We start from the raw sequence: 72,089 nt of genomic DNA, 5'->3' as shown, positions 1-72,089 counted from the left end.
GACTATGTACACACTGTGTAAATGAGTGACTGTGTACACACTGTGTAAGTGACTGTGTACACACTGTGTAAGTGACTGTGTACACACTGTGTAAGTGACTGTGTACACACTGTGTAAGTGACTGTGTACACACTGTGTAAATGAGTGACACTGTACACACTGTGTAAATGAGTGACTGTGTACACACTGTGTAAATGAGTGACAGTGTACACACTGTGTAAGTGACTGTACACACTGTGTAAGTGACTGTGTACACACTGTGTAAATGACTGTGTACACACTGTGTAAATGACTGTGTACACACTGTGGTAGTGACTGTGTACACACTGTGTAAATGACTGTGTACACACTGTGTAAGTGACAGTGTACACACTGTGTAAATGAGTGACTGTGTACACACTGTGTAAATGAGTGACAGTGTACACACTGTGTAAGTGACTGTGTACACACTGTGGTAGTGACTGTGTACACACTGTGTTAGTGACTGTGTACACACTGTGTAAGTGACTGTGTACACACTGTGTAAGTGACTGTGTACACACTGTGTAAATGAGTGACAGTGTACACACTGTGTAAGTGACAGTGTACACACTGTGTAAATGAGTGACAGTGTACACACTGTGTTAGTGACTGTGTACACACTGTGTAAGTGACTGTGTACACACTGTGGTAGTGACAGTGTACACACTGTGTAAATGAGTGACTGTGTACACACTGTGTAAGTGACTGTGTACACACTGTGTAAATGAGTGACAGTGTACACACTGTGTAAATGAGTGACAGTGTACACACTGTGGTAGTGACTGTGTACACACTGTGTAAATGAGTGACACTGTACACACTGTGGTAGTGACAGTGTACACACTGTGGAAGTGACAGTGTACACACTGTGTAAGTGACAGTGTACACACTGTGTAAATGAGTAATAGTATACATACTGTGTAAATACAGTGTTAATACGCAGCTGTACTTTATAAAAAATATGAAATTTGCAAGTTAATATCATCAACAAAAAAACAGCAAACTAATAAATTGCGTCGATAGCCCCATCCGGATTCAAACATTGCACATGGCGTGCTAGAATGCAACGATACCGTTTTATTACATGTACATGGTGCAACAAATTGCCGTTGACGATAGTTAAAGATTTAAAAAAAAAAGCCGAAAAGAGTTATAAGCCAGTTATATGTCACTACAAACTGATCCAATGACGTCTCTTTAGTGACTGGTCTCAGTATTCTGTGTAATGGCCATCATTATTCAAAAAAGAATATACTGATATCATAAATTAAAATCATAAAGAGCATGGAAATAAAACATTCTGAATTTGAAGAAAACCACATAATTAATTATTGGATACCTCCAGCGAAATATTACAATATGTTCCGTATAAAATCGTTGTATGTTGATATATTACCTCACGGTAGACCCAGGTTATCTACCGTGGAGGGCTTCGTCACATGACATATGCCATCGAACTCTTCTGTGTTGTGGCTGTCTGAGCCATACTAGTCATACTATCACGGAGCACTTCCTGGTCGAGTTTGAAATGTATTAAGTATTGCTTGATAAGGCAGCATCTACTTGGTTACAAGTGGTGTGGTATAATACTGTGTGTCAGTGGTGTGGTATAATACTGTGTCAGTGGTGTGGTATAATACTGTGTGTTAGTGGTGTGGTATAATACTGTGTGTCAGTGGTGTGGTATAATACTGTGTGTTAGTGGTGTGGTATAATACTGTGTGTCAGTGGTGTGGTATAATACTGTGTGTTAGTGGTGTGGTATAATACTGTGTGTCAGTGGTGTGGTATAATACTGTGTGTCAGTGGTGTGGTATAATACTGTGTTAGTGGTGTGGTATAATACTGTGTGTTAGTGGTGTGGTATAATACTGTGTGTTAGTGGTGTGGTATAATACTGTGTGTCAGTGGTGTGGTATAATACTGTGTGTCAGTGGTGTGGTATAATACTGTGTGTTAGTGGTGTGGTATAATACTGTGTGTCAGTGGTGTGGTATAATACTGTGTGTCAGTGGTGTGGTATAATACTGTGTGTCAGTGGTGTGGTATATACTGTGTGTCAGTGGTGTGGTATAATACTGTGTGTCAGTGGTGTGGTATAATACTGTGTGTCAGTGGTGTGGTATAATACTGTGTGTCAGTGGTGTGGTATAATACTGTGTGTCAGTGGTGTGGTATAATACTGTGTGTCAGTGGTGTGGTATAATACTGTGTGTCAGTGGTGTGGTATAATACTGTGTGTCAGTGGTGTGGTATAATACTGTGTGTCAGTGGTGTGGTATAATACTGTGTGTCAGTGGTGTGGTATAATACTGTGTGTCAGTGGTGTGGTATAATACTGTGTGTCAGTGGTGTGGTATAATACTGTGTGTCAGTGGTGTGGTATAATACTGTGTCAGTGGTGTGGTATAATACTGTGTGTCAGTGGTGTGGTATAATACTTGTGTCAGTGGTGTGGTATAATACTGTGTGTCAGTGGTGTGGTATAATACTGTGTGTCAGTGGTGTGGTATAATACGGTGTGTCAGTGGTGTGGTATAATACTGTGTGTCAGTGGTGTGGTATAATACTGTGTCAGTGGTGTGATATAATACTGTGTCAGTGGTGTGGTATAATACTGTGTGTCAGTGGTGTGGTATAATACTGTGTGTCAGTGGTGTGGTATAATACTGTGTGTCAGTGGTGTGGTATAATACTGTGTGTCAGTGGTGTGGTATAATACTGTGTCAGTGGTGTGGTATAATACTGTGTCAGTGGTGTGGTATAATACTGTGTTAGTGGTGTGGTATAATACTGTGTCAGTGGTGTGGTATAATACTGGTGTCAGTGGTGTGGTATAATACTGTGTGTCAGTGGTGTGGTAGAATACTGTGTGTAGTGGTGTGGTATAATACTGTGTGTCAGTGGTGTGATATAATACTGTGTGTAGTGGTGTGGTAGTAATACTGTGTGTCAGTGGTGTGGTAATAATACCTGTGTGGCATTGGGTGTGGTATAATAACTTGTGTCAGTAGGTGTGGTATATACTGTGTGTCAGTGGTGTGGTAGAATAACTGTGTCAGTGGTGTAGGTTAATAACGGTTGTGTTATTGGTGTGGTAGTAATACTGTGTGTCAGTGGTGTGGTATAATACTGTGTCAGTGGTGTGTGTATAATACCTGTGGTCAGTGGTGGGGTATAATACTGTGTGTTAGTGGTGTGGTATAATACTGTATGTCAGTAGTCAGTGGTGTGGTATAATACTGTGTTCAGTGGTGTGGTATAATACTGTGTCAGTGGTGTGGTATAATACTGTGTGTCAGTGGTGTGGTATAATACTGTGTGTCAGTGGTGTGGTATAATACTGTGTGTCAGTGGTGTGGTATAATACTGTGTCAGTGGTGGTATAATACTGTGTCAGTGGTGTGGTATAATACTGTGTGTCAGTGGTGTGGTATAATACTGTGTCAGTGGTGTGGTATAATACTGTGTCAGTGGTGTGGTATAATACTGTGTGTCAGTGGTGTGGTATAATACTGTGTTAGTGGTGTGGTATAATACTGTGTGTCAGTGGTGTGGTATAATACTGTGTGTCAGTGGTGTGGTATAATACTGTGTGTCAGTGGTGTGGTATAATACTGTGTGTCAGTGGTGTGGTATAATACTGTGTGTCAGTGGTGTGGTATAATACTGTGTCAGTGGTGTGGTATAATACTGTGTGTCAGTGGTGTGGTATAATACTGTGTGTCAGTGGTGTGGTATAATACTGTGTGTCAGTGGTGTGGTATAATACTGTGTGTCAGTGGTGTGGTATAATACTGGTGTCAGTGGTGTGGTATAATACTGTGTGTCAGTGGTGTGGTATAATACTGTGTGTCAGTGGTGTGGTATAATACTGTGTGTTAGTGGTGTGGTATAATACTGTGTGTCAGTGGTGTGGTATAATACTGTGTGTCAGTGGTGTGGTATAATACTGTGTGTCAGTGGTGTGGTATAATACTGTGTGTCAGTGGTGTGGTATAATACTGTGTGTCAGTGGTGTGGTATAATACTGTGTGTCAGTGGTGTGGTATAATACTGTGTGTCAGTGGTGTGGTATAATACTGTGTCAGTGGTGTGGTATAATACTGTGTCAGTGGTGTGGTATAATACTGTGTGTCAGTGGTGTGGTATAATACTGTGTGTCAGTGGTGTGGTATAATACTGTGTCAGTGGTGTGGTATAATACTGTGTCAGTGGTGTGGTATAATACTGTGTGTCAGTGGTGTGGTATAATACTGTGTCAGTGGTGTGGTATAATACTGTGTCAGTGGTGTGGTATAATACTGTGTCAGTGGTGTGGTATAATACTGTGTGTCAGTGGTGTGGTATAATACTGTGTCAGTGGTGTGGTATAATACTGTGTCAGTGGTGTGGTATAATACTGTGTCAGTGGTGTGGTATAATACTGTGTGTCAGTGGTGTGGTATAATACTGTGTGTCAGTGGTGTGGTATAATACTGTGTGTTAGTGGTGTGGTATTTGTGGTATAATACTGGTGTCAGTGGTGTGGTATAATACTGTGTCAGTGGTGTGGTATAATACTGTGTGTCAGTGGTGTGGTATAATACTGTGTCAGTGGTGTGGTATAATACTGTGTCAGTGGTGTGGTATAATACTGTGTGTCAGTGGTGTGGTATAATACTGTGTCAGTGGTGTGGTATAATACTGTGTGTTAGTGGTGTGGTATAATACTGTGTGTCAGTGGTGTGGTATAATACTGTGTCAGTGGTGTGGTATAATACTGTGTGTCAGTGGTGTGGTATAATACTGTGTCAGTGGTGTGGTATAATACTGTGTGTCAGTGGTGTGGTATAATACTGTGTGTCAGTGGTGTGGTATAATACTGTGTTAGTGGTGTGGTATAATACTGTGTGTCAGTGGTGTGGTATAATACTGTGTCAGTGGTGTGGTATAATACTGTGTGTCAGTGGTGTGGTATAATACTGTGTGTCAGTGGTGTGGTATAATACTGTGTGTCAGTGGTGTGGTATAATACTGTGTGTCAGTGGTGTGGTATAATACTGTGTGTCAGTGGTGTGGTATAATACTGTGTGTCAGTGGTGTGGTATAATACTGTGTCAGTGGTGTGGTATAATACTGTGTGTCAGTGGTGTGGTATAATACTGTGTGTCAGTGGTGTGGTATAATACTGTGTGTCAGTGGTGTGGTATAATACTGTGTGTCAGTGGTGTGGTATAATACTGTGTCAGTGGTGTGGTATAATACTGTGTGTCAGTGGTGTGGTATAATACTGTGTCAGTGGTGTGGTATAATACTGTGTGTCAGTGGTGTGGTATAATACTGTGTGTCAGTGGTGTGGTATAATACTGTGTGTCAGTGGTGTGGTATAATACTGTGTGTCAGTGGTGTGGTATAATACTGTGTGTCAGTGGTGTGGTATAATACTGTGTGTCAGTGGTGTGGTATAATACTGTGTGTCAGTGGTGTGGTATAATACTGTGTTCAGTGGTGTGGTATAATAGTGTGGTCAAGTGGTGTGGTATAATACTGTGTGTCAGTGGTGTGGTATAATACTGTGTGTCAGTGGTGTGGTATAATACTGTGTGTCAGTGGTGTGGTATAATACTGTGTGTCAGTGTGTGGTATAATACTGTGTGTCAGTGGTGTGGTATAATACTGTGTGTCAGTGGTGTGGTATAATACTGTGTGTCAGTGGTGTGGTATAATACTGTGTGTCAGTGGTGTGGTATAATACTGTGTGTCAGTGGTGTGGTATAATACTGTGTGTCAGTGGTGTGGTATAATACTGTGTGTCAGTGGTGTGGTATAATACTGTGTTAGTGGTGTGGTATAATACTGTGTGTTAGTGGTGTGGTATAATACTGGTGTCAGTGGTGGTGTGGTATAATTACTGGTGTCAGTGGTGTGGTATAATACTGTGTCAGTGGTGTGGTATAATACTGTGTTCAGTGGTGTGGTATAATACTGTGTGTCAGTGGTTGGTATAATACTGTGTGTCAGTGGTGTGGTATAATACTGTGTCAGTGGTGTGGGTATAATACTTGTGTCAGTGGTTGTGGTATAATACTGTGTCATGGTGTGGTATAATACTGTGTGTTAGTGGTGTGGTATAATACTGTGGTCAGTGGTGTGGTATAATACTGTGTGTCAGGGTGTGGTATAATACTGTGTCAGTGGTGTGGTTATAATACTGTGTGTAGTGGTGTGGTATAAGACTGTTGTCAGTGGTGTGGTATTAATACTGTGTGTCAGTGGTGTGGTATATATACTGTGTGTCAGTGGTGTGGTATAATACTGTGTGTCAGTGGTGTGGTATAATACTGTGTGTCAGTAGTGGTGGTATAATACTGTGTGTCAGTGGGTGTGGTATAATACTGTGTGTTAGTGGTGTGGTATAATACTGTGTGTCAGTGGTGTGGTATAATACTGTGTGTCAGTGGTGTGGTATAATACTGTGTGTCAGTGGTGTGGTATAATACTGTGTGTCAGTGGTGTGGTATATACTGTGTGTCAGTGGTGTGGTATAATACTGTGTGTCAGTGGTGTGGTATAATACTGTGTGTCAGTGGTGTGGTATAATACTGTGTGTCAGTGGTGTGGTATAATACTGTGTGTTAGTGGTGTGGTATAATACTGTGTGTCAGTGGTGTGGTATAATACTGTGTGTCAGTGGTGTGGTATAATACTGGTGTCAGTGGTGTGGTATAATACTGGTGTTCAGTGGTGTGGTATAATACTGTGTGGTCAGTGGTGTGGTATAATACTGTGTGTCAGTGGTGTGGTATAATACTGTGTGTCAGTGGTGTGGTATAATACTGTGTCAGTGGTGTGGTATAATACTGTGTGTCAGTGGTGTGGTATAATACTGTGTGCAGTGGTGTGGTATAATACTGTGTCAGTGGTGTGGTATAATACTGTGTCAGTGGTGTGGTTAATACTGTTGTCAGTGGTGTGGGTATAATACTGTGTGTCAGTGGTGTGGTTAATACTTGTGTTAGTGGTGTGGTATAATACTGTGTGTAGTGGTGTGGTATATACTGTGTCAGTGGTGTGTATAATACTGGTGTCAGTGGTGTGGTATAATACTGTGTCTGTGTGTGGTATAATACTGTGTGTCAGTGGTGTGGTATAATACTGTGTGTCAGTGGTGTGGTATAATACTGTGTGTCAGTGGTGTGGTATAATACTGTGTGTTAGTGGTGTGGTATAATACTGTGTGTTAGTGGTGTGGTATAATACTGTGTGTCAGTGGTGTGGTATAATACTGTGTGTCAGTGGTGTGGTATAATACTGTGTCAGTGGTGTGGTATAATACTGTGTGTTAGTGGTGTGGTATAATACTGTGTGTCAGTGGTGTGGTATAATACTGTGTGTAGTGGTGTGGTATAATACTGTGTGTCAGTGGTGTGGTATAATACTGTGTGTCAGTGGTGTGGTATAATACTGTGTGTCAGTGGTGTGGTATAATACTGTGTGTCAGTGGTGTGGTATAATACTGTGTGTCAGTGGTGTGGTATAATACTGTGTGTCAGTGGTGTGGTATAATACTGTGTGTCAGTGGTGTGGTATAATACTGTGTGTCAGTGGTGTGGTATAATACTGTGTGTCAGTGGTGTGGTATAATACTGTGTGTCAGTGGTGTGGTATAATACTGTGTGTCAGTGGTGTGGTATAATACTGTGTGTCAGTGGTGTGGTATAATACTGTGGGCAGTGGTGTGGGATAATACTGTGTGTCAGTGGTTGTGGTATAATACTGTGTGTCAGTGGGTGTGGTAAATACTGTGTGTCAGTGGTGTTTGGTATACTTGTGTCAGTGGTGTGGTATAATACTGGTTTTCATGGTGTGGTATAATAACTGTGTGTGTGGTTGGGGATAATACGTGTGTCAGTGGTTTTGGTATATACTGTGTGTCAGTGGTGTGGTATAATACTGTGTGTCAGTGGTGTGGTAAACGTGTGTCGTGGTGTGTATAATACTGTTGTAGTGGTGTGGTATAATACTTGTGTCAGTGGTTTGGTATAATTTTGTTTCAGTGGTGTGGTATAATACTTGTGTGTGGTGGGTAAAATACTGTTGTCAGTTTGGGGTGGTATATTTGTGTCAGTGGTGTGGTATAATACTGTGTGTCAGTGGTGTGGTATAATACTGTGTCAGTGGTGTGGTATAATACTGTGTGTTAGTGGTGTGGTATAATACTGTGTGTCAGTGGTGTGGTATAATACTGTGTGTCAGTGGTGTGGTATAATACTGTGTGTCAGTGGTGTGGTATAATACTGTGTCAGTGGTGTGGTATAATACTGTGTCAGTGGTGTGGTATAATACTGTGTGTCAGTGGTGTGGTATAATACTGTTGTTAGTGGTGTGGTATAATACTGTGTGTCAGTGGTGTGGTATAATACTGTGTGTCAGTGGTGTGGGATAATACTGTGTCAGTGGTGTGGTATAATACTGTGTGTCAGTGGTGTGGTATAATACTGTGTGTCAGTGGTGTGGTATAATACTGTGTGTCAGTGGTGTGGTATAATACTGTGTGTTAGTGGTGTGGTATAATACTGTGTGTCAGTGGTGTGGTATAATACTGTGTGTCAGTGGTGTGGTATAATACTGTGTGTCAGTGGTGTGGTATAATACTGTGGTCAGTGGTGTGGTATAAAAATACTGTGTGTGTGGTGTGGTTTTAATACTGTGTGCAGTGTGTGGTATAATACTGTGGGTTTCAGTGTTGTGGTATAATACTGTGGTCAGTGGTGTGGTATAATTGTTTTCATGGTGTTTGGGATAAATTTTGTGTGTGTGTATAAAACTGTGTGTCAGTGGTGTGGTATATAACTGTGTTTAGTGGTGGGTTTAAAATGTGCAGGGGTGGTATATACTGTGTCAAATGGTGTGGTTAAAATTTTGTGTCAGTGGTGTGGTATAATACTGTGTCAGTGGTGTGGTATAATACTGTGTCAGTGGTGTGGTATAATACTGTGTGTCAGTGGTGTGGTATAATACTGTGTCAGTGGGGTGGTATAAAACTGTGTTCAGTGGTGTGTGTTATAAACTGTTCAGTGGTGTGGGTTTACTGTGGTCAGTGGGGGTGGTATAATACTGTTTTAGTGGTGTGGTATAATATGTGGGGTTTGGTGTGGTATAATCTGTGTGTTTAGTGGTGTGGTATAATACTGTGTGTTAGTGGTGTGGTATAATACTGTGTGTCAGTGGTGTGGTATAATACGTGTGTCAGTGGTGTGGTATAATACTGTGTGTCAGTGGTGTGGTATAATACTGTGTGTCAGTGGTGTGGTATAATACTGTGTCAGTGGTGTGGTATAATACTGTGTGTCAGTGGTGTGGTATAATACTGTGTGTCAGTGGTTGGTGGTATAATACTGTGTTCAGTGGTGTGGTATAATACTGTGTGTCAGTGGTGTGGTATAATACTGTGTGTCAGTGGTGTGGTATAATACTGTGTCAGTGGTGTGGTATAATACTGTGTCAGTGGTGTGGTATAATACTGTGTGTCAGTGGTGTGGTATAATACTGTGTCAGTGGTGTGGTATAATACTGTGTGTCAGTGGTGTGGTATAATACTGTGTGTCAGTGGTGTGGTATAATACTGTGTGTCAGTGGTGTGGTATAATACTGTGTGTCAGTGGTGTGGTATAATACTGTGTGTCAGTGGTGTGGTATAATACTGTGTGTCAGTGGTGTGGTATAATACTGTGTTCAGTGGTGTGGTATAATACTGTGTGTCAGTGGTGTGGTATAATACTGTGTGTCAGTGGTGTGGTATAATACTGTGTGTCAGTGGTGTGGTATAATACTGTGTGTCAGTGGTGTGGTATAATACTGTGTGTCAGTGGTGTGGTATAATACTGTGTCAGTGGTGTGGTATAATACTGTGTGTCAGTGGTGTGGTATAATACTGTGGTCAGTGGTGTGGTATAATACTGGTGTGAGTGGTGTGGTATAATACTGTGTGTCAGTGGTGTGGTATAATACTGTGTGTCAGTGGTGTGGTATAATACTGTGTGTCAGTGGTGTGGTATAATACTGTGTGTCAGTGGTGTGGTATAATACTGTGTGTCAGTGGTGTGGTATAATACTGTGTCAGTGGTGTGGTATAATACTGTGTGTCAGTGGTGTGGTATAATACTGTGTGTCAGTGGTGTGGTATAATACTGTGTGTCAGTGGTGTGGTATAATACTGTGTGTTAGTGGTGTGGTATAATACTGTGTGTCAGTGGTGGTGGTATAATACTGTGGTTCAGTGGTGTGGTATAATAACTGTGTGTCGTGGTGTGGTATAAATACTGTGTCAGTGGTGTGGTATAATACTGTGTTCAGTGGTGTGGTATAATACTGTTGTGTAGTGGTGTGGTATAATACTGTGTGTCATTGGTGTGGTATAATACTGTGTGTCAGTGGTGTGGTATAATACTGTGTGTTAGTGGTGTGGTATAATACTGTGTGTCTGTGGTTGTGGGTATAATACTGTGTGTCAGTGGTGTGGTATAATACTGTGTGTTCAGTGGTGTGGGTATAATACTGTGTGTCAGTGGTGTGGTATAATACGTGTGTCAGTGGTGTGGTATAATACTGTTGTCAGTGGTGTGGTATAATACTGTGGTGTTAGTGGTGTGGTATACTGTGTGTCAGTGGTGTGGTATAATACTGTGTGTCAGTGGTGTGGTATAATACTGTGTGTCAGTGGTGTGGTATAATACTGTGTGTCAGTGGTGTGGTATAATACTGTGTGTCAGTGGTGTGGTATAATACTGTGTCAGTGGTGTGGTATAATACTGTGTCAGTGGTGTGGTATAATACTGTGTGTCAGTGGTGTGGTATAATACTGTGTCAGTGGTGTGGTATAATACTGTGTCAGTGGTGTGGTATAATACTGTGTGTCAGTGGTGTGGTATAATACTGTGTGTCAGTGGTGTGGTATAATACTGTGTGTCAGTGGTGTGGTATAATACTGTGTGTCAGTGGTGTGGTATAATACTGTGTGTCAGTGGTGTGGTATAATACTGTGTGTCAGTGGTGTGGTATAATACTGTGTGTCAGTGGTGTGGTATAATACTGTGTGTCAGTGGTGTGGTATAATACTGTGTCAGTGGTGTGGTATAATACTGTGTGTCAGTGTGTGGTATAATACTGTGTGTCAGTGGTGTGGTATAATACTGTGTGTCAGTGGTGTGGTATAATACTGTGTGTCAGTGGTGTGGTATAATACTGTGTGTGAGTGGTGGTGGTATAAATACTGTGTGTCAGTGGTGTGGTATAATACTGTGTGTCAGTGGTGTGGTATAATACTGTGTGCAGTGGTGTGGTATAATACTGTGTGTCAGTGGTGTGGTATAATACTGTGTCAGTGGTGTGGTATAATACTGTGTGTCAGTGGTGTGGTATAATACTGTGTGTCAGTGGTGTGGTATAATACTGTGTGTCAGTGTGTGGTATAATACTGTGTTCAGTGGTGTGGTATAATACTGTGGTCAGTGGTGTGGTATAATACTGTGTGTCAGTGGTGTGGTATAATACTGTGTCAGTGGTGTGGTATAATACTGTGTGTCAGTGGTGTGGTATAATACTGTGTGTCAGTGGTGTGGTATAATACTGTGTGTCAGTGGTGTGGTATAATACTGTGTCAGTGGTGTGGTATAATACTGTGTGTCAGTGGTGTGGTATAATACTGTGTGTCAGTGGTGTGGTATAATACTGTGTCAGTGGTGTGGTATAATACTGTGTGTCAGTGGTGTGGTATAATACTGTGTCAGTGGTGTGGTATAATACTGTGTGTCAGTGGTGTGGTATAATACTGTGTCAGTGGTGTGGTATAATACTGTGTGTCAGTGGTGTGGTATAATACTGTGTGTCTAGTGGTGTGGTATAATACTGTGTGTCAGTGGTGTGGGTATAATACTGTGTGTCAGTGGTGTGGTATAATACTGTGTGTCAGTGGTGTGGTATAATACTGTGTGTCAGTGGTGTGGTATAATACTGTGTGTCAGTGGTGTGGTATAATACTGTGTGTCAGTGGTGTGGTATAATACTGTGTGTCAGTGGTGTGGTATAATACTGTGTGTCAGTGGTGTGGTATAATACTGGTGTCAGTGGTGTGGGTATAATCTGTTTGGGTTTTGGTTATAATGTGTGTTAGTGGTGTGGTATAATACTGTGTGTCAGTGGTGTGGTATAATACTGTGTCCCGTGGTGTGGTATAATACTGTGTCAGTGGTGTGGTATAATACTGTTCAGTGGTGTTTATATGGTTGTTGGGGGTGGTATAATCCTGTGTTCAGTGGTGTGGGATAATCTGTGTCAGTGGGGGTTAATATGGTCAGTGGTGTGTATAATACTGTGTGTTTGTGGTGTGGTATAATACTGTGTTAGTGGTGTGGTATAATACTTTTGTCAGTGGGTGGGTATAAAACTTGGTGTCAGTGTGTGGTTATCTGTTGTTTGTGGTTAATACTGTGGTGTCAGTGGTGTGGTATAATACTGTTTTGTAGTGGGGGTATAATACTGGGGTCATGGTGTGGTTTAAAACTTGGGGTCGGGGGGTATATACTGGTGTTTGTGGTGTGGTATAATACTGTGTGTGTGGTGTGGTAATCTTGTGTCAGTGGTGTGGTATAATACTGTGTGTCAGTGGTGTGGTATAATACTGTGTGTCAGTGGTGTGGTATAATACTGTGTGTTAGTGGTGTGGTATAATACTGTGTGTCAGTGGTGTGGTATAATACTGTGTCAGTGGTGTGGTATAATACTGTGTGTCAGTGGTGTGGTATAATACTGTGTCAGTGGTGTGGTATAATACTGTGTGTCAGTGGTGTGGTATAATACTGTGTGTCAGTGGTGTGGTATAATACTGTGTGTCAGTGGTGTGGTATAATACTGTGTGTCAGTGGTGTGGTATAATACTGTGTCAGTGGTGTGGTATAATACTGTGTTCAGTGGTGTGGTATAATACTGTGTGTCAGTGGTGTGGTATAATACTGTGTGTCAGTGGTGTGGTATAATACTGTTGTGTCAGTGGTGTGGTATAATACTGTGTGTCAGTGGTGTGGTATAATACTGTGTGTCAGTGGTGTGGTATAATACTGTGTGTCAGTGGTGTGGTATAATACTGTGTCAGTGGTGTGGTATAATACTGTGTGTCAGTGGTGTGGTATAATACTGTGTGTCAGTGGTGTGGTATAATACTGTTGTCAGTGGTGTGGTATAATACTGTGTGTCAGTGGTGTGGTATAATACTGTGTGTCAGTGGTGTGGTATAATACTGTGTGTCAGTGGTGTGGTATAATACTGTGTGTCAGTGGTGTGGTATAATACTGTGTGTCAGTGGTGTGGTATAATACTGTTGTCAGTGGTGTGGTATAATACTGTGTGTCAGTGGTGTGGTATAATACTGTGTGTCAGTGGTGTGGTATAATACTGTGTGTCAGTGGTGTGGTATAATACTGTGTGTCAGTGGTGTGGTATAATACTGTGTGTCAGTGGTGTGGTATAATACTGTGTGTCAGTGGTGTGGTATAATACTGTGTGTCAGTGGTGTGGTATAATACTGTGTGTCAGTGGTGTGGTATAATACTGTGTGTCAGTGGTGTGGTATAATACTGTGTCAGTGGTGTGGTATAATACTGTGTGTCAGTGGTGTGGTATAATACTGTGTCAGTGGTGTGGTATAATACTGTGTCAGTGGTGTGGTATAATACTGTGTGTCAGTGGTGTGGTATAATACTGTGTGTCAGTGGTGTGGTATAATACTGTGTCAGTGGTGTGGTATAATACTGTGTGTCAGTGGTGTGGTATAATACTGTGTCAGTGGTGTGGTATAATACTGTGTGTCAGTGGTGTGGTATAATACTGTGTGTCAGTGGTGTGGTATAATACTGTGTGTCAGTGGTGTGGTATAATACTGTGTGTCAGTGGTGTGGTATAATACTGTGTGTCAGTGGTGTGGTATAATACTGTGTGTCAGTGGTGTGGTATAATACTGTGTGTCAGTGGTGTGGTATAATACTGTGTGTCAGTGGTGTGGTATAATACTGTGTCAGTGGTGTGGTATAATACTGTGTCAGTGGTGTGGTATAATACTGTGTGTCAGTGGTGTGGTATAATACTGTGTCAGTGGTGTGGTATAATACTGTGTGTCAGTGGTGTGGTATAATACTGTGTCAGTGGTGTGGTATAATACTGTGTCAGTGGTGTGGTATAATACTGTGTGTCAGTGGTGTGGTATAATACTGTGTGTCAGTGGTGTGGTATAATACTGTGTGTCAGTGGTGTGGTATAATACTGTGTGTCAGTGGTGTGGTATAATACTGTGTGTCAGTGGTGTGGTATAATACTGTGTGTCAGTGGTGTGGTATAATACTGTGTTAGTGGTGTGGTATAATACTGTGTGTCAGTGGTGTGGTATAATACTGTGTGTCAGTGGTGTGGTATAATACTGTGTGTTAGTGGTGTGGTATAATACTGTGTCAGTGGTGTGGTATAATACTGTGTGTCAGTGGTGTGGTATAATACTGTGTGTCAGTGGTGTGGTATAATACTGTGTGTCAGTGGTGTGGTATAATACTGTGTTAGTGGTGTGGTATAATACTGTGTGTCAGTGGTGTGGTATAATACTGTGTGTCAGTGGTGTGGTATAATACTGTGTGTAGTGGTGTGGTATAATACTGTGTGTAGTGGTGTGGTATAATACTTGTGTCAGTGGTGTGGTATAATACTGTGTCAGTGGTGTGGTATAATACTGTGTGTCAGTGGTGTGGTATAATACTGTGTGTCAGTGGTGTGGTATAATACTGTGTGTCAGTGGTGTGGTATAATACTGTGTGTCAGTGGTGTGGTATAATACTGTGTCAGTGGTGTGGTATAATACTGTGTAGTGGTGTGGTAATACTGTGTGTTAGTGGTGTGGTATAATACTGTGTGTCAGTGGTGTGGTATAATACTGTGTCAGTGGTGTGGTATAATACTGTGTCAGTGTGTGGTATAATACTGTGTGTCAGTGGTGTGGTATAATACTGTGTTCAGTTGGTGTGGTATAATACTGTGTGTTAGTGGTGTGGTATAATAATGTGGTCAGTGGTGTGGTATAATACTGTGTGTCAGTGGGTGTGGTATAATACTGGTGTCAGTGGTGTGGTATAATACTGTGTCAGTGTGTGGTATAATACTGTGTGTCATGGTGTGTATAATACTGTGGTCAGTGGTGTGGGTATAATACTGTGTGTCAGTGGTGTGGTATAATACTGTGTGTCAGTGGGTGGTATAATACTGTGTGTCAGTGGTGTGGTATAATACTGTGTCAGTGGTGTGGTATAATACTGTGTTCAGTGGTGTGGTATAATACTGTGTGTCAGTGGTGTGGTATAATACTGTTGTCAGTGGTGTGGTATAATACTGTGTGTAGTGGTGTGGGTATAATACTGTGTGTCAGTGGTGTGGTATAATACTGTGTGTCAGTGGTGTGGTATAATACTGTGTTGTCAGTGGTGTGGTTATAATACTGTGTGTCAGTGGTGTGGTATAATACTGTGTGTCAGTGGTGTGGTATAATACTGTTTGTCAGTGGTGTGGTATAATACTGTGTGTCAGTGTGTGGTATAATACTGTGTGTCAGTGGTGTGGTATACTACTGTGTGTCAGTGGTGTGGTATAATACTGTGGTCAGTGGTGGTATAATACTGTGTGTCAGTGGTGTGGTATAATACTGTGTGTCAGTGGTGTGGTATAATACTGTGTGTCAGTGGTGGGGTGGTATAATACTGTGTGTCAGTGGTGTGGTATAATACTGTGTGTCAGTGGTGTGGTATAATACTGTGTGTCAGTGGTGTGGTATATACTGTGGTCAGTGGTGTGGTATAATACTGTGTGTCAGTGGTGTGGTATAATACTGTGTCAGTGGTGTGGTATAATACTGTGTCAGTGGTGTGGTATAATACTGTGTCCAGTGGTGTGGTATAATACTGTGTGTCAGTGGGTGTGGTATAATACTGTGTGTCAGTGGTGTGGTATAATATGTGTCAGTGGTGTGGTATAATACTGTGTGTCAGTGGTGTGGTATAATACTGTGTGTCAGTGGTGTGGTATAATACTGTGTGTCAGTGGTGTGGTATAATACTGTGTGTCAGTGGTGTGGTATAATACTGTGTGTCAGTGGTGTGGTATAATACTGTGTGTCAGTGGTGTGGTATAATACTGTGTGTCAGTGGTGTGGTATAATACTGTGTGTCAGTGGTGTGGTATAATACTGTGTGTCAGTGGTGTGGTATAATACTGTGTGTCAGTGGTGTGGTATAATACTGTGTGTCAGTGGTGTGGTATAATACTGTGTTAGTGGTGTGGTATAATACTGTGTGTCAGTGGTGTGGTATAATACTGTGTCAGTGGTGTGGTATAATACTGTGTCAGTGGTGTGGTATAATACTGTGTGTCAGTGGTGTGGTATAATACTGTGTGTCAGTGGTGTGGTATAATACTGTGTGTCAGTGGTGTGGTATAATACTGTGTCAGTGGTGTGGTATAATACTGTGTGTCAGTGGTGTGGTATAATACTGTGTGTCAGTGGTGTGGTATAATACTGTGTCAGTGGTGTGGTATAATACTGTGTCAGTGGTGTGGTATAATACTGTGTCAGTGGTGTGGTATAATACTGTGTGTCAGTGGTGTGGTATAATACTGTGTGTCAGTGGTGGGGTATAATACTGTGTGTCAGTGGTGTGGTATAATACTGTGTCAGTGGTGTGGTATAATACTGTGTGTCAGTGGTGTGGTATAATACTGTGTGTCAGTGGTGTGGTATAATACTGTGTGTCAGTGGTGTGGTATAATACTGTGTCAGTGGTGTGGTATAATACTGTGTCAGTGGTGTGGTATAATACTGTGTGTCAGTGGTGTGGTATAATACTGTGTGTTAGTGGTGTGGTATAATACTGTGTGTCAGTGGTGTGGTATAATACTGTGTGTCAGTGGTGTGGTATAATACTGTGTGTCAGTGGTGTGGTATAATACTGTGTGTCAGTGGTGTGGTATAATACTGTGTCAGTGGTGTGGTATAATACTGTGTGTCAGTGGTGTGGTATAATACTGTGTGTCAGTGGTGTGGTATAATACTGTGTGTCAGTGGTGTGGTATAATACTGTGTGTCAGTGGTGTGGTATAATACTGTGTGTCAGTGGTGTGGTATAATACTGTGTCAGTGGTGTGGTATAATACTGTGTGTCAGTGGTGTGGTATAATACTGTGTGTCAGTGGTGTGGTATAATACTGTGTGTCAGTGGTGTGGTATAATACTGTGTGTCAGTGGTGTGGTATAATACTGTGTGTCAGTGGTGTGGTATAATACTGTGTGTTAGTGGTGTGGTATAATACTGTGTGTCAGTGGTGTGGTATAATACTGTGTGTTTGGTGTGTGGTATAATACTGTGTGTCAGTGGTGTGGTATAATACTGTGTCAGTGGTGTGGTATAATACTGTGTGTCAGTGGTGTGGTATAATACTGTGTGTCAGTGGTGTGGTATAATACTGTGTGTCAGTGGTGTGGTATAATACTGTGTGTCAGTGGGTGGTATAATACTGTGTGTCAGTGGTGTGGTATAATACTGTGTCAGTGGTGTGGTATAATACTGTGTGTCAGTGGTGTGGTATAATACTGTGTCAGTGGTGTGGTATAATACTGTGTGTCAGTGGTGTGGTATAATTACTGTGTGTCAGTGGGTGTGGTATAATACTGTGTCAGTGGTGTGGTATAATACTGTGTGTCAGTGGGTGTGGTATAATACTGTGTGTCAGTGGTGTGGTATAATACTGTGTCAGTGGTGTGGTATAATACTGTGTGTTAGTGGTGTGGTATAATACTGTGTCAGTGGTGTGGTATAATACTGTGTCAGTGGTGTGGTATAATACTGTGTCAGTGGTGTGGTATAATACTGTGTGGGTGGTGTGTATAATACTGTGTGTCAGTGGTGTGGTATAATACTGTGTGTCAGTGGTGTGGTTATAATCTGTGTGTCAGTGGTGTGGTATAATACTGTGTCAGTGGTGTGGTATAATACTGTGTGTCAGTGGTGTGGTATAATACTGTGTGTCAGTGGTGTGGTATAATACTGTGTTAGTGGTGTGGTATAATACTGTGTGTCAGTGGTGTGGTATAATACTGTGTGTCAGTGGTGTGTATAATACTGTGTCAGTGGTGTGGTATAATTACTGTGTGTCAGTGGTGTGGTATAATACTGTGTCAGTGGTGTGGTATAATACTGTGTCAGTGGTGTGGTATAATACTGTGTGTCAGTGTGTGGTATAATACTGTGTGTCAGTGGTGTGGTATAATACTGTGTCAGTGGTGTGGTATAATACTGTGTCAGTTGGTGTGGTATAATACTGTGTGTCAGTGGTGTGGTATAATACTGTGTCAGTGGTGTGGTATAATACTGTGTGTCAGTGGTGTGGTATAATACTGTGTGTCAGTGGTGTGGTATGATACTGTGTCAGTGGTGTGGTATAATACTGTGTGTCAGTGGTGTGGTATAATACTGTGTTCAGTGGTGTGGTATAATACTGGGTGTCAGTGGTGTGGTTACTATGTGTGTCAGTGGTGTGGTATAATACTGTGTGTCAGTGGTGTGGTATAATACTGTGTGTCAGTGGTGTGGTATAATACTGTGTGTCAGTGGTGTGGTATAATACTGTGTGTCAGTGGTGTGGTATAATACTGTGTGTCAGTGGTGTGGTATAATACTGTGTGTCAGTGGTGTGGTATAATACTGTGTGTCAGTGGTGTGGTATAATACTGTGTGTCAGTGGTGTGGTATAATACTGTGTGTCAGTGGTGTGGTATAATACTGTGTGTCAGTGGTGTGGTATAATACTGTGTGTCAGTGGTGTGGTATAATACTGTGTGTCAGTGGTGTGGTATAATACTGTGTGTCAGTGGTGTGGTATAATACTGTGTGTCAGTGGTGTGGTATAATACTGTGTGTCAGTGGTGTGGTATAATACTGTGTGTGTGGGGTGTGGTATAATACTGTGTGTCAGTGGTGTGGTATAATACTGTGTGTCAGTGGTGTGGTATAATACTGTGTGTCAGTGGTGTGGTATAATACTGTGTGTCAGTGGTGTGGTATAATACTGTGTGTCAGTGGTGTGGTATAATACTGTGTCAGTGGTGTGGTATAATACTGTGTGTCAGTGGTGTGGTATAATACTGTGTGTCAGTGGTGTGGTATAATACTGTGTGTCAGTGGTGTGGTATAATACTGTGTGTTAGTGGTGTGGTATAATACTGTGTCAGTGGTGTGGTATAATACTGTGTGTCAGTGGTGTGGTATAATACTGTGTGTCAGTGGTGTGGTATAATACTGTGTGTCAGTGGTGTGGTATAATACTGTGTGTCAGTGGTGTGGTAATAATACTGTGTCAGTTGGTGTGGTATAATACTGTGTGTCAGTGGTGTGGTATAATACTGTGTGTCAGTGGTGTGGTATAATACTGTGTGTCAGTGGTGTGGTATAATACTGTGTGTCAGTGGTGTGGTATAATACTGTGTGTCAGTGGTGTGGTATATACTGTGTGTCAGTGGTGTGGTATAATACTGTGTCAGTGGTGGTGGTATAATACTGTGTCAGTGGTGTGGTATAATACTGTGTGTCAGTGGTGTGGTATAATACTGTGTGTCAGTGGTGTGGTATAATACTGTGTGTCAGTGGTGTGGTATAATACTGTGTGGTTAGTGGTGTGGTATAATACTGTGTGAGTGGTTGTGGTATAATACTGTGTCAGTGGTGTGGTATAATACTGTGTCAGTGGTGTGGTATAATACTGTGTGTCAGTGGTGTGGTATAATACTGTGTGTCAGTGGTGTGGTATAATACTGTGTCAGTGGTGTGGTATGATACTGTGTGTTAGTGGTGTGGTATAATACTGTGTGTTAGTGGTGTGGTATAATACTGTGTGTTAGTGGTGTGGTATAATACTGTGTCGGTGTTGTGGTATAATACTATTGGCCTGTACTGTCGTAGATATCTATAGAAGCTAAGTATCGAGGCTATTTGTCTTACTATCATCCTAACACTCATCATTTTGGTATGAAAAAAATATGATATTGATGAGGAGTACATCAATATTCGATGTCAGTGTATGCCTCATGGAGTTATCATAATGGCGCTGGTTTCTACAGCACTCATGGGACCAAAATTTGTAACGAACTGGGGGAAATCAGCTCTTTTTTTCATTGATTGTTTAGTAGTTGAAACTGTCAGCCATTATTTATTATTTATCTGTGTCAATCAATACGCAAAAATAGAAATAATTGAGATCCATTTCTAAAGTTTCACAATGTTTATCACTTGGTAGACAGCTAATTCAGCCAACTATTCTAAACGTACGCCACCAGGAAGTAAGTACAGCTGATATTGTCTATTGACCAATCAGCACGGCCTAGGGAAGGTGTTGTGGTTTATATTAATGTATATTAGGTATGGTTCCATTTTCTCAACTCTCATTGGCTAAAACAGGGTCACGTCACGTGGAGGTTAATATTATGAGAGGTCAACCTGATATTTCTACTTTTAGAAACACCTTCTTAATGACGACCTCAACGCAGTGAAGGCACAATAGAGGGGATTGTTAACATTCGACAGGTGATTATTCCCTCGGCCTCCGAATAGTGACATTCCCCGAGGCAAGACCCTATCACCTTTCGAAGGTTAACTGGAGGCCGAGGGAAATATCACCTTTCGAAGGTTAACTGGAGGCCGAGGGTAATATCACCTTTCGAAGGTTAACTGGAGGCCGAGGGTAATATCAACTTTCGAAGGTTAACTGGAGGCCGAGGGAAATATCACCTTTCGAAGGTTAACTGGAGGCCGAGGGTAATATCACCTTTCGAAGGTTAACTGGAGGCCGAGGGTAAATATCACCTTTCGAAGGTTAACTGGAGGCCGAGGGTAATATCACCTTTCGAAGGTTAACTGTAGGCCGAGGGTAATATCACCTTTCGAAGGTTAACTGTAGGCCGAGGGTAATATCACCTTTCGAAGGTTAACTGGAGGCCGAGGGAAATATCACCTTTCGAAGGTTAACTGGAGGCCGAGGGTAATATCACCTTTCGAAGGTTAACTGTAGGCCGAGGGTAATATCACCTTTCGAAGGTTAACTGTAGGCCGAGGGTAATATCACCTTTCGAAGGTTAACTGGAGGCCGAGGGTAATATCACCTTTCGAAGGTTAACTGTAGGCCGAGGGTAATATCACCTTTCGAAGGTTAACTGGAGGCCGAGGGTAATATCACCTTTCGAAGGTTAACTGGAGGCCGAGGGTAATATCACCTTTCGAAGGTTAACTGGAGGCCGAGGGTAATATCACCTTTCGAAGGTTAACTGTAGGCCGAGGGTAATATCACCTTTCGAAGGTTAACTGGAGGCCGAGGGTAATATCAACTTTCGAAGGTTAACTGGAGGCCGAGGGTAATATCACCTTTCGAAGGTTAACTGGAGGCCGAGGGTAATATCACCTTTCGAAGGTTAACTGTAGGCCGAGGGTAATATCACCTTTCGAAGGTTAACTGGAGGCCGAGGGTAATATCAACTTTCGAAGGTTAACTGGAGGCCGAGGGTAATATCACCTTTCGAAGGTTAACTGGAGGCCGAGGGTAATATCACCTTTCGAAGGTTAACTGGAGGCCGAGGGTAATATCACCTTTCGAAGGTTAACTGGAGGCCGAGGGTAATATCACCTTTCGAAGGTTAACTGGAGGCCGAGGGTAATATCACCTTTCGAAGGTTAACTGGAGGCCGAGGGTAATATCAACTTTCGAAGGTTAACTGGAGGCCGAGGGTAATATCAACTTTCGAAGGTTAACTGGAGGCCGAGGGTAATATCAACTTTCGAAGGTTAACTGGAGGCCGAGGGTAATATCAACTTTCGAAGGTTAACTGGAGGCCGAGGGTAATATCACCTTTCGAAGGTTAACGATTATTTGAACAAACAAACTCAATAACTGTTTCGTTATATGAAACGATTCCTATAATACTATATGTATTTAAATAATGAATTTAGCACAGCCTTTAAGTAACTCACCCATGACAAATTTCATGTTTATCTGAATATTACCACGTCTGCTAAAACAAAGATAGCATAAGAATTGTAAAGTTATACATGTATTGGCATCAAATTGAAAAAGATATACACAATTGACAAGGTGTCTTCGTGTAGGATTGGTTTACAGTCCCCAGCTTCACTCACAGGGTAACGGCATCTGGATTCCCGCACAATAATCCTGAAATAGTTTTACCCGAGTCTTCTTGGCGGTTTTGCTTTTATTCTAGGTGTGTTAACTATAGTATTTTGTAGGTCGGTGTCCGAAATACAGCCAAAACGTTCTTTAGCAAGCCCAGCAGTACTTTCGTTTGCTGTTTTGTTTATAAAGGTTGTAGCCCAATGATCTTTTGTGATTGGTAAAACATTATGAAGCTTCGGGATATTCCCTGTTACTTTTCACAGCTGAGGTTAACAATTTGCGGTGTTAACCTCTCATGCAGGAATTCTTAAGTTTCAGGTTAATATTGCAGTTTGTCAAAACTATTCGTAGAGGTCGGTACTAATCAGAAAACTGCAAAAAAATCACGATCTTATGACAAAATCCAATCAAACAATATGGAAACAGTTTCATTTCTAATATAGAAAATAAGAACTTTTGATTCGGTCAATAAATCGTGTTATAGAAACCTGTTATAATCTAAAATATTAACCTCGGGCTTTGCCCATGCTTAATATTTGATTTTACCAGGCTGGTATATCACTATATCAACCTACCCAGAGGTCCATAATTGGTAAATATCGAAGTTGCTTTCATCATCATAGCCAACACTATCAGACAAGTAAATTCTATAGTTATGTCCCAAAGACTTTAATAATTCACCCTGTAGTTATAACTTTTTATGTTTTTGAGTGTTCCTTAGAGAAGATTGCATATAAATATTATGTACATTTTCCTTCTCCCTTTCCGCAGCGTCCAGGAATATCCCTGAGAAGCTACAAGACGTGTTCGTCGGGTTGTTCTATTTATAGTGCCATGTGGCAGCTAATCGATAACGGTGCGATGGATGTATAATGTGATGAGCGTATTCCTGGTAGATGGTGCGTGTGTCGTTCTCCCAGTGTCCCCAGCTTACTACACACGCTGCAAGTCACGCGCATCTCCCATTGAAAAAAGTAAGATTATTGATTTAATGAAAATATATCATTCCCCAATTTTAGAATCTGCCATTTTCAATTCTTGTTCCAGACACCACAAGCGAGGAATATAATTGAAGATATGTACATTACAGATGAAAATAGCAAACTACAACATTCAATTAATCTTCTTTCCGCGGAAAGAATCAATTTTTCAATCCTTTGAATGCCAACGCCCCATTAAAGAAGGGTCTCCAATTCCATCTATGACACAAAACATGATTATTTCAATGTCCCGTATCAAAGATGTAATTGACCTGATAGTAATCAAGATATCCATCCGACCGCCCGAAGCTTCCGTCCAGAACACTTCACCGATTTCGAAACAGCAGTTGTTGTTGTGAATTGAAAAGCTATGATTAACTTTTCAGTAAATAACAGCACTGTTTTAGGGCTACCGATCTAGGCTATACTTGTTGTGTAGTGTAAATAGTGTCAGCTTCTCTGACGTCAAAACATGTTTTAGTGTCAGTATTTTCAACGTCAACACATGTTTTAGTGTCAGTATCTCTAACGTCAAAATATGTTTTAGTGTCAGTGTCTCTAACGTCAAAATATGTTTAGTGTCAGTATCTCTAACGTCAAAATATGTTTTAGTGTCAGTGTCTCTAACGTCAAAATATGTTTTAGTGTCAGTGTCTCTAACGTCAAAATATGTTTAGTGTCAACATTTCTAACGTCAAAATATGTTTAGTGTCAGTTTCTCTAACGTCAAAATATGTTAAGTGTAAACATTTCTAACGTCAAAATATGTTTTAGTGTCAGTTTCTCTAACGTCAAAATATGTTAAGTGTAAACATTTCTAACGTCAAAATATGTTTAGTGTCAGCATTTCTAACGTCAAAATATGTTTAGTGTCAGCATTTCTAACGTCAAAATATGTTTTAGTGTCTGCATTTCTAACGTCAAAATATGTTTAGTGTCAGCATTTCTAACGTCAAAATATGTTTTAGTGTCAGCATTTCTTACGTCAAAATATGTTTAGTGTCAGTATCTCTAACGTCAAAACATTTTTTAGTGTCAGTATCTCTAACGTCAAACTATGTTAAGTGTCAGCATATCTTACGTCAAAATATGTTTTAGCGTCATTTTTGAACCATTCAAAAATATTTTAGTTTGCAAATAAACTGATGTATTAGATAACTATTAGGTTCCTAACGGTTGTATTCGTGACGTTTGGTGACTTCACACTGTCACCTTCATCTGAAAATAAGTCTTTGCGGATACACATTACAAGTCGATTGGACAACGCTTTGACTAAGCTGATCCTACAATATTCCAAAATAGAAAGTTTTCTGGGGAGAATATAGTTGGCATACCTCGTGTCTGAACAATTCGTGACTACACGCATTGGACAATACTGAAATCGTACCTAACTTACAACATAAAACCATAAAATGGTCGATTCTTTGGCCAGTGTTCCCCTCTATATAAATAATTTACCCCAATTACCTTAGTCCGAGATGTACAAATCGAGTTTTTTTTTGTTTTTTTTTTTCGAATTCAAAAGTCATTTTGTGAAAATGAAGTAGTCATAATTTGGCACTCGAAACTTGTGTTGTGATGCACGTGCTGACGTCACAGTCGAGCATCCTCCCCTGGATACGTTGGTATTCCCGACCAGAGACGTTATCTCGACATATAAAGATAATACATACCGATGTCAGCTACTAACAACTCAATTCATAAAAAATGTTAAAATATTCACAAGAAACGGAATATTTTAAAGTCAATTACCGAGTATAGGTTGTACCTAATATATAATAAAGAGATCGTCTTGAATGTGGTCTATTACGCCGAGTCTTGGACACATTCTCGGCTGTTGGCTAACGTTCTATTCGACTGCTGTTAACTGTTTTCACTTACTCATCTTTTATTATAAATCGTATTTAAATAACACAACTGTAGATTGTAATTATATGGGTGTAACTGTGGTGCGGATTATTCACACCTGTCAGCGACAGAACGATTAAATAAGACCTATTGAGTCATTTCTATGATGTAGACTTTATTTAGGTATACACCTTAACATCACCTGCCACACACGGCCTGTGGAGATAGAAATAGATAGTCCCGTAATCTTAGGAGTGTGGTACTTTTAATGATCTACTTGGGATAGCGCCAAGAGTAAAGCCTCGCTGTGACCTTCTCTGTACATATATAGCATGTCTTTCCCTGGAGTTGTATGACTGTAAGTACTGACATTACCAAACATGTCAGAAGGCAATCAAACAACCCGTTAAAGCTGACCTTCTGTTGAACAATGAAGTAAGCCACCTTTGAAGATTTTTAAGTTCGATTTAAAACTATCAAAGGCTGAAAATATAAAGTCCAATACCCTTTAAATGGTAAATGCACTACATACCATATAAATTGACCTAAATTCAATATAGAGCATATATTAACATCAACAATCTGTATTAGTCATTTCTAGATATATGACATTCCTAATAGAATTGTAAAGGACTGGTAGAAATATCAGATCGATATATTCTTATACATTTGTAATTAGGTTGAAGAAAAATGATATCGATATATTCATCATAGATTTGGGAAGGGGGTTGAAGAAAACTGATACATTCTTCACAGATTCGCAAAGAGTAATAGCCCCCAAGGCAGCTGTACAATACAATAGTTATGAAAATGTTAGGTGAGTGGCATTCTTTTTTCGGTGAATCACTGTTTAATCATTCAACATAAAACTGTGACTACACGTAAATTTTAGATAATAATTAGTGTCCAGTGTTCAGAAAAGAACTTGATTGTCATTTAGGCGATTGCAATCGAAGCTTAATCATCCGTATTAAGGAAACTGTGCCCGTTTTAGTAGTACTGTTTTGCAGTGTTTGTGGATACCCAGCGGTAATATCGGTGTTTGACAAGCTGAAATCCAACCGAAACGTTTACGAGCCCATCCTAACTGTGGCAGACAGCGTTATAAAGGCATGTACATGTAGTAGGCAAGCGCTATGGCGACACAGATTGTTCGTAAACGGGTGCATTAGGCAAACGCTCTGGCGCTGTAGGGACAGGAATCATTCATATAAACATACCTGATTGGCAAACGTAAGAGCGACAGAGAGCAGTCAAAAATATACCTGATTTGGCAAGCGCTATGGCGACAGAGAGCATTCATAAATAAACCTGCTTGGCAAGCGCTGTGGCGGCAGAGAACAGCGCAGCGACGGAAGAGAATGTTTATACAAGGGTATGTTAGACAGGGCATGTATCGACTAGTTATTTGAAAAAAAGGCATATAACCACATGTTATTGAACCTGATCTTCAATGGAACCATTTATCAGCGTTCCCTTAGACATATAAGTGCATAACAGAAGGAGGCATTAACTGTAAATTTCACGACAAACCTTGTCTTGGGATAAGAAGACATTGTCTTGAGATACGAAGACGTTGTTTCGGGATACGAAGACATTGTCTGGGAATACGACGACGTTGTCTGGGGATACGAAGACGTTGTCTGGGGATACGAAGACGTTGTCTGGGGATACGAAGACGCTGTCTGGGGATACGAAGACGTTGTCTGGGGATACGAAGACGCTGTCTGGGGATACGAAGACGTTGTCTGGGGATACGAAGACGTTGTCTGGGGATACGAAGACGTTGTCTGGGGATACGAAGACGCTGTCTGGGAATACGACGACGTTGTCTGGGGATACGAAGACGTTGTCTGGGGATACGAAGGAGCTGTCTGGGGATACGAAGACGTTGTCTGGGGATACGAAGACGTTGTCTGGGGATACGAAGACGTTGTCTGGGGATACGAAGGAGCTGCAAGATAAACGCAGACATTAGTACATAATGTAAATCGATCAGTATATAAAAGTAGGAAACTTCACTTTCGTGCGAGTGCTGTCTGACCTTGAAATGCTGTTTTCTTTTATCCTTGCAATTTTATCATTTTTCCTCTACAGCCATACACATTGATTATGCAAAGGCGTTCACTTGTGGGTATTTTAACGGTATTCGATTGTTTAATGCTCAGCGGGAAGAAACCATTTGCGTTCATTTGTACAGTTTGCATGGTATTCATGGTTTCTACTTGTGTGACGTTCGCTATATCCATTCTACCTACAGGACATTCGCTACATCCTATCTACCTACAGGACATTCGCTACATCCTATCTACCTACAGGACATTCGCTACGTCATATCTACCTACAAGACATTCGCTACATCCTATCTACTTACAGGACATTCGCTACATCCTATCTACCTACAGGACATTCGCTACATCCTATCTACCTACAGGACATTCGCTACGTCATATCTACCTACAAGACAATCGCTACATCCTATCTATATACAGGACATTCGCTACATCCTATCTACCTACAGAACATTCACTACATCCTATCTACCTACAGAACATTCACTACATCCTATCTACCTACAGGACAATCGCTACATCCTATCTACCTACAGGACAATCGCTACATCATATCTACTTACAGGACATTCGCTACATCCATTCTACCTACAGGACATTCGCTACATCCATTCTACCTACAGGACATTCGCTACATCCTATCTACCTACAGGACAATCGCTACATCATATCTACCTACAGGACAATCGCTACATCCTATCTACCTACAGGACAATCGCTACATCATATCTACTTACAGGACATTCGCTACATCATTTCTACTTACAGGACATTCACTACATCCTATCTACCTACAGGACATTCCCTACATCCTATCTACTTACAGGACATTCCCTACATCATATCTACTTACAGAATATTCGCTACATCAATTCACCTACAGGACATTCGCTACATCATATCTACATACAGGACATTCGCTATATCCTATCTACCTACAGGATATTCGCTACATCCTATCTACATACAGGACAATCGCTACATCCTATCTACCTACAGGACATTCGCTATATCCTATCTACCTACAGGACATTCGCTACATCCATTCTACCTACAGGACATTCGCTACGTCATATCTACCTACAGGACATTCGCTACATCATATCTACCTACAGGACATTCGCTACATCCATTCTACCTACAGGACATTCCCTACATCCATTCTACCTACAGGACATTCCCTACATCCTATCTACATACAGGACATTCGCTACATCCATTCTACCTACAGGACATTCGCTACGTCCTATCTACCTACAGGACATTCGCTACATCCTATCTACCTACAGGACATTCACTACATCCTATCTACCTACAGGACATTCGCTACATCCTATCTACTTACAGGACATTCCCTACATCCTATCTACCTACAGGACATTCGCTACATCCTATCTACTTACAGGACATTCCCTACATCATATCTACCTACAGGACATTCGCTACATCCATTCTACCTACAGGACATTCCCTACATCCTATCTACATAGAGGACATTCGCTACATCCTATCTACTTACAGGACATTCGCTACATCCTATCTACCTACAGGACATTCGCTACATCCTATCTACCTACAGGACATTCGCTACATCCTATCTACCTACAGGACATTCGCTACATCCTATCTACCTACAGGACATTCGCTACATCCTATCTACCTACAGGACATTCGCTACATCCTATCTACATACAGGACATTCGCTACATCCTATCTACCTACAGGACATTCGCTACATCCTATCTACCTACAGGACATTCGCTACATCCTATCTACATACAGGACATTCGCTATATCCATTCTACCTACAGGACATTCGCTACATCCTATCTACCTACAGGACATTCGCTATATCCTATCTACCTACAGGACATTCGCTACATCCATTCTACCCACAGGACATTCGCTACATCCTATCTACCTACAGGACATTCGCTACATCCTATCTACATACAGGACATTCACTACATCCTATCTACCTACAGGACATTCGCTACATCCTATCTACCTACAGGACATTCGCTACATCCTATTTACTTACAGGACATTCGCTACATCCTATCTACATAGAGGACATTCGCTACATCCATTCTACCTACAGGACATTCGCTATATCCATTCTACCTACAGGACATTCGCTACATCCTATCTACCTACAGGACATTCGCTTCATCCATTCTACCTACAGGACATTCGCTACATCCTATCTACCTACAGAACATTCGCTACACCCTATCTACCTACAGGACAATCGCTACATCCTATCTACCTACAGGACATTCGCTACATCCTATCTACCTACAGGACATTCGCTACATCCATTCTACTTACAGGACATTGTTACATCCATTCTACTTACAGAACATTCGCTACATCCTATCTACGTACAGGACATTCGCTACATCCTATCTACCTACAGGACATTCGCTACACCCTATCTACCTACAGGACATTTGCTACATCCTATCTACTTACAGGACATTCGCTACATCATATCTACTTACAGGACATTCGCTACATCATATCTACTTACAGAACATTCGCTACATCCATTCTACTTACAGAACATTCGCTACATCCTATCTACCTACAGGACATTCACTACATCCTATCTACGTACAGGACATTCGCTACATCATATCTACCTACAGGACATTCCCTACATCCTATCTACCTACAGGATATTCGCTACATCATATCTACCTACAGGACATTCCCTACATCCTATCTACCTACAGGACATTCGCTACATCCTATCTACCTACAGGACAATCGCTACATCCTATCTACCTACAGGACATTCGCTACATCCTATCTACCTACAGGACATTCGCTACATCCATTCTACCTACAGGACATTCGCTACATCCTTTCTACTTACAGGACATTCCCTACATCATATCTACATACAGGACATTCGCTACATCCTATCTACATACAGGACATTCGCTACATCCTATCTACCTACAGAACATTCGCTACATCCTATCTACCTACAGGACATTCCCTACATCATATCTACATACAGGACATTCGCTACATCCTATCTACATACAGGACATTCGCTACATCCTATCTACCTACAGGACAATCGCTACATCCATTCTACCTACAGGACATTCGCTACATCCTATCTACCTACAGGACATTCGCTATATCCATTCTACCTACAGGACATTCGCTACATCCTATCTACCTACAGGACATTCGCTTCATCCATTCTACCTACAGGACATTCGCTACATCCTATCTACCTACAGAACATTCGCTACACCCTATCTACCTACAGGACAATCGCTACATCCTATCTACCTACAGGACATTCGCTACATCCTATCTACCTACAGGACATTCGCTACATCCTATCTACCTACAGGACATTCGCTACATCCTATCTACCTACAGGACATTCGCTACATCCTATCTACCTACAGGACATTCGCTACATCCTATCTACCTACAGGACATTCCCTACATCCTATCTACTTACAGGACATTCCCTACATCCTATCTACCTACAGGACATTCGCTACATCCTATCTACATACAGGACATTCGCTACATCCATTCTACCTACAGGACATTCGCTACATCCTATCTACCTACAGGACATTCCCTACATCCTATCTACCTACAGGACATTCGCTACATCCTATCTACCTACAGGACATTCGCTACATCCATTCTACCTACAGGACATTCGCTACATCCATTCTACTTACAGGACATTCGCTACATCCTATCTACATACAGGACATTCGCTACATCCATTCTACCTACAGGACATTCGCTACATCCTATCTACATACAGGACATTCGCTACATCCATTCTACCTACAAGACATTCGCTACATCCTATCTACCTACAAGACATTCGCTACATCCTATCTACCTACAAGACATTCGCTACATCCTATCTACCTACAGGACATTCGCTACGTCATATCTACCTACAGAACATTCGCTACATCCATTCTACTTACAGGACATTCGCTACATCCTATCTACATACAGGACATTCGCTACATCCATTCTACCTACAGGACATTCGCTACATCCTATCTACCTACAAGACATTCGCTACATCCTATCTACCTACATGACATTCGCTACGTCATATCTACCTACAGAACATTCGCTACATCCATTCTACTTACAGGACATTCGCTACATCCTATCTACCTACAAGACATTCGCTACATCCTATCTACCTACAGGACATTCGCTACGTCATATCTACCTACAGGACATTCGCTACATCCTATCTACCTACAGGACATTCGCTACATCCTATCTACCTACAGGACATTCGCTACATCCTATCTACCTACAGGACATTCGCTACATCCATTCACCTACAGGACATTCGCTACATCCTATCTACCTACAGGACATTCGCTACATCCTATCTACATACAGGACATTCACTACATCCTATCTACATACAGAACATTCGCTACATCCTATCTACCTACAGGACATTCGCTACATCCTATCTACCTACAGGACATTCGCTACATCCTATCTACATACAGGACATTCGCTACATCCTATCTACTTACAGGACATTCGCTACATCCTATCTACATACAGGACATTCGCTACATCCTATCTACCTACAGGACATTCGCTACATCCATTCACCTACAGGACATTCGCTACATCCTATCTACCTACAGGACATTCGCTACATCCATTCACCTACAGGACATTCGCTACATCCTATCTACATACAGGACATTCGCTACATCCTATCTACCTACAGGACATTCGCTACATCCTATCTACCTACAGGACATTCGCTACATCCATTCACCTACAGGACATTCGCTACATCCTATCTACCTACAGGACATTCGCTACATCATATCTACCTACAGGACATTCGCTACATCATATCTACCTACAGGACATTCGCTACATCCTATCTACCTACAGGACATTCGCTACATCCTATCTACCTACAGGACATTCGCTACATCAATATACCTACAGGACATTCGCTACATCAATATACCTACAGGACATTCGCTACATCCTATCTACCTACAGGACATTCGTTACATCCTATCTACCTACAGGACATTCGCTACATCCTATCTACCTACAGGACATTCGCTACATCCTATCTACCTACAGGACATTCGCTACATCATATCTACTTACAGGACATTCCCTACATCCTATTTACTTACAGGACATTTGCTACATCAAACCTTCTTAAGGACAAAACGAAATAGAATGTTGAAGTTTGATTATTACTCTGGACCTCATGTAGTGTACATTATTACTGTGGACCTCCTGTAGTGTACATTATTACTATTGACCTCCTGTAGTGTACATTATTACTATTAACCTCCTGTAGTGTACATTATTACTATTAACCTCCTATAGTGTACATTATTACTGTGGACCTCCTGTAGTGTACATTATTGCTATTGACCTCCTGTCGTGTACATTATTACTGTTAACCTCCTGTAGTGTACATTATTACTGTGGACCTCCTGTAGTGTACATTATTACTATTGACCTCCTGTAGTGTACATTATTACTATTGACCTCCTGTAGTGTACATTATTACTATTAACCTCCTGTAGTGTACATTATTACTATTAACCTCCTGTAGTGTACATTATTACCATTAACCTCCTATAGTGTACATTATTACTATAGACCTCCTATAGTGTACATTATTACTATTGACCTCCTGTAGTGTACATTATTACTATTGACCTCCTGTAGTGTACATTATTACTATTAACCTTCTGTAGTGTACATTATTACTATTGACCTCCTGTAGTGTACATTATTACTATTGACCTCCTGTAGTGTACATTATTACTATTAACCTCCTGTAGTGTACATTATTACTATTAACCTCCTGTAGTGTACATTATTACTATTAACCCCCTGTAGTGTACATTATTACTATTGACCTCCTGTAGTATACATTATTACTGTTAACCTCCTGTAGTATACATTATTACTATTAACCTCCTGTAGTGTACATTATTACTATTAACCTCCTGTAGTGTACATTATTACTATTGACCTCCTGTAGTGTACATTATTACTATTGACCTCCTGTAGTGTACATTATTACTATTGACCCCTGTAGTGTACATTATTACTATTAACCTCCTGTAGTGTACATTATTACTATTAACCTCCTGTAGTGTACATTATTACCATTAACCTCCTGTAGTGTACATTATTACTATTAACCTCCTGTAGTGTACATTATTACTATTGACCTCCTGTAGTGTACATGATTACTATTGACCTCCTGTAGTGTACATTATTACTGTTAACCTCCTGTAGTGTACATTATTACTATTGACCTCCTGTAGTGTACATTATTACTATTAACCTCCTGTAGTGTACATTATTACTATTGACCTCCAGTAGTGTACATTATTACTATTGACCTCCTGTAGTGTACATTATTACTATTAACCTCCTGTAGTGTACATTATTACTATTAACCTCCTGTAGTGTACATTATTACTGTGGACCTCCTGTAGTGTACATTATTACTATTGACCTCCTGTAGTGTACATTATTACTATTGACCTCCTGTAGTGTACATTATTACTATTGACCTCCTGTAGTGTACATTATTACTATTGACCTCCTGTAGTGTACATTATTACTATTGATCCTCCTGTAGTGTACATTATTACTATTAACCTCCTGTAGTGTACATTATTACTATTGACCTCCTGTAGTATACATTATTACTGTTAACCTCCTGTAGTGTACATTATTACTATTCACCTCCTGTAGTGTACATTATTACTATTCACCTCCTGTAGTGTACATTATTACTATTAACCTCATGTAGTGTACATTATTACTATTAACCTCCTGTAGTGTACATTATTACTATTAACCTCCTGTAGTGTACATTATTACTATTGACCTCCTGTAGTGTACATTATTACTATTGACCTCCAGTAGTGTACATTATTACTATTGACCTCCTGTAGTGTACATTATTACTATTGACCTCCTGTAGTGTACATTATTACTATTAACCTCCTGTAGTGTACATTATTACTATTAACTTCCTGTAGTGTACATTATTACTGTGGACCTCCTGTCGTGTACATTATTACTGTTAACCTCCTGTAGTGTACATTATTACTATTAACCTCCTGTAGTGTACATGATTACTATTGACCTCCTGTAGTGTACATTATTACTGTTAACCTCCTGTAGTGTACATTATTACTATTGACCTCCTGTAGTGTACATTATTACTATTAACCTCCTGTAGTGTACATTATTACTATTGACCTCCAGTAGTGTACATTATTACTATTAACCTCCTATAGTGTACATTATTACTATTGACCTCCAGTAGTGTACATTATTACTATTAACCTCCTATAGTGTACATTATTACTATTGACCTCCTGTAGTGTACATTATTACTATTAACCTCCTGTAGTGTACATTATTACTATTAACTTCCTGTAGTGTACATTATTACTGTGGACCTCCTGTAGTGTACATTATTACTATTGACCTCCTGTAGTGTACATTATTACTATTGACCTCCTGTAGTGTACATTATTACTATTGACCTCCTGTAGTGTACATTATTACTGTGGACCCCCTGTAGTGTACATTATTACTATTGATCTCCTGTAGTGTACATTATTACTATTAACCTCCTGTAGTGTACATTATTACTATTGACCTCCTGTAGTATACATTATTACTGTTAACCTCCTGTAGTGTACATTATTACTATTCACCTCCTGTAGTGTACATTATTACTATTCACCTCCTGTAGTGTACATTATTACTATTAACCTCATGTAGTGTACATTATTACTATTAACCTCCTGTAGTGTACATTATTACTATTAACCTCCTGTAGTGTACATTATTACTATTGACCTCCTGTAGTGTACATTATTACTATTGACCTCCAGTAGTGTACATTATTACTATTGACCTCCTGTAGTGTACATTATTACTATTGACCTCCTGTAGTGTACATTATTACTATTAACCTCCTGTAGTGTACATTATTACTATTAACTTCCTGTAGTGTACATTATTACTGTGGACCTCCTGTCGTGTACATTATTACTGTTAACCTCCTGTAGTGTACATTATTACTATTAACCTCCTGTAGTGTACATTATTACTATTAACCTCCTGTAGTGTACATTATTACTATTGACCTCCTGTAGTGTACATTATTACTATTGACCTCCTGTAGTGTACATTATTACTGTTAACCTCCTGTAGTGTACATTATTACTATTGACCTCCTGTAGTGTACATTATTACTATTAACCTCCTGTAGTGTACATTATTACTATTGACCTCCAGTAGTGTACATTATTACTATTGACCTCCTGTAGTGTACATTATTACTATTAACTTCCTGTAGTGTACAATATTACTGTGGACCTCCTGTAGTGTACATTATTACTATTGACCTCCTGTAGTGTACATTATTACTATTGACCTCCTGTAGTGTACATTATTACTATTGACCTCCTGTAGTGTACATTATTACTATTGACCTCCTGTAGTGTACATTATTACTGTGGACCCCCTGTAGTGTACATTATTACTATTGATCTCCTGTAGTGTACATTATTACTATTAACCTCCTGTAGTGTACATTATTACTATTGACCTCCTGTAGTGTACATTATTACTATTCACCTCCTGTAGTGTACATTATTACTATTGACCTCCTGTAGTGTACATTATTACTATTAACCTCATGTAGTGTACATTATGACTATTGAACTCCTGTAGTGTACATTATCACTGTGGGGTCTAAGTGTACATTTATTGAGTATTGCTCACGTTGAAGAACACGTTAGAGAATGGTAAGCAGATTTGCCTGCATGTTACTGCTTAATATTTTAACGAGAAAACATGTTCATTATTCAAATTACTGATGGTCATTTGTCCTCGGAAGGGTCACTAATTTTTGATACAGCATACGTTAAGCTAGTTAGACGACGGTCTCATTAGGTGAACATGTACTCCAGCGTTTCGATCTGGCTTCGATTTTACTAGTGCTGTGTGTAATCCAGGCTGAATCTAACTCTCCTTTCTTTACACTTTTCTTCCAACTGTTTGAGAAAAAATCAGGATGTAAAATTATGCCAATCTCTTCAACCGCTTTTGTATGAGTTTGTTCAGCACATGTGCAGCATTCCTTCGGTAAGTCATGGATCCGCGCCTTCCTGTAGTGGCCACTTATATTAAAACCTCTTGGCGGTCAGTAGTTGGCTGTCAATATTGGATTAAACCTTGTTGGCCGTGTTTGCTTATTTACCCTCAGGGAGAGAATTATTTCACATGAGATCTACATGCATTTCTGGAGAATGACCAGCTCCCCCATTCAATGGCACCATAGCGTGCGTCTCCTGTCATCCACCACCGACCGCGGGTTATAAAGTCGTGTGTCATAGAATGTCTTAATCTGTTATCAAAGTCAGTTTCATTTGTGGCAATGTAATGACATATGATTGGCGAGGCCCAGGTGGTGAGGAGAATATCCTAAGTATGATAACACCTGAATTAAATAAATAAAACAAGAAATCCACGTATAATGTCTCCGATTATCAGACATTTAAAGTTCAATAAACAGCATGTTCCCTAAACTCTAATAAGTTTTGCATTTTATAGCGGTATTTTGGGAATATCTTGTCGCTTGTTGAGTTTTATACTGATTACGTATCTTTATGGCACAATTGTCATGTTTAAAAAGTCGTTTCTTAAACAATACCATCATATTTTTTTTTATTAATTAACATAAATCTATACGTCTACTAATCAAACAGAATTGAAACTGAACCAAATGTTTAAAAACTTTGTTAAAAGATGAGACAATGAAACTTGATTTCTTTTGTATAGATTTATTTTGAAGATTTTACTTCTGAAGGGCCTTGTCAGAATACCGATAAACCTCGCCTAATCAGCTAGGTGTGATACGATAATACTTATGTTAACTCATCTTCACTTTTGGTATGTTAATGAACTGCTTGATAGTAGGTTAGAGTTCATTTGACAATGGAACATTAGGCTATAATTTGGTATGTGTATGTGTGGCATGTTAAAATGCTATTTATAGAAGGAAATCAACGCTTTTTGTGGCTCATTGCAATCATTGTTTAGCTTAACAGCTTATTTGATTAAATTAGATTATCGTGTTAAAATAACAGTAAAGCGTTGGAGCCAGACAACTCACTAAGCGAACTTCAGTAATAACACCTGTCCTGATTAACGTAGAGGGGCGTACTTGTTAAACACTCGTCCTGATTAACGTAAAGGGGCGTACTTGTTAAACACCCGTCCTGATTAACGTAGAGGGGCATATTTGTTAAACACTCGTCCTGATTAACGTAGAGGGGCGTACTTGTTAAACACCTGTCCTGATTAACGTAGAGGGGCATATTTGTTAAACACTCGTCCTGATTAACGTAAAGGGGCGTACTTGTTAAACACCCGTCCTGATTAACGTAGCGGGGCGTACTTGTTAAACACTCGTCCTGATTAACGTAAAGGGGCGTACTTGTTAAACACCCGTCCTTATTAACGTAGAGGGGCGTACTTGTTAAACACCTGTCCTGATTGACGTAGAGGGGCGTACTTGTTTAACTCACTAAGATAACTTCAGTTATAACACCTGTCCTGATTAACGTAAAGGGGCGTACTTGTTAAACACCCGTCCTTATTAACGTAGAGGGGCGTACTTGTTAAACACCTGTCCTGATTGACGTAGAGGGGCGTACTTGTTTAACTCACTAAGATAACTTCAGTTAGAACACCTGTCCTGATTAACGTAGAGGGGCTTACTTTTTAAACACCTGTCCTGATTAACGTAGAGGGGCGTACTTGTTAAACACCTGTCCTGGTTAACGTAGAGGGGCGTACTTGTTAAACACCTGTCCTGATTAACGTAGAGGGGCATATTTGTTAAACACTCGTCCTGATTAACGTAAAGGGGCGTACTTGTTAAACACTCGTCCTGATTAACGTAAAGGGGCGTACTTGTTAAACACCCGTCCTGATTAACGTAAAGGGGCGTACTTGTTTAACTCACTAAGATAACATCAGTTACAACACCTGTCCTGATTAACGCAAAGGGGCGTACTTGTTAAACACCTGTCCTGGTTAACGTAGAGGGGCGTACTTGTTAAACACCTGTCCTGGTTAACGTAAAGGGGCGTACTTGTTTAACTCTTTAAGATAATTTCAGTAATAACACCCGTCCTGGTTAACGTAAAATGGCGTAAAACGTCTCACCCTCGCAAGTCTACCATCAAACAAGGATCGTTCCTGGTAGATCTGACACAGCTGTGTAGGTTCTTTATAGGTAATCTAGCTGTCCTGATCCCCTTTTCATTGGTGGAGGTTTAAAGCCAACACTCACTTGTATTACACCTACATGTGTATGGAGAAAATATACTGGCCCCATCACAGACATACCCACGTGTTTCATTGTCACGTGTCCTATTGGAAACAGAGCCATACATTGGCGATGTTATTAAGTCATTTCTACACAGTTTAACCTCTTGAATGTTTCAGTGACAAGAATGCACAAGATCATACCTATACTGCATAACAAAGCCACGAATATCATCGTAACGAGTACTCATTCGATACATTTTAATATGGTGTTATGATATTGTTTTAATTATCTTTTTTCTTCTCCAAATACTGGCCCCGTCACAGACATACCCACGTGTTTCATTGCCATGCTAAAATAAATTGGTCTGACACTCCATGTCATTGGTCTGACATTCTCATCTGTCTGATATTCTGTTGGTCTGACATTCCATGTCTTTTGTCTGACATTCAATGTCGATGGTCTGAAATTCTATGTCAATAGTCTGACATTTTCAGTGGCCTGACATTCCATGTCGATGGTCTGATATTCTTTTGGTCTGACTATCTCAATGTCGTTGGTCTGATTTGGAGAAGAAAAAAGATAATTAAAACAATATCATAACAACATATTAAAATGTATCGTGTGAGTACTCGTTACGATGATATTCGTAGCTTTGTTATGCAGTATAGGTATGAACTTGCGCATTCTTGTCACTGAAACATTCAAGAGGTTAAACTGTGTAGAAATGACTTAGTAACATCGCCAATGTATGGCTCTGTTTCCAATAGGACACGTGACAATGAAACACGTGGGTATGTCTGTGACGGGGCCAGTATATTTTCTCCATACACATGTAAGTGTTATACAAGTGAATGTTGGCTTTAAACCTCCACCAATGAAAAGGGGATCAGGACAGCTAGATTACCTATAAAGAACACACACAGCTGTGTCAGATCTACCGGGAACGATCCATGTTTGGTGGTGTCTAAATTTTGATATCTAGTCAGAAGACTGACCAGGGTTTCACGAGACGTTTCTCTACACACCTGTGGGATACCTGTGGGATACCTGTGTGTTTGATCCTGGGGTAACAATCCTGGTCGGATACGGAGACGTGTCCTAGAAATCTCTCAGTCACTTACAATCAGTCTGGTTCAGCGAGATATTTGTTTACCATGATCATCGTTCGAGCCGGATTGATTCCGTTTACTTTTGATTAATTAAGGTAAGACTCCGTCATTTTAAAGTCAGCAAATATCTCACAAAGGTGACAATAAAACAGACACTTGGTGGGGAGATTCAAGGTACGGAAAGGCGTTAGATCTTAAAATACCGCGCAAAAGTATATACCAGGAGTTGACTTTTAAGTTCATTGTAAATATTTCATCTGGAAATAGTATTATTCCAAGAACGAATTGTAATAAAAATGTATCATGTATTCATTCTGATGAGTTAACTGTATTCGCTGAAACGCAAAACTTTATCTTCGGTTAAAGGATTTTTAAAGTTTTAATTTTCGATAAAGAGAGTATGGACATTACTAATAATGTTGATTTCAACGCCAATCAACAATTAGTAGTTTTAATGTCACTGAAAATGTTATACAGTGAAACATTTGTACGAAATGAAACGTATTTCATATCAATTTTCTATTTCTATATACATCTGTATGTAGTTTTAGTATCTGTTGTTTCTTAGGCCGGTGGTTTGATAATGTTAGAGGACGTTTTACTGATTTTATTGAAAATTATATTTATATAATATATTTGTTTCGAACTGTAAATTAGGCCAATACAGGAAATAAAAGCAGTACTACATCTTTGGCAAGTCTAAATTTACATTTTTGATAAGTCTAAGTTTTGTTTGAAATCGGAGATATACTTTCCTTGAATCGTTGGCGGTTATTCGTGCAATCCTGATAAATGTTTGCTCTATAAAAGGCAAGGAAACCATAATATATTTATCGCTTTTAGGCTTTCTTATTCAGGATGGCAAAACATAAAAATTGCTATTTTGCCGAGGAAAGAGGTAACGCTACCAATTAACTGAAATTATCCCATCATAAATTATTATAAATTATCTCATTATAAATTATCCCATTATAAATTATCCCATTATAAATGATCCCATCATAAATCATCCAATTATAAATTATCCCATTATAAATTATCTAATCATATTTTATCCCATCATTAATAATCCCATTATAAATTATCCCATTATAAATCATCTCACTTTAAATTATCCCAGAATAAATTAAAGTAACTTCTTTAAGGTCGTGAGCTTTCGTTGGCTTTATCATTCTATTTGTCAAAATCAATCTATACTCTGATCATTTATCAACATTTTTATTAACTTTTTTTCGGGGGGGGGGGGGGAGGAGGGGGGGGGGGGGCGTATAGCAGCATATCTAATATCTAATGTCGATTTCGGAACGGTAGTGATATTAAAAGAGGCCACCAATTTGTTTCCTAAACCTTGATGAGGAAAATGAACGATACAGCTATTAAACCTCCGAATGAGAAGAGTACACTTAGGTCGGTACCTACCCTAAATACATTTCTCTGACGGCTTATCATAATATGACTTATAACACCTTATCTTGATATGACTTATAACACCTTATACATCGTAATAAAACCACGGTGTTAATCCGGAACAAACACGATTGCAATTAAAGCGGCGTTTGATCTAATCCGGCCTTCACTTGATTACCACTGAGTATGAATGATTTAAGGCATTAAGGTGGAAGTTAATGCTGATTAATATTTAAGGCAAGAATTGGTTTTGTGAGTAACCGTTACAATAGTAAGAGTAGGGGCTTTTTAAAAATAATAACCAGAAGCAGACGCGTGTGGTAACATTGATCATAAGATATCGCGAGGGACAGGAAATGTGTGAAATTGAATGACAATGGTATGGGCAGTAAAATGATGACATAGTACGGACAGTAAAATGATGACAATGGTATGGGCAGTAAAATGATGACAATGGTACTGACAGTAAAATGATCACTATGGTATGGGCAGTAAAATGATGACAATGGTATGGGCAGTAAAATGGGTGACAATGGTATCGGCAGTAAAATGATGACAGTGGTACTGACAGTAAAATGGGTGACAATGGTATCGACAGTAAAATGATGACAATGGTATCGACAGTAAAATGATGACAATGGTATGGGCAGTAAAATGATGACAATGGTATGGGCAGTAAAATGGGTGACAATGGTATGGGCAGTAAAATGATGACAGTGGTACTGACAGTAAAATGGGTGACAATGGTATCGACAGTAAAATGATGACAATGGTATCGACAGTAAAATGGGTGACAATGGTATGGGCAGTAAAATGATGACAATGGTATGGGCAGTAAAATGATGACAATGGTATGGGCAGTAAAATGATGACAATGGTATGGGCAGTAAAATGATGACATTAGTATGGACATTAAAATGATGACAATGGTATGGGCAGTAAAATGATGACAATGGTATCGGCAGTAAAATGATGACAGTGGTACTGACAGTAAAATGGGTGACAATGGTATCGACAGTAAAATGATGACAATGGTATCGACAGTAAAATGATGACAATGGTATCGACAGTAAAATGATGACAATGGTATCGACAGTAAATGATGACAATGGTATGGGCAGTAAAATGATGACAGTGGTACTGACAGTAAAATGATGACAATGGTATCGACAGTAAAATGATGACAATGGTATCGACAGTAAAATGATGACAATGGTATCGGCAGTAAAATGATGACAATGGTATCGACAGTAAATGATGACAATGGTATGGGCAGTAAAATGATGACAATGGTATCGGCAGTCAAATGATGACAATGGTAAAGACAGTAAAATGATGACAATGGTATCGGCAGTAAAATGATGACAATGGTATCGGCAGTAAAATGATGACAATGGTATCGATAGTAAAATGATGACAATGGTATCGACAGTAAAATGATGACAATGGTATCGACAGTAAAATGATTACCATGGTATCGACAGTTAAATGATGACAATGGTATCGACAGTAAAATGATGACAATGGTATGGGCAGTAAAATGATGACAATGGTATCGACAGTAAAATGATGACAATGGTATGGACAGTAAAATGATGACAATGGTATCGACAGTAAAATGATGACAATGGTATGGGCAGTAAAATGATGACAATGGTATCGGCAGTAAAATGATGACAATGGTATCGACAGTAAAATGATGACAATGGTATGGGCAGTAAAATGATGACATAGTACGGACAGTAAAATGATGACAATGGTATGGGCAGTAAAATGATGACAATGGTACTGACAGTAAAATGATGACAATGGTATGGGCAGTAAAATGATGACAATGGTATGGGCAGTAAAATGGGTGACAATGGTATCGGCAGTAAAATGATGACAATGGTATCGACAGTAAAATGATGACAATGGTATCGACAGTAAAATGATGACAATGGTACTGACAGTAAAATGATGACAATGGTATGGGCAGTAAAATGATGACAGTGGTACTGACAGTAAAATGGGTGACAATGGTATCGACAGTAAAATGATGACAATGGTATCGACAGTAAAATGGGTGACAATGATATGGGCAGTAAAATGATGACAATGGTATGGGCAGTAAAATGATGACAATGGTATGGGCAGTAAAATGATGACATAGTATGGACAGTAAAATGATGACAATGGTATGGGCAGTAAAATGATGACAATGGTATCGGCAGTCAAATGATGACAATGGTACCGACAGTAAAATGATGACAATGGTATCGGCAGTAAAATGATGACAATGGTATCGACAGTAAAATGATGACAATGGTATCGACAGTAAAATGATGACAATGGTATCGACAGTAAAATGATGACAATGGTATGGACAGTAAAATGATGACAATGGTATCGACAGTAAAATGATGACAATGGTATGGACAGTAAAATGATGACAATGGTATCGACAGTAAAATGATGACAATGGTATGGGCAGTAAAATTATGACAATGGTATCGGCAGTAAAATGATGACAATGGTATCGACAGTAAAATGATGACAATGGTATCGACAGTAAAATGATGACAATGGTATGGGCAGTAAAATGATGACAATGGTATGGACAGTAAAATGATGACAATGGTATGGGCAGTAAAATGATGACAATGGTACTGACAGTAAAATGATGACAATGGTATGGGCAGTAAAATGATGACAATGGTATGGGCAGTAAAATGGGTGACAATGGTATCGGCAGTAAAATGATGACAATGGTATCGACAGTAAAATGATGACAATGGTATCGACAGTAAAATGATGACAATGGTACTGACAGTAAAATGATGACAATGGTATGGGCAGTAAAATGATGACAGTGGTACTGACAGTAAAATGGGTGACAATGGTATCGACAGTAAAATGATCACAATGATATGGGCAGTAAAATGATGACAATGGTATGGGCAGTAAAATGATGACAATGGTATGGGCAGTAAAATGATGACATAGTATGGACAGTAAAATGATGACAATGGTATGGGCAGTAAAATGATGACAATGGTATCGGCAGTAAAATGATGACAGTGGTACTGACAGTAAAATGGGTGACAATGGTATCGACAGTAAAATGATGACAATGGTATGGGCAGTAAAATGATGACAATGGTATCGGCAGTAAAATGATGACATAGTATGAACAGTAAAATGATGACAATGGTATGGGCAGTAAAATGATGACAATGGTATCGGCAGTAAAATGATGACAGTGGTACTGACAGTAAAATGATGACAATGGTATCGACAGTAAAATGATGACAATGGTATGGGCAGTAAAATGATGACAATGGTATCGACAGTAAAATGATGACAATGGTATCGACAGTAAAATGATGACAATGGTATCGACAGTAAAATGATGACAATGGTATCGACAGTAACATGATGACAATGGTATGGGCAGTAAAATGATGACAATGGTATCGACAGTAAAATGATGACAATGGTATCGACAGTAAAATGATGACAATGGTATCGACAGTAACATGATGACAATGGTATTGGCAGTAAAATGATGACAATGGTATCGACAGTAAAATGATGACAATGGTATCGACAGTAAAATGATTACAATGGTATCGACAGTAAAATGATGACAATGGTATCGGCAGTAAAATGATGACAATGGTATCGACAGTAAAATGATGACAATGGTATCGACAGTAAAATGATGACAATGGTATCGACAGTAAAATGATGACAATGGTATCGACAGTAAAATGATTACCATGGTATCGACAGTTAAATGATGACAATGGTATCGGCAGTAAAATGATGACAATGGTATCGACAGTAAAATGATGACAATGGTATCGACAGTAAAATGATTACCATGGTATCGACAGTTAAATGATGACAATGGTATCGACAGTAAAATGATTACCATGGTATCGACAGTTAAATGATGACAATGGTATCGACAGTAAAATGATGACAATGGTATCGACAGTAAAATGATTACCATGGTATCGTCAGTTAAATGATGACAATGGTATCGGCAGTAAAATGATGACAATGGTATCGACAGTAAAATGATGACAATGGTATCGGCAGTAAAATGATGACAATGGTATCGGCAGTAAAATGATTACCATGGTATCGACAGTAAAATGATGACAATGGTATCGACAGTAAAATGATGACAATGGTATCGACAGTAAAATGATTACCATGGTATCGACAGTTAAATGATGACAATGGTATCGGCAGTAAAATGATTACCATGGTATCGACAGTAAAATGATGACAATGGTATCGACAGTAAAATGATTACAATGGTATCGACAGTAAAATGATGACAATGGTATCGGCAGTAAAATGATGACAATGGTATCGGCAGTATGGAAAGTTGTATCCTTTAGCAATGTCATACAGACGTCCAATACACAAGGATTCTTTAATAAATACATGTACATCTATTAAGACATTCATTGTTATCCTCAGGTAAATGACACGTTTGTTTCTTTGTGAAGTTTAAAGATGAGTATATATCCATGGACGGACTTGCTCCATAAATAAAGATTTCCGTGACGGAGTCAACTGCTGACAAAAAGCAAACCTCACAAGGTTTCGAGATATACAGGTTGATGCAGGTCATGTCTTGAAGTTAGCAGCATGATCTAATTTGAAAACATTGTATTTCCTGGATACCCGTTGGATCCTTTCTATCACGAGGCTGGCTCTCACTTTGAGAAAATTTTATCGTTTCCATTTGAGCTTGAAGCAAAAGTCGGCTTACCCTTCCGGACCACCTGGTCATATTCTCCGTGTAAAATTTTAAGCCATCCCTACTTTGTTGACGTGATATTTCAAAGTGGTTATTCTCATCACTGTATCAGCTACCTTTCGATTTCATCTGTTTTCCCCGGGGAAAATCCCTCCATTTCGTTTCGATTGTGTAAGCGGAGACAACAAAAGGATACTTGTCTGGTCTGTAAAGGAGGCGCTGTCAGGAGGGTTCTCATCCGGGGCTTTATCAGATTCATTGCAGTATATTGTAATTTTCGCCGAGTTGTGTCTCTGTTAAGACCGCGTGTACACGTCATAACCTCTGTTAAGACCGTGTGTACACGTCATAACCTCTGTTAAGACCGTGTACATGTCACAACTTCTGTTAAGACCGTGTGTACACGTCATAACCTCTGTTAAAACGTGTGTACACGTCATAACCTTTGTTAAGACCGTGTGTACACGTCATAACCTCTGTTAAGACCGTGTGTACACGCCACAACCTCTGTAAAGACCGTGTGTACACGTCACAACCTCTGTTAAGACCGTGTGTACAAGTCATAACCTCTGTTAAGACCGCTTGTACACGTCATGACCTCTGTTAAGACCGTGTGTAGACGTCATAACCTCTGTTACGATCGTGTGTTCACGTCATAACCTCTGTTAAGACCGTGTACATGTCACAACCTCTGTTAAGACCGTGTGTACACGTCATAACCTCTGTTAAAACGTGTGTACATGTCATAACCTTTGTTAAGACCGTGTGTACACGTCATAACCTCTGTTAAGACCGTGTGTACGTACACGCCACAACCTCTGTAAAGACCGTGTGTACACGTCACAACCTCTGTTAAGACCGTGTACACGTCACAACCTCTGTTAAGACCGTGTGTACAAGTCATAACCTCTGTTAAGACCGCTTGTACACGTCATGACCTCTGTTAAGACCGTGTGTAGACGTCATAACCTCTGTTACGATCGTGTGTTCACCTCATAACCTCTGTTAAGACCTTGCGTACACGTAATAACCTCTGTTAAGACCGTGTATACACGTCATAACCTCTGTTATGACCGTGTGTTCACGTCATAACCTCTGTTAAGACCGTGTATACACGTCATAACCTCTGTTAAGACCGTGTGTACAAGTCATAACCTCTGTTAAGACCGCTTGTACACGTCATAACCTCTGTTAAGACCGTGTGTACACGTCACAACCTCTGTTAAGACCGTGTACACGTCATAACCTCTGTTAAGACCGTGTGTACACGTCACAACCTCTGTTAAGACCGTGTGTACACGTCATAACCTCTGTTAAGACCGTGTGTACACGTCACAACCTCTGTTAAGACCGTGTACACGTCACAACCTCTGTTAAGACCGTGTGTACACGTCACAACCTCTGTTAAGACCGTGTGTACACGTCATAGCCTCTGTTAAGACAGTGTGTACACGTCACAACCTCTGTTAAGACCGTGTGTGCTCGTCACAACCTCTGTTAAGACCGTGTGTACACGTCACAACCTCTGTTAAGACCGTGTACACGTCACAACCAGGCATCACCATATCTCACATTATACAAGAACTTTTGAATCATTTTCTCTTGATGACACTAAACCCTGGCGATAATCTACGATCAACTTTAGTTTACATGTCCTTTTACTAAATGGTTATATCACTTTTGTTGACAAATGCTGTCATCTTTAAACCCAGAGTATATCTAGTCCTAGATACTGATACACGTTATGTGTCATGTTTACTCAAGAAATATGAGGTGTTTTAGGAAGCCATGGGCAGGTTATGTGCTTATCGTCGATATACCAGATATCAGTACTATTTCTAACATGTACGTGGCGCAGTTTAACTCCTTATTTGGCATATCAGGTATTCAATGTGCCCTTCGCTTGTGTATTTTGTACAATCCCTTTTTTATTATTCTGAAATCGTTGCTACCAAGTTCCCAAACCGTCTTTCATAACCCCTCATTCAATATCCTCTTGTTGATCCACAGTAACTGGCTATCCAAAATATCATCCATAATAATTTGATCTTGCTTGTAACAAGCATTTTCATATGACATAAAAGGTGACGTGGCCGTTTGTAACGTCGCCTTTGATTGGCTGATACAGCGGCGTATGAATGATTAAAAGTGACTTTCCACAAGGATTGTAGTAAATGGAATTGCAAGGATTCACTTAAATATTAAAGTTTATGAGTGTACTTTCATCATAAACAGCTTCGCGGTGTATCAAGAGTACACTCTGTTTTTTGTTGTTTTTGTTTTATCTCTATGAAATTTGATTATATAAATATATAAAGTAAAGATATTCACCAAGAGTTTGTTCAACCTTTCTCATTCTATAATGTACTATTAGCCAGGGTTTTAGCCATAATGTGGAATATAGGTTTAGAAAACATCGATATCTTTTAATAACACAATCATGAACATTCATTTCTCAAAAAAAAAGTCTTCCTCTGAAACGCTTGACTCTGTGTACTGCCGAACCTCACACCAAGGTAAAGCGCCACCTACAGTAGGTCTACCGTATACTGCCGAACCTTACACCAAAGTAAAGCGCCACCTACAGTAGGTCTACCGTATACTGCCGAACCTCACACCAAAGTAAAGCGCCACCTACAGTAGGTCTACCGTATACTGCCGAACCTCACACCAAAGTAAAGCGCCACCTACAGTAGGTCTGCCGTATACTGCCGAACCTCACACCAAAGTAAAGCGCCACCTACAGTAGGTCCTTTTATCCTGGGAAATTCCTTCTGTAGAAAAGTCGATTGGCGAAACAAAAACACGGATATATACCATTTGAATGGTGTATTTCGAAAAAAGAAACACAAAGGCCTCTATTTTATACTTCCATGGCCAATAAACAAAAATCTGTAGTCATTGTCTACCTCCCGTGAAGGAATTTGTCAATGTCAAGTTAACATTGCATTTTGTGAAGACCTGTCGAAACGGCCCCTACCAATCAGAACACAGTAAATATCAGAGTCATATAACAAAATGCGACATAAAAACATAAATATCGCCAAATAGACTACAAATAACGCGAGATCGCGAGACTATCGACAGGGCGACATAACGATTTATAGAATACGCGATCTATAACAAAGAGGGACAAACTGTATGTATGACCCAATATGATAGGTTTTGATGAGCGCGTGTTTCTGTCCCCGGTATTGATCCAGTGACGTATATCGCATGAGAACAAAACGTCATTGAAAAAAGGATATCGTTGAGTGAAGGAACCAGTTTATGTTTGGTCGTGATCTGGACCTTTATCGAGGTCTAACAGATAATTAACAAATACCATTATAATCAATTAGCATAAATAATTCACAGATGATAGTTGATTACCCAGGTGATATCAGTGTATTGGCTATCAACCAGAAGTTTTCCCCAATACCAAATCAAAGGATATACATGTAGGACCTAGACGTATTGATTCCGTTAGAACGAAGTAGTGAAGTTTGTGGTATATAACGGGATTCCAATAAACTTGTGTACTATGTTTAGCTGTATAATACACTCTACGAACTCCATGAATAGCTTACTCCTATATTAAGCCACATACAAATTTTCAAAGGATTCCAAACATTAGATCACGCCATTTTTGGCTTTTGAATCTGATAAATATTTGGCAATTAGGGAGTGGCATAAAGTGAACAATTAGGATTTACCGAGCTCTTCCGAGGAAGCATTTGAAGGCAGAAAGGCCACACGGAAAAGTCTTGAATTTTTTTTTTAATGTATGTTTACCTTTGTATTCATTTCCAAGTGCGTGGCAAAAATGTGCAATTTGAGTCATTACTGCTCATCATAGTATAATCAATATTACAGCGTTATATTACTTCATGACGACATATTTCTCATTTATTAAACAGAACATGAAACCTTGTCATTGGTAGGAGTGATAAGACAACCCGTCATCATAGAAGTCTAACACACAGGGTTTCACATCAGATTTATATAGGCTTCGATGTAATTTTTATAAGTTTTTGAACGAAATAAACAGATTTAATGACTATAAAAGACAAAACATTATTCAATATTAGCTTTGAGGATGTAAGGCCATCTTGTATATATTTTGTCAATGTTATAGAATAGAAGGAAATATTAGTTTATCGTCTCATTATTTATTGCAGGCCTTCCCTCAACTGTAGCCGCCATTGGTGAAACTGTTCCATCCACAGCTTCTCATCTTTCCTATTGATGAATCACACACCGGACACGCAAATGTAGAACCGTGCACATGCACGAGCGCCGTACTCTGCGCAGCTTGACATGCTCATCAGACGGTACTGCAGAGCCGTTATATAAGGTTGTGTAGCCAATACATAGCAGACGAAAGCAAACAAGCACATCGTCAGCATCGACCGAAAGTAATACTGCTCCGCAGGGCCCAGTACAGAGACAGCACAACAGGAGAGCGGCTGTTTGGTGAATAGCCTGCTCGATCACTGCTGGATAACGGCTGCAATTGAGCTACATTGGTAAGATCAGTATTCAACTATGTGCAGTGTATGGACAAATAATTCGAGCTCGAGGATTGTGGATTTTATTCGCCTATTCCTTACCTAAGTATGGTAACACGGTATAATACTATATAAGTTTCATTGGTAAATAGTATTTGTCAATAGATACATGATTTCGGAGAATATTTTCGATACAGTCATTTTAATGAAAATGTTCTTTTTGTTTTGAAAAAAACCACAAACAATATATATAAGAGGGGTTTTAAACAATTTGTGGACGACTCATCAGTGAATGTGAATCGCACATATGCCTACTTTGTCCTCAAGGAGTATATTCTGACGCTAAGATAACTTGGATTCTTTGTAATTCCAAATTACATCACGTGAACTTGTTAGATGTGTGAAGCGATAGAGGTGTTCTGACAGTGTGTCACTGCTGGTTAGGGAGTATAGACTAGCTATTATTATAGTTAAAGGAAACTGCACGTGATTGCCCGACCCTGATCATTTTCAGTTAGGAATGTCACGCGACTGTAATGAGTTTAGGGACCACTAGGGACGCATCACCTCGGTCAAGTCCTGACCCAGTGAAGCCCAAAGGCGTGAAGCACCGGCACACTGACACACCGGTATATCCATCGTCTGAAGATCCTTAGGCAGGAAATTAGCTAAACTCATCAACGCTTTGTTCTACCAGGAGGTGAACACATCGAGACCAGCTGATCCATTGTCAATGAATAACGAAATCGACTGTCATTTCCTGACTTGGTAGCCAGTGAACGTCGAGATAATTGTGTCACGAGGACATTATCACTAAGTGGACGGCACCGAGATTCTTCTGACTGATAGTGATCACACTGTTCCAAACAGGGCAACACTGCCCTCGTGCAACCTACTAGTGACAGGAGTGAAATCGGCAACATTTCAAGTTTCCGGAAGCAGCTTACCTCGACATTCTAAACGATTGATGTAGACAAACATTTGAAAAGTCTACGTGGGACTGAAGTTCTTGAAATCCTTTATCTAGTGAGCTGTTAGAAACCAATATGGAAAACACAAGCTGTAATGGTTCGGACGTTCAGTCTACCACGGGTGTCTTTGTGCTGAACGGATGTCAGACAGACATCAATACGTTTCGGACTTTAAAACTAGTACTGACGTCTGTATCTCTACTGGTGATTTTTCTGTCCAGCATTGCCGGAAATATGCTGGTGTTTTTGATATTTGTCAAACGTCCGGCACTTCTAACGATCTCCAATCGCTTCATACTGAACCTTTCTGTATGTAACTGTCTCAACACATTATTCGTCATGCCGTTTATGTTTGCCTCCCTCATCTCTAAGGAATGGATATTTGGAGATACGGTATGTCGCGGTACTGGATTTTTGATGAACACGACGTTTGCCGCCAGTACACTAACACTTGTGGCTATTTCAATTGACAGGTATTGTGCTGTTGCTATGCCTTTGCATTATACTATGCGAGTTACTTCAAAGCGTTCCGTTGCAATGATCATTTCCGTTTGGGGTGGCGCGGTGATTGCGTCACTTCCACCCCTGCTTGGGTGGAACAGCTATGTGTACCAGGAGGACAAGGCATCGTGTACTGTACTTTGGATGAATAAAGATTCGTTTGCTCGGTATTACACACTTTATCTGGTCGTGGTCACTTTTATTCTGCCTCTCATCGTACTTGTGGGTTCCTATATAGCCATATTTCGCTCGGCGAAAAACAATTTTGAACGAACTAGGCGTAATAGTATAGTACCTTCTAACAGTATAGAGGACGGGACTCAGACTCCGTTAAGGGACGGTAGACGGCGCTCGAGTACGGCGCCAATTTTGACCCGGCGTGTTAGCTCGTCGAGTCGTATTGGACCATTGCCATGGCATAAGGACGAATGGAAGACGGCACTTACCAGTCTACTCGTCGTGTCAACTTTCATTATTTGTTGGGTACCCTACTTTATAATAATAGTGCTAGAATCAGTTCTCAGTGACCCGAGTGTCATATATCCCATCTCAGAACTCATTTCCATACTTCTGGCTATGTCGAGTTGTGCCGTCAACCCTTTTGTATACGTGTTTAGAAGTAACCTAGCTCGACAGCAACTCAAAATTATTCTTGGTCTGAGAAGAGAACATGAAGACTACATCAACGAGTCGCGAAGAGGAAGTGTGTGTGCTGCTGTCAAGGAAGGTATCATACGACAGAGTAGCACGGAGTCGGATCTGGACGAGAAAAATCCACCGCCAAAAAAATCCAACACACTGACGTCACTGGTGCACGTACCTAGCCTTGCTTCCATGAGAGCATGAATAATATGTCATCGTTTGGCCAGGTAGATAGATTGTCCCTATTTTTAATTATGTCATTATATTGTATGTAAATCATTCCGAGATGATCTCAAATATTGTGTTAAACCATTTCGATGGTATTTGCAGTCATGCTTGTATGTTTTTTTGTTCGGTGTTGACTGTAAAAATAAGATGTAACATTTTGTGATATTTGTTTTAACGACATGCTAGGTACAGCAACCTGTTGTGTTTATCATCAATTAACAGTTATTTGAGTTATCGTCATCCGTATTTGTGTCTACGATGACGTTATCAATCTTGTTATATCATTCCCTGTAGTTGATGTAAACAGCAAATTTATAAGCATGTTGATGAATTATTCAGCAGAATATTGTTTGTCCAGACAATACTTTAAATAGATAAGGCCAGTACACGTCACCATTGATTAATGAAACGTACATATTTTAGAGCTAGGTTCTGCTATAAGAGGATCCATAATATTTTACATGGATTTTGGATTAGGAAGTTCCATTTTGTTTTTGTCTGGATTATCAAAGTCCAGCTGAAATATCAGTCATCATGTGTCCGTCATTTTAGTTTGTCACCAGTCAGATGATGCACCGATATACATTTATATATGTGTATGTTTATACTGTATATTGACATTTTCTGCAATATTGATCAAGGCGCAGTGAGGCCAATTACTCTCTATGTTAGCCTAAACCTGAAACACACCGATCACTTAGCGATGTACGAGTCAATACTCGCTAAATAGTTCTAATCAAATTATGTTAATTAGCTCCTCTCTAATCAAACTAGAACTCAATCCAGTACGTGATTATTGATTTAAGCTCACATCAACGTATAACGTTTTTAATTTCGTTGAAAACAAATCTAGATTCTTTAATCAATTATCGCTGAAACTTGTAGTGACTGATCAGTTTAAATTGTTCAAAAATGAGTCATGTTACTAGTGATAATGTTTTGGAATCTTGATTTGTGTTAAAAGTTTAAACGGCCTGTAAATAACGTTCAAGTTAAATCAACTGCGCAACATCTAAGTTGAACTCTAGCTGTGACTGTTGATGCTTAACTTAAAAATGGTCGTCCTCTCATAATACATTGAGGAAAACCGGCACAGATCAGAGCGCTACCGAAATCTGATCATCAGCACAGTAGTTCTACACTGTTCGCCATTTCGGAATAAATGGCGCCTGTTCTTATGGCGGACGGATCTATACAGTATTGCGTCACTATACACAAATGTGGTTTAAATTAATATCAGTCTTCGAACAGTTCGCTGAGTAATGATAGCGGTGAGGGTTAGTTCCTTCCTAACGTAACAACCATTCGTAAAGCATGGCCACTGTAGTAATGTAATCAAATGTAATCACTCAGACTGACCTCACATTGCCTCGAGCCGTTCTATCAAATTACAAGGATTATGACCTGGTATAACCCCAAGGTATCTGATGATATTACTGGGAATGACCTCAGGACCTCCGACCTCGCGGTAAACAAAGGTATCACTATAAGTAACATCATTGACCTCGATGTATAAAATGTAATTACCGGGAACGACCATGCTTACCATCGCTTGTTGTACCCTCAGACAGACGTACTTGTACCCTCAGACAGACGTACTTGTTGTACCCTCAGACAGACGTACTTGTACCCTCAGACAGAGGTACTTGTTGACCCTCAGACAGAGGTACTTGTTGTACCCTCAGACAGAGGTACTTGTTGTACCCTCAGACAGACGTACTTGTTGACCCTCAGACAAACGTACTTGTTGTACCCTCAGACAGAGGTACTTGTTGTACCCTCAGACAGACGTACTTGTTGTACCCTCAGACAGACGTACTTGTTGTACCCTCAGACAGACGTACTTGTTGTACCCTCAGACAGAGGTACTTGTTGTACCCTCAGACAGAGGTACTTGTTGTACCCTCAGACAGACGTACTTGTTGTACCCTCAGACAGACGTACTTGTTGTACCCTCAGACAGACGTACTTGTTGACCCTCAGACAAACGTACTTGTTGTACCCTCAGACAGAGGTACTTGTTGTACCCTCAGACAGAGGTACTTGTTGTACCCTCAGACAGAGGAACTTGTTGACCCTCAGACAGACGTACTTGTTGACCCTCAGACAGAGGTACTTGTTGTACCCTCAGACAGAGGTACTTGTTGTACCCTCAGACAGACGTACTTGTTGACCCTCAGACAAACGTACTTGTTGTACCCTCAGACAGAGGTACTTGTTGTACCCTCAGACAGACGTACTTGTTGTACCCTCAGACAGACGTACTTGTTGTACCCTCAGACAGAGGTACTCGTTGACACTCAGACAGACGTACTTGTTGTACCCTCAGACAGACGTACTTGTTGTACCCTCAGACAGACGTACTTGTTGTACCCTCAGACAGACGTACTTGTTGACACTCAGACAGACGTACTTGTTGTACCCTCAGACAGAGGTACTTGTTGTACCCTCAGACAGACGTACTCGTTGACACTCAGACAGACGTACTTGTTGTACCCTCAGACAGACGTACTTGTTGTACCCTCAGACAGACGTACTTGTACCCTCAGACAGAGGTACTTGTTGACCCTCAGACAGACGTACTTGTTGTACCCTCAGACAGAGGTACTTGTTGTACCCTCAGACAGAGGTACTTGTTGTACCCTCAGACAGAGGTACTTGTTGTACCCTCAGACAGAGGTACTTGTTGACCCTCAGACAGACGTACTTGTACCCTCAGACAGACGTACTTGTTGTACCCTCAGACAGAGGTACTTGTTGTACCCTCAGACAGAGGTACTTGTTGTACCCTCAGACAGACGTACTTGTTGTACCCTCAGACAGAGGTACTTGTTGTACCCTCAGACAGACGTTCTGATTGTACCCTCAGACAGACGTACTTGTTGTACCCTCAGACAGACGTACTTGTACCCTCAGACAGACGTACTTGTTGTACCCTCAGACAGACGTACTGATTGTACCCTCAGATAAACGTACTTGTTGACACTCAGACAGACGTACTTGTTGTACCCTCAGACAGACGTACTTGTACCCTCAGACAGACGTACTTGTTGACCCTCAGACAGACGTACTTTTTGTACCCTCAGACAGAGGTACTTGTTGTACCCTCAGACAGACGTACTTGTTGTACCCTCAGACAGAGGTACTTGTTGTACCCTCAGACAGAGGTACTTGTTGTACCCTCAGACAGACGTACTTGTTGTACCCTCAGACAGAGGTACTTGTTGTACCCTCAGACAGACGTACTTGTTGTACCCTCAGACAGACGTACTTGTTGTACCCTCAGACAGAGGTACTTGTTGTACCCTCAGACAGAGGTACTTGTTGTACCCTCAGACAGACGTACTTGTTGTACCCTCAGACAGACGTACTGATTGTACCCTCAGACAGACGTACTTGTTGTACCCTCAGACAGACGTACTTGTTGTACCCTCAGACAGACGTACTTGTTGTACCCTCAGACAGACGTACTTGTTGACCCTCAGACAGACGTACTTGTTGACACTCAGACAGACGTTCTGATTGTACCCTCAGACAGAGGTACTTGTTGTACCCTCAGACAGACGTACTTGTTGTACCCTCAGACAGACGTACTTGTACCCTCAGACAGACGTACTTGTACCCTCAGACAGACGTACTTGTACCCTCAGACAGACGTACTTGTTGTACCCTCAGACAGACGTACTTGTTGTACCCTCAGACAGAGGTACTTGTTGTACCCTCAGACAGACGTACTTGTACCCTCAGACAGAGGTACTTGTTGTACCCTCAGACAGACGTACTTGTACCCTCAGACAAACGTACTTGTTGTACCCTCAGACAGACGTACTTGTTGACCCTCAGACAGACGTACTTGTTGACCCTCAGACAGACGTACTTGTTGACACTCAGACAGACGTTCTGATTGTACCCTCAGACAGAGGTACTTGTTGTACCCTCAGACAGACGTACTGATTGTACCCTCAGACAGACGTACTTGTTGTACCCTCAGACAGACGTACTTGTTGACCCTCAGACAGAGGTACTTGTTGTACCCTCAGACAGAGGTACTTGTTGTACCCTCAGACAGACGTACTTGTTGTACCCTCAGACAGACGTACTGATTGTACCCTCAGACAGAGGTACTTGTTGACCCTCAGACAGACTTACTTGTACCCTCAGACAGACGTTCTGATTGTACCCTCAGACAGACGTACTTGTTGTACCCTCAGACAGACGTACTGATTGTACCCTCAGACAGAGGTACTTGTTGACCCTCAGACAGACTTACTTGTACCCTCAGACAGACGTTCTGATTGTACCCTCAGACAGACGCACTTGTACCCTGAGAGCATGCGTACTTGTTCCTTCGGACGGGTAACTCTCCACATGTTCCTTGTGCGCTTATCAATTTTGCGTGCCTTTTCATGATTGATTTTCTTTCCCTTTGAGCGGGTTTTTGTTTTATTATTTTGCAAACGGGATTAAGTTACTTGCATTAACATGACGATATGACCTTTTTGCACGGAGTTATCTCTGTATATACACGTGCGTGACTACAATGTTGCCCATGAGTACAACATGTTTCTTGAGCTGGGTATATTCAGACACCATATGTAAAGTTTACTCTACAGACGGTACAGTACTTGACTGTCGATAATTGTCCGTACCAAGTCGATGGTAACATCCCTAGATATGTTTGGTCAGTGAATGTTCCTCGGTATCTCGGTCCGCGTGTACTCGACGGCACTCAGAGTCGGACAGACCGTGATATAGACCCCAGACTGTCGTAACTCCTTATTGATTTCTAGGGAAATTATTAAGAAAACAAAGGAAACTGCTTATCTTTTATCTCTTCTCCGAGTGATGTATCGTTTTTTAGGAACAATATTGATTAGTTTTTAAAATGATATTTTTTTCTCATCTTTTTTTTAATAGAGATTCAATATAAATTGTAGATGTTAACTGCTTTCTGTACAAAAATAGCAACTGTTTACTCGTTGTAAAACAATGCTGGGAGGATTTAATGATGATTAGCGCTATAAAATGGGCTTATTTTACATTAATTTGATTTTGCCTGGAGAAAGCCGAAGCTAGATTACCATGGATTATTATCATACTAGGGTATGGTATTGCCGGTAAAGGATTTATTATCGGTCACGTGACGCATGATATAGCCGCCATTACAGAAACTCTAAATGGTAGGCTTGGCTTCATCTTCTAATGGTCTCAAACAGTAGAACCCAAGTCTGTTTAATGATTGCTTTCAAATCATCTTAAATTGTTACTTTAAAATCTCAGTACATCAACAGTACGCTCGTCGGTCACCCTAAATTGTCAATTTTAAGTAACCCCAAAAGATTATTTTCAAGAAACTTCCAATATAATTGTCAAATAATCCTTGTAAGCCCATTCTCAAAATTTAAAATGCAACTTTGGGAGTTCTGCAGTCGCAATATTGGGTCTAATATCGTCGGTCAATATCGGTATCACTATCGTCAGTCAATATCGGTATCACGTTCGTCGGTCAAAATCGGGGCATTTTTGGTCGAGTCAACATCAAATCGTCTCTAAAGGTGTATTTCTTTTGTTGATACCCGCTTATGTAGTGTTACTATATCAAATGTTTTGGTGTAAATGGTGCGAGGAAACGTTCCAGAGTAAGAGCACGACACATTTTATAATATGGGTTGTCAGCGGTGAAAGATGGTAACGTTATGCCTTTGAATTGGAGGTTAGCATCGTTATTAATGAAAATAAAAACCCCTTTATTGCAAAATCGATGACCCAAATTTGCCGAGTTCCGTTTAATGAAGCATGCCAATGGCTCGGAGGGCAAAAGTGTCGGGAGGTTAGTATCCGTCGTGGAACAGGTCCCCACAACTACAGGGCATCCTCTATTCCAGAGGCTTACAGTATTTATAATGTTCATACTCGTATTTGCTTAAGTGACTTTTTTTCAATCCTAATATGGTCAATTATCTTAATATATTTGATATAATACCAACAGATAAGTCTGTAGATCCATCAGACGCTGCCTAAACAATACGGCCGTTGTCGATAGTGCGTTGATCAATATTGTCCAGAACTTGCCATATCGTCGGTAATGTTTTACCCGACAGTCATAAAACATCCGGCGAATTACCACATTTATCAATAATTGATGTAGTTTGTCAGGGTTTTATATCACCAGCAATATGAAATACACTAAAGTATAGTACGCTACACGTTTGATGTTGTCAACGGGTTTTTTTAAATACATAAAAGGTTGGGTTTTTTTAACCAATATTTAAATATTTTGATTTTAACAGGTTTTGACGTTGGCCATATTCATGACATCAAATATTTGACATTTTTTTCACCTTTACCATTATTTGTGATTGTTATTGCATTAACTTTGAATAGGCCAAACTGGTTTGAATGTGAGGAGTTTCATTCATATTTGCTGATGAATAGAAAAAAAAATATTTTAAGAGTATCGAACACGCTTCCCTTTGCTAGTGTTTTGATATGAGTTGATATATCCATGGCACTTTCTTATAAACAATGCTTTTAAACACAATACACTGAAGTATTTGCTTTACCTGCATCGAAGAGTATTTACATCCGGGTAACTACATCTTTCGCACCTGTAAAATATGTAGTTACCACAACATAAATACACTTAGATACAGGTACAACAACAAAAAATCTTATATTCACACTTGGTAATTACGGCATTTCATACATCTGAAAGGTAAATAACCTTATACACGCCGTTTGAACAGAGTTTATTAGAACAGCCAAATTTTACCTAAAGCACAAGTTGGCGCTGGCGGGGTCTCATTGACGAAAACAGTTAACAAAATGGTTCGAAAAGAAGATAATTAAAGAAATGGTTTGATTCATTTTGCACTGAAAATTTTGCTGTTTCTTGAATTTTGATAGTTCATGCATTTGAATGACCGGATGTTGGAGTCTTGGGAGGTCGCACGTCTCGGTCGTCAGACTCTAATAGTGCCCTTTCAATATTCTTCCATACTCCCGAACGCAATGTAGTGAAAACCTCAATATTTCAAAAATAATGCTAATTGTTTATTACTTTTTTCTTAGATGTGGTACTCGATTACATTTTAAATTGTGTATCTCTTAATTTGTTTTTAAAGCGCCGGTGATTTTTTTAGACAAGTAATTCTGTTTAAATCTGTCTCCTGTAGTCTTGCGAAAGCCTGATCACCATGCATAAGCACAACTTATCACATACATTGGGTTGGGTTAGTATTGTATCATTAATAAAGGTTTTAATTAAGGACTGTACCATTAATAAAGGTCTATATTAAGGACTGTATCATTAATAAAGGTTTATATTAAGGACGTTTTCAGGATCCTCATGTTTATGGACGTCAATATTTAGAGCATGTTTAAAACTCGCCTTAACGAATGCTTTTATTTAGGGCGTTTTGGGAAACACTCACGTTTGAGAACGTCTATATGAAAAAGATGTTTTGCTCCTCACGTGCGCGAATAATTATATTAAGAACACGTGTCTGACTCCTCGTGTTTGAGAACGTCTATATAAAGAATTCGATTAGACACCTGGTGTTGGAGAACGTTTAAATTAAGAGCTTGTTGTAGACCATTCGTTTTTAAGAACGGCTGTATAAGGAACCAGTGCTGACTCTTCACGTTAATAAAAGGTTGTTTAGTGTAAAAAGAATCACCATACACGTGAATGTCGTCGAATATACTCAAATATATATACTTATATCGATTAGAGTGCTCTCTTGTGCTTTTTGTATTGGAAGGCGTACTTTGAAAGGTTAAAACAGTCGTTATCGAAAATTCTCCTCGGCTTCAAATGCTGTAAAACTGGCTAATTTAAATGTAAATGTCTGCCGGTTTAGTCGAGTCTGTTGGAATCACTTTTTTATGTTACCGTGTGGACGAAGCAAATAGACAAGAAAAGTACCTGATATATAGCGATTACACGGGTGTATAATCATGCCAGCACTAGTCAGAGTACCGCTAGTATATCACTAAACACACCAGAATGTCCTTATGTGTTGTTAACTAGATTTGGTCGGCTAAATTAGCCAGTAAAATGAGCTTACATTTATCTTCCTTTTGCAATAGAATAAACGTTTTCATAAACTAATATAAAAGGATCCATACAATCGGGTACAACTATTTAACGTTTATTACATTCCCTCCTGTACAAATTAAGTAAGGCTTGTCAATTCTGAGTCAACTCACAGACGATTAACGTGATACATGCCGCGAAACTTAAAATTCAATTTAGAACAGATTCGTCTGCACTTGTTCTCAAGTTACATCTTTTTACACGATCAATAGCAGGCCACGGTTTCGATAACCGGATTTACCAAGTGTGAATAAATTATCAAACATTCGGGATGTAGCATACACTCTTTATCCGACTAGACATTCTTTTCCGGTCATGAACTTCGTTTGAGCATATCAATGTTTTTCTGTCTTTTAGCATTATTCTTTTAATCGGAGGTTTTTTTAACAACATTTTCCATTTGACACTATACACGATAATATATAGTGTGGATTATTATTTTTCAAAAACGACGTTTTATGTTCAATGCTAAAATTGGCTGTGCTTTACTTGTAATGGCTTTAAAAGGCAAAGAAAGCTGTTCGGTGGATTATCAATTGTGAACAATTAAAACATAATAACATACTTACACTGGCATATTGATACCTATTTAATAATAACGTACCAGTCCCTGGCCAACTATAATACCGACCATCACATCATTGCCCGTAGTCGCTCTACATCATCCTTTGTTTTAATGGAAGGACAATATATTTGACGAACAAATGTGAGACAATCAATGTTAAACTTATTTGTTGTGACGAATTTTTAGAACAAATATTGTATAATTAAAAATTCTGAATATTGTTTTTGAAAAACAAAATGTATTGAAAATTGTGAAAAATTGTGTACGATTATGCAATATGCAAACGTATGATACATGTATATATAACTGTTGTACTTATTCTACAACACTTTGGGTTGCCATTTTGATGTTGTTTAATAGTCTGTATCGGTGTTCGTTATTGGTACTTTACAGTAACCTATGTATGTCACCGATACCATCATCACGTACGAGGACACAGCTAGACTGGAAAATAGATTTCTTAGAAAAGTTCCTTGGGTAAGATAGGTTTAAAATGAAAGGGCCAGAAAGTCAGAAACATACCATGACGCTGTGTTAAAAACTAAGACAACAGTTTACGTTTTGGTGTTCCAGAATCAAGGCAACGTTTCCAAAATATAAGTTGAGGATAATTTTTTTGTTCTCGATAATTTGATTAAATGCGATGGTGAGTTATTGAGGACAAATGGCCCACGACTGTGATGTATCAATGTCCCACGAATCTGGCATATCAATGTCCCACGAATCTGGCATATTAATGTCCCACGAATTTGTTGTATAATGATATGAATGTGTAACCCCTATTTACTCCTGATTCGTTTTTACCTTGACTAGCTGTGGTATTGATGACGTATTGATTGCTTTAGTAACTGATGAGAAGATAACGTTTATTATTTTGCGTTATCGTGGTAATATTAGTTGTTTACGACCTTGTTTACAACGTATGATCCAATTATTTTTGAATAATCAATATTTTCTATCAAAAGAAGTAATTGTAAATCCATAGATGGTATGTTTCTGGCTGATATCCTTTGCTAGTGGTTATACCCTTGAAGGACATCAATAGCTATTCAGTAACATTGGTTGTCCACAAGATGGTGTTCTGGCCATTGTGTGAGGCCACTGTCATATCGCCCTGAAGAATGTGTTCCAGGTCTTCGTGAAGGTGGCGCTCTTGTAAAGGCGTAAGGCGAGCGTTACTGGCAGCACAGGCGTCTGCTTCTGGTTAGTAATAATAGAAAAAAATATTATACCCTACTCATACTTTATACAAGGAGTAAGGCTAATATTATTTTTCCTATTAATACTAACCAGAATCAGACGCTTATGCTGGTAGGTAGTGATTTTGACGCCGATTTGGAATCTTTTGCCGAACTGGTATTTTACAATAGTATTACAGTGTGTCGATATCCAATTAAAGAATTGGTCCAAATTTGTTATACTATTAAGAGTAACTAAGATTTTAGTGTTTTTATGGATTTAGACGTGATATGTCTGTACTTCTGTAGGAGTTGACGTATAGTGCTTTTGTTTTCGTTGTTTTGAGGTAATATTATAGTGTCTATTCACGACAGTTTTGTTACAGTTCTTGTAATTTTAAAAGTACTGAATATGCAGGATAATACTTATTATTGTGACGGTGCTAATTGTATGAGAATATTTTGTATTTTTGATCAATGTTGTAAACAATACACTGAACCTAGTGCTAAACAATACAATCGGCTGTTCAGGATTGTGAATCATGTCTTACGACAAAAGCCGATTACCAAAAGACGTGTGTGATATATACACTTTTGAACAATAGAAGTTGTGCTAATTTGTCAGAAAGTTGTTTAAACTGTGTATACAATTTTATTATAAACAACTCTTTTTTATTTTTAAGTTTGTTAACCAATCAATTATCGATCAATGCGATGGCGTAGAGTCATATATAAATGGGTGACTGGTATTTTGTTATATCACTCCAGATTTATTCCATTGACCTTAGCCTTGACACCAACCACTGTTAAAAGTATCACAACATTTTTGTATTCATGTTTTTCTTAAAAAGTTTGAATTACGAAGTCTTCACAATTATTAACCTTTTTAACACCACATTTCTTAAGATTTTGAAAAATTGCAACTTGAACATCTGGCAAGTTTTAGAATGTCCTATAAAATGCAGACTGTGTGGTAGACACTGTTCATTATCACCATTCCAAGACATACAATGTAGTTTTGGGTGTCTGTGCACGGCTGGCAAGTGTTATCCCACCTTTGCTATTCTTGTATTAATTGTTCAATTCTAATGAAATCCGGAGGTGACGGCCAACACTACTACAATTACGTTGAGCCATATACAAGTCGATTGAGAAGTATATATATGTTAGGCTTGTTAGTATTTTGTGGCGTGAAAACAATAATAATCTCTGTAGAAAAAATCAATTGATTTGAAATTAAGCAAAAATTAATACATCTACCTTTCCAATAATGATTATAGACATACAAACTGTACATACCTGATCGGTAGTGGTATCGTACTTACCTGTTACCAGGGTAACCCGGTTATCCCCGTATAATTCCACTCATAACAAGGCCCTTGACACGCTTCCATACGGGCCAACAAGAGTGATTGATTAAGTCGACAAGGCATTTCTGTAAAATTGATAAGGTTTAAATTTTTCATGAATCTATACCCATTTTTTACATAAATGCACTTATTATACTTGCTGGCTGATAGATATACATCATTACACATTGTAGAAGATCTCATTTCGCATACACCTCAGCACACGTATATAATTTGAGATACTTTGTTTACACTATATACACGATATTAAACGAGCTACGTTTGCTGACCACGATATCACATTTTTAAAACGATTTCATTTTGCAACACAATTCAGTACACATAATTTTTTAATGCAAACATTTATATTTTACACAAACACTTCGAAACATCTACATTTTAAATTTTTGGCTCCAAAAGCTAGTAAATATTTTCAACACGGACATTTTTGCTGGCCAAAAATGTGTTTTGTTCCGTGTGTTTGAACGTCCAGAGGGTGTAAACAATGACTGAATTTAAGGAGAGAATTTGTAGAAAACTTGTAATGCCCGCATGAAGGCGGGTTGTTGGGGAATTTTTGTCGGACGGGTATTTATAACAAGTTGTATGTTATTTTTTATATCAGAAACAAATAAATTAATTTGAACTAATCCTGGTTTTATTGTTTTCTGTTCCATTTTGTTATTTATATCAGCCTGATTAAGACATCGAACAGATTGTCAACAACAACAATAAATCAAACAAACAGACAATTGAAAAGCAAATTAAAACACAAAAACAGAGAGATGCCACATTTTCATTTGCCAAAATAATTCCATGGCGACTGCAGTACTCAGGATTAAAATCCAACGAACGTGCCTCCGCAGTAGGGCGTGTAGTACACGATACCATCATAATAATGACAACTATTACCAGCGTGGTTTTACTGCATTTTAAAACAAGAAGAATGAAAGATTAAAAAAGGAGTGGCACTGTTAGTATCAAACTGCCGTAGAGTGGTTCATGTCTCACATGTCTACAGTGGGCGATGATACCATCCTGACTTACTTGTATCGCGTAGGTGTGTGTGGCTCTGTTAGGGCAGACGCTATTCTAAATCAAATGTTGAACATTATAATATGTTGTAATACTATACTTTAGCTTACAATGTAGCTCTCGCTTCTTCTAAAGTCTGTTCTTTTCGCCGGCCTGTGGTCATATGAGACTGATTACCTTGTCTGAATAGTTAACGAATACTCCACAAAGTCCTGTATACAAATTGGCCGTCTGATATATGATGTCAACGTGAACGTATCCCAGACTTATACATCTATCGCTTATTCCTCGATCTAACCATCAAAGACAGCTTACCACTACGATGTATGACAATTGTGATCATTTTCTCCTTTGTAATACTGTCATTTCCCGACTTACCCAATATACCAATTGAAGTGAAATATGTCACCTACTTATCATAAATTAATAACACATGGTTTCGAGAATGTGCAAATATTTTCTCGTTTGATATCTACAACTGTAGTGTGTGAGGTACACCTTGAAGTCCCTGTGTTACCATCATGGCTCTAATTTTTGCAACGTGGCAATACCCCGATTTACTAACGTGTCGTGGATGAAGCAGAAGACGCTATTTCTTTCAGAGCACCTGGTCTTAGTTTGTTTGCAAGTTGTTAGTTCAAGTTTCTTGATTTATCAATTTTGAACGTATTATTTTGTGGGTGTTACTTTTGTGTTTATGTTGATGATATCAAAACCGGCTACGTCGAAAACAATTACGTAAACAAAGCAATAATTCTCACATCATCTTCCCTGGCTGGTAGTCAAGGAAACCTTGAGGCTACGACAGCAGCGTCCGACAGCAGTCGTGTCTTGATGGCGCTGTCTGTGAGAATTGGTGTAAATTGAAAACGGACTGATGGAAACGATCTTTGACCGCATCTGCTGTTGGACTATGATATAGAAAATGGCTACCATTCGTATGGCAAAGAAAATGGATTAAGTCTTCGGCGATGGAGTAAATGCTGTTTCGAATGATCGTTCTACACCTGCGGGGTATTTACATACTAGGACTTTTAATTGAATTGTAAACAGTAATAAGACTAGAATCCTTTCTGTTACAAATATGTTAAATCGTTTTTTTTTAAATTTTAGCTTGAAAATGTTTAGTGTCTGTTAAATGTATTGCTTTTATGTGATCACGATTTAGCCACGATTCTTCCTCGTTTCAGTTTTGTGTTATTCCACTCCTCTAAATTATCACCATGACAAATATACTGAACACATAGAACTCGTTGTCATGGTAAAACGAGGGGGAGGAATAGGACATTTAGGAATATGAAATGTATTGCTTTGGTCTCTGCTAGCCCAGTCGTGATAAATCAACAGACAAAAACAAATGATGTTGACTGTCAAAGCACAAACATTACTGTCGCAGGATGATATTCCTCCTCAAGTGAGAAAACATAAATGTATAATATATTGGTTGTCCTCGTATGAACACCCACTCTTAAAAATCTACCTACGCTCACAATCTATCTTCATACCAGTCCAACGAAATGATGTTGTCGGTACAAATATCACTGTTTCTAAGTTTATAAATCATATAACGAGTTTTGTTTTGTAGGAAATGTCTGTGTATTTTTGTAGGGGCGTTTTACAGGTACATGTGATCTCGTGCTGTGTAAACATGATCTGGAGGACACACTGATACATTCTAAGTGTATGGTACTTTCTTCAAACCCGACATGCCCAATTTCGACAGCGTTTTTCAAAAAACAAAAACAAAAACAAACAAAACAAACAAAACAAAAAACAAACAGTATTACGGTATATATTCGACATTTCAGTGTTTACGTTTGATATACCAATGTTCCAAGCTACATATGTACCTCACAGTGTTGATATGTGACTATAGCTTACGTCACCACCAACCGAAACCTACCACACTGAACACCCTCGTCCAAAAAACTCTCAACGCACTTAGTGAAGTTAGATACGTATTTATCAGACATTCAGCACCGCCGCAAAATCACCAGTCATAGCCCAAGACATTTCAACTATTGTCTAGCTTACGATAAGACATCAAGTGTCAGTTGAAACTCTCCACGGACATGTTTCGATGTTAAAAAACCAGATATGTTTCTGTATGTCCGAACTATTCAGACATTGTTGGTCTGGTGAAGACCAACTATTTTCATGAAATCAAAGATGTAAGTTCAGGTTTTAAAATCGTTCACGAGACAAAAAAATACACAAAGGATAAGAAAGACCCTGAGTCAGTACAGGTCAAAACGATTAGGATAATTATGCGGATTTTTTTTAGTTAGAACAGGCCCGGAAATTTAGGACAATTGTGTTGATTATTTTAGTCTGTACATGGTCAGAGGTTGAGGACAATTGTCTGGATTATTTTAGTCGGTACAGGGTCAGAGGTAAAGGACAATTCTGTGGGTCAATTTATCGATGCAGGGTCAGGTGTTAAGGACAATTGTGTGGATTATTTTAGTCGGTAAAGGGTCAGAGGTTGAGGACAATTGTCTGGATTATTTTAGTCTGTACATGGTCAGAGGTTGAGGACAATTGTCTGGATTATTTTAGTCGGTAAAGGGTCAGAGGTTGAGGACAATTGTGTGGATTATTTTAGTCGGTAAAGGGTCAGAGGTTGAGGACAATTGTGTGGATTATTTTAGTCGGTAAAGGGTCAGAGGTTGAGGACAATTGTGTGGATTATTTTAGTCGGTTCATGGTCAGAGGTTAAGGACAATTGTGTGGGTCATTTTAATCGGTACGGGGTCAGAGGTTGAGGACAATTGTCTGGATTATTTTAGTCGGTACATGGTCAGAGGTTGAGGACAATTGTGTGGATTATTTTAGTCGGTAAAGGGTCAGAGGTTGAGGACAATTGTGTGGATTATTTTAGTCGGTAAAGGGTCAGAGGTTGAGGACAATTGTGTGGATTATTTTAGTCGGTACAGGGTCAGAGGTTGAGGACAATTGTGTGGATTATTTTAGTCGGTACAGGGTCAGAGGTTGAGGACAATTGTGTGGATTATTTTAGTCGGTTCATGGTAAGAGGTTAAGGACAATTGTGTGGGTCATTTTAATCGGTACGGGGTCAGGGGTTAGGGGTAATTATGTGGATTATGTTAGTCGCTACCGGGTCAGAGGTTAAGGGTAATTGTGTGGATTATTTTAGTTGGTACAACATGTACAGGGTCAGAGGTTAAGGGTCATTGTGAGGATTATGTTAGTCGCTACCGGGTCAGAGGTTAAGGGTAATTGTGTGGATTATGTTAGTCGCTACCGGGTCAGACATAAAGGACAATTGTGTGGATTATTTTAGTCGGTACATGGTCGGTCAGATGTCAAGGGCCGTTTTATGGATTTTTTAGGCGGTACATGGTCGGTCACATGTTAAGGGTCGTTTTGTGGATTATTTTAGTCGGTACATGGTCGGTCACATGTTAAGGGCCGTTTTGTGGATTATTTTAGTCGGTACATGGTTGGTCACATGTCAAGGGCCGTTTTGTGGATTATTTTAGTCGGCACACGGTCAGAAGTTAAGGATTATTTTAACCACTACATGATCAGAAGTTAAAGAAAACTGTGTGGATTGGATCTTATTTTGAATTTCCTTTAAAACAATTACTGTCTTACCTTCATTCATTGTTAAGTTGCATTACTTTATAATAGTATTAAATGTTTCGCAAAATGTCTCTTATTGTTGATGCTATTTGACAGCTAATACTGCAACACTGGCAACACTGACTTGTTTAAAGCTATGTCTGAAACGAATTGTCAGTCTTAAGGTGGTACTTACTCCCAAGTGTACCAATGAAAAAGTAAACCAGAACAAAACGTTCGAGAGAATTAAGTGCTAGTAATTGGCCCTATAGACTCTACCATATTCAATCTAGGCTCCATTCTACTGTTGTAATTTAATAATACGTTGGTATCAAGGACGTATCTTTTATTTGTTTGCACGTGACTTAAGCACACGTGACTTATTTCCTCGTGAATGACAACGTGTTTCCGTACATTCAATACTGCCTTCGCCATATCAATCTACTTATACTGCTTTCATTATTTGTCTCATGCTACACGAGTTTCACCATTAGTGTGTCCCCCAGATCATACTTCCATTAGCCGTCTCACGATACACGACAGTTCTACCATCACTATGTCCACCAGAATGAGATCATGCTTTCATTAAACGTCTCATGATTCATGACAGTTCTACCATCAGTGTGTCCCCTAGATCATAATTTTATTATTTATCTGCCGCTATTCGACAGTTCCACCATTAGTATGTCCCCCAGATCATACTTTCATTATTTATCTGACGCTATTCGACAGTTTCACCATCAGTATGTCCCCTAGATCATACTTTCATTATGTGTCTCACACTACTCGACAGTTCCACCATCAGTATGTCCCCCAGATAATACTTTCATTATGTATCTGACGCTATTCGACAGTTTCACCAGCAGTGTGTCCCCCAGATCATACTTTCATTATGTGTCTCACACTACTCGCCAGTTCCACCATTAGTATGTTCCCCAGAATGAGATCATACTTTCATTATTTGTCTGACGCTACCTTCAGTTTCACCAGCAGTGTGTCCCCCAGATCATACTTTCATTATGTGTCTCACACTACTCGACAGTTTCACCATTAGTATGTCCCCTAGATAATACTTTCATTACGTGTCTCACACTACTCGCCAGTTCCACCATTAGTATGTCCCCCAGAATGAGATCATACTTTCATTATTTTTCTCACGCTACCTGAAGTTTCACCATCAGTGTCTTCCCCGGGTAATTATGTCATTAATCGACAATTAACATTTTATTGTCACCACATGATACGTATCCAACGTTTTACAGCTATTTAAATGTTGCACTGCCTAAAATAGAAATAAAACAATATCTTATAACCGAGAAATGATAATGCCTTCCTGTAAAATTACACAAAAAAATGGTCCTTTGTGTAGTGACGATCATTAACAATATTTGAAGTACATACATTAAGTCATATCATTATGGAAGGACCAAGTGATTTTAAGTTGATACAATTATTAAGTGTTCAAAATGTTTCTGAATTGAGTAAGCTAGGAAAAGTCCTTTATTTAGCGACAAAACAACGTAATAACGCCATTTAATTGTTCAATTTACTATATGTTAGTCTATAAATAACGCATATGAACTATTGTGTACTGTCATAATGACGTTATGTTCATTTTTATAATATATAGTTATACTAAAGTGTACGTATACATATATGTGTATGTTAGACTATTAAGCGTAATGGACATGTAATTTGTAATTGTGTATTGTGTCATACTATGTTACATTGTATTGTTTTGTAATGTCTTTTTTTTAAAACACAAAGAAAAAAAATCTGAATCTGAATCACTGTAGATAGATATGTCTAACTAGCCTGGTTCATTATCTGTTCACAACCTGCCGTCATTGGTAGTAACTATTCTTCGAAAAGGACACAAACAACACGAACGAAATGCCACGACCGACTTGTTAAAGATGATACACTGCAAAACGATTGCATAAAATTAAACAGTGTATAGACATAGAGGTTCTCCAACGAGTGCGTAACTATGAAAATTTTGGTATTGAGTATCTTCCTTGTTTTTGACGATAAAAGTTATCTTTTTCACGCTGAATAGTATATGCCTACATCTGGGACACGGGTTTCGAAGAAAATTAACACACGTTTAAAGCATACAATACGTGTAAACAATTTGCACTGTGAATTTTGTGGGATTGTTATGTTATAATTGCTACCGCTGAACATTTATTGAAAATGGAAAGCGTAATATTATCACCGGCAACACGTACAAGTGTCGGAGGATTACGGCGTGTGTGGTTGTGACTCAATTTTCTAATTATACATTAAATAAAGGACAGTGAAATAGGATAGTTTGTTCTGCATGATGTATTGATTACACATTATTTTATTTGTGAACTATGTAAGCGGCTTAAAACATGTATACTTTACTTTACAGCATTATCGCGAAAATAAAATGCAAAAAATACCGGCAGGGTAGCGATTGATTATACTACAGGAGTTTCCATGCAAATTTCATATTCATGTAAAATAATTTTGTTGTTATTGTAATTTGCTCATTTTGATGACGCGCGTCTTTTGCTTAGTTTGGCCAACGTGTCCTACCCTTATGGCCTTAGAGAATAAAGGGTCTTTCTCCTTGGAGTACGGACAGAGCGTGCTGATATCACTGAACTTGCTCAAAATTCAGGGAAAGCCTTTACATTTTGGCGCACGACAAAATGTCTACCATGGAATGAGAGGTCACAACAGAAATCTATGAAACGACGAGTCAACCGGTCCAGGTATTTATGTACATGGAGAGTTGTTAGGACCTGGAACACTTCCCAGTAATATGTAGTGAACTCAGCATCAGTTAACAAGTAAAGACATATTCTCAACAAACACTGATCTAATCATCCTTCCAAGGTTGATCCATGCTGTTATTATTAGGACAGGAATTGTTATTATGAAACCAAAAGTATAAACAGTTTACTATTGACATTTTCATAATCTTAAAATAGTGCCAATACCTTGTGAACTATGTGATTCCTGTAATGTGTCTTTATGCATTTACTTCCTGGTTCCAAGAGGAAGGAACGTTTTAGGATGAAGTGAAAATTCGTCCTCAAGTCACTCTTACATAATGACAAAATATACGAGGTATTTCACTCTGTCTTCTAGCTTCTACTGGATGGAGATGTAATTTTACAATTCCCTTGTTACATTTTACGGAAAACGATATAACCAAGACTGCAGTGTAAGCAGACATGATCGACAATATTTTGGTATACCAGACACTGACGAAGTAGAGAAACAGTTTGGTGATAAAATATCAATACGTCTATTTCGCTATAGAAAAAAGGTGCGCGTTAAAGCTACTATATCAATGCCAGTAATAAGGCATAGCAAGAGAATAGCGTTCACGTTTAATAGATAATAAAGTTTTTCAATGCGGGTTTGCTTCAGACTCCATATACATCGATAGCATGCATTTAGTATACTATTCAGTAGCTGGAACATAATAGTTTACATCAATACTTTTTATATATTAAGAGAGTCAATCGGCATTATTCGAAATGAACTTTTGCGTTCAGAGTGGATTTAAACTATTCTTGCAAAATATCTACATAAATTGCTTCGGTTATCAATACTGCCAACAAACATACTATCAAAAC

General features: G+C 39.4%; 1 protein-coding gene and 1 long non-coding RNA gene across 2 annotated transcripts; both read left to right on the top strand.

Moving 5' to 3' along the window:
- The first annotated feature begins 49,994 nt into the window (after window positions 1-49,994).
- LOC117332077 (G-protein coupled receptor 161-like) lies at window positions 49,995-54,481 on the top strand. The gene has a single exon (XM_033890965.1). The coding sequence runs from the start codon at window positions 51,367-51,369 to the stop codon at window positions 52,636-52,638; it is 1,272 nt and encodes a 423-aa protein (XP_033746856.1). The 5' UTR covers window positions 49,995-51,366; the 3' UTR covers window positions 52,639-54,481.
- A 1,745-nt stretch (window positions 54,482-56,226) lies between these two features.
- On the top strand, window positions 56,227-56,823 carry LOC117333694. The gene is made up of 3 exons (XR_004533987.1): window positions 56,227-56,252; window positions 56,416-56,487; window positions 56,585-56,823. It is a non-coding gene; the product is annotated as an uncharacterized LOC117333694 (long non-coding RNA).
- The last annotated feature ends 15,266 nt before the right edge of the window (window positions 56,824-72,089 follow it).

Source organism: Pecten maximus, chromosome 8 (assembly GCF_902652985.1).
Source record: "Pecten maximus chromosome 8, xPecMax1.1, whole genome shotgun sequence".
NCBI classification, from domain to species: domain Eukaryota; kingdom Metazoa; phylum Mollusca; class Bivalvia; order Pectinida; family Pectinidae; genus Pecten; species Pecten maximus.
Note: the sequence above shows the minus strand (reverse complement) of the source record. Positions and strands in the feature narration are given on the sequence as shown.

What these genes read in the sequence shown, in the direction of transcription:
- LOC117332077 (XM_033890965.1), top strand. Translation starts at nt 51,367, where the DNA reads ATGGAAAACACAAGCTGTAATGGTTCGGACGTTCAGTCTACCACGGGT.